The 72,089-nt window shown below is 47.4% G+C and overlaps 1 protein-coding gene and 1 non-coding gene across 4 annotated transcripts; both read right to left on the bottom strand.

The window, feature by feature from the left end:
- Positions 1-13,663: 13,663 nt before the first annotated feature.
- On the bottom strand, positions 13,664-61,973 carry LOC145356806 (monocarboxylate transporter 1-like). Of its 3 annotated transcripts, none has more exons than XM_080209696.1 (5): positions 61,867-61,973; positions 32,494-32,727; positions 18,431-18,574; positions 15,551-16,381; positions 13,664-14,105 (listed from the first exon to the last, which is right to left on the bottom strand). In XM_080209696.1, the coding sequence occupies exons 2-5, from the start codon at positions 32,708-32,710 to the stop codon at positions 13,858-13,860; spliced, it is 1,440 nt and encodes a 479-aa protein (XP_080065822.1). In that variant the 5' UTR covers positions 32,711-32,727; positions 61,867-61,973; the 3' UTR covers positions 13,664-13,857. The 3 variants fall into 3 exon arrangements, with proteins under 3 accessions (XP_080065822.1, XP_080065821.1, XP_080065823.1); XM_080209695.1 differs by lacking the exon at positions 61,867-61,973 and adding an exon at positions 43,706-43,792; XM_080209697.1 differs by lacking the exons at positions 32,494-32,727; positions 61,867-61,973 and adding an exon at positions 27,690-29,059.
- Positions 59,870-59,942, bottom strand: trnak-uuu (transfer RNA lysine (anticodon UUU)). Its single transcript has one exon. It is a non-coding gene; the product is annotated as a tRNA-Lys (tRNA).
- Positions 61,974-72,089: the final 10,116 nt, after the last annotated feature.

Below are 72,089 nucleotides of genomic sequence, written 5' to 3'. Positions count from 1 at the left end.
GATGAAGGAACTGCCCACACACTGTGTTAAAGGGGGACCATTCGAGTGGGGGACTGAAAAGGAAGGTGGTAGTAATAGAAGGGGGTGGGGGTGAGGGGTGAAGGTGGTGAGGGGGGGTGAGGGGGCGACATACTACCCTCTGCCGTTGTAATTAAAGACACCTCCTCGTGGCTGGAGACTAAGTTGGAGAGGGAGGGGGAGGGTATCCTGTTCCCTTGCTCCACATAGGAGCCCACGACATGGATAAGGCGAGGGATGAGATTCTGCTGAGGGAGGTTAAGAAGCCTCGGCTGGGAGTTCCTGATGCTGTCACAACAGGACCCACTGCGGGAGATTTGGCGACACAGCCAAAAGTCCACTGATTTTCGACAAGAGTGGACAGTCCCAGGCTGCGTGGCTGGGCGGAGGAGGGTAGGGGGGAGTGGGTGGGAGGGAGTGAAAAACCCCACCCCTGGGGGTCCAAATTAATAGAAAGAATCTTGAAGATAACAATCAATGGATTATTACTGGAGCTACATGGCATTTGGCAATTGAGCCAAACAGGGTTGTACAAATGACTCAGAGAGTTGGCGGGGGGGGCGGGGGGGGGGGGGGGAGTGGGTGGGATGGTATCAACTCATAGACACTGAGGCAAAGGCTGTTGGGTCCATTGGTACAAACACCACTTAAATTAGTCCTCGCAAATCAAGTAACTGACACTGTGGACAGTACGTTAAACTAGAGAAGGCTGAGGGGGTGAGTTCAGGTGAAAGTGGCATTATAAATCTAAAGAGAAAAGACAAGGCCACAGGGCAGCGCTGGAGCTTAAAACTGATGTCTGAAAAATGAGGTTTCGGAGGTCTTTCCATCATCCAGGCAGCTCAGAACTTTGGTTCCCCTAAAGGTTTGTTTATGCCCCCAGAAAGCAGAGCACTGAATTCGAAATACACCATGGCACCTGAAGCATTCATCTTTTAAACCTGGTGTAATTGAAGCTGAAACCTTCCACCATTCTCATAGGAGCAAAAATCATTCAGCCCCTTATGTCTGTTCCTCTATTCAGTCAGATCTTCAGTTAGATCAAGGCTGATCCGTACCTCAGCACCATTCACCCACTTTTCCTAATTTAAGACAACCAAATCTCTCCATTCTTCAGGAGTCCCTACTCTCCTCACCACAAGCTCAAACTGCGGGCACTGTACCAACTACTGGCTCCTATTACACAGTTATCCATGTATACAGCACATGTTGGATGTGAATTTGCAGAAATATTTCAAAAATCCTGCTGGTAAAGAATTAAGTTAAAAGAACAGGAAATAAAACTAACTTTCGCAACCTGATGGAACAGCTGAGGCCGTATAATTGTTCTGTGTTGAAGGCTTTCTACCATTACATCCTGCTTCCAGTACTCTCTCAATCTTAAACTGCCACAGCTACAAAGGCCAAGGGTGAAAAATAACATGATGTAATTGTAAACCCACATGTGTCTTTTATTCATTAACACGGTGTGATGCACTTTGTAAATGCCTCATCTGAAACCATAGCCCGCCCTGGGGCAGCACGGTGGCACAGTGGTTAAGCAGTGCTGCCTCACAGCGCCAGGGACCCCGGTTAAATTCCAGCCTCAGGTCAGTCTGTGTGGACTTTGTACATTCTCCCCGTGTCTGCGTGGGTTTCCCCTGGGTGTTCCGGTTTCCTTCCAAAATGTGCGGGTTAGGTTGATGGGCCGTGCTAAATTGATCTGAGTGTCAGGGGATTAGCAGGGTAAATAGTGGGGTCGTGGGGATGAGGCCAGGTTGTGATTCTAGTCAGTGTAGACTCAATGAACCTCACGGTCTCCTTCTGCACGAGGGATTTAGTGATTTTTTTTTAATATTCATTCTCATGATGTGGGCGTTGCTGGCTAGGCCAGAATTTATTGCCCGTCCCTAATTGCCCCTTGAGAAGATAGGGGTGAGCTGCCTTCTTGAATCACTGAAGTCCGTGTGCTGTAGGTACACCCACAATGCAGTTAGGGACAGAACTCCAGGAATTTGACCCAGTGATGGTGAAGGAACAACTGATGTATTTCCAAGTCAGAACGGTGAGTGGCCTAGAGGAGATGTTGCATGTGTCACATACGTCACATGTTCCCATGTGTCTGTTGCCCACACCCTTCTAGGTGCTAGTTGTCACAGGCTTGAACGGTGTTGTCAAAGGAACTAACTGGAGCCGAGGGATTTACATTTTTGGAAATTTTACTGAGATTCCCAAAGGAGAATTCCCACTGTTCAGCATTTCCACAGCCATTCCCAGTGAGCTAATAGATAACACCCATCACCACGGCACCACAATGAACAATACTGCTATCACACACCCTCCAGTGGGCAATATCACCATCGTGTGCCCTCAATCAGCCATGTCACCATCTGCCCATTACTGAGCTTAGCCAATGGGAAATCCATTGAACCTACTCTCCACTCCAGGCACTGCCATTAATGGGCTCTGGTGGCAATGAGAAGTTGCACTAATGGATCTTCCATGAACAGCCTGTGATATATAAGGGTTAGCTGGTGGTTAGTTGGCTCAAACTGCTACCCACCCTACCCTGACTCCGACAGTGTCTATCAATAATCCTAAAACTCCAGACCCAGGACAGCTGGCCATTCCTGTACTGAAAATTCACCCGGTGAAGCACCGTCTAATGGTCAACAGGGTTCCAGCTGAGAACCATCTCCTCAATACTTCAACCAACATCACTAAAACAAACTACCCATTCAGTTACCTCCTGGTTGTTAATGGGAGCTTGCTGGGTGCAAATTGGTTGCCTCATTGGTATGGTTCCTGCTTTGCCCAAGACCGCAAGAAATTTCTTAGGGTTGTGAATGTAGCCCAGTCCATCACACAAACCAGCCTCCCATCCATTGACTCTGTCCACACTTCCTGCTGCCTCGGCAAAGCAGCCAGCATCATTAAGGATCCCACACACCCCGGACATTCTCTCTTCCACCTTCTTCCTTCGGGAAAAAGATACAAAATTCTGAGGTCACGTACCAACCGACTCAAGGACAGTTTCTTCCCTGCTGCTGTCAGACTTTTGAATGGACCTATCTCACACTATTTTGATCTTTCTCTACACCTTATCTATGACTGTAACACTACATTCTGCACTCTCCTTTCCTTCTCAATGAACAGTATGCTCTGTCTGTATAGCACACAGGAAACAATACTTTTCACTGTGAATTAATACATGTGACAGTAATAAATCAAATCAAACCAACTGTGCAACAGTGACGATACATCAAGGGTGCAATTTTACTGGCACGTCCGCCCAGGGTTTGTACAATCCCAACAGAGAATGCTGTTCTCCGAGCCTCGCCCGCCCCCGGAATCGGGGCAATGTGCCGGTAAAATTCCAGCCCAAATGTTCTTCGGTGAAGCACGTTGGAACATCTCAAGATTGCAGGAGGTGCTATATCAATGCAAAGCACTGTTTCTTTTCAGCGATTCCTCTTCCTGTTAAAACAGAAAACGGGGAAGATCTCACTGAGTTGGGGGAATCAGACTTTGAACGTGATGCCAGCCCGGTGACTGAGAGCAAGGCCCCAGTCTGGTGCCAACTCTTTTCCATTTTTAGTTCTGATTCAGGTGGGAACAGTTTGGCGCAGGGAACAGAATTTAAAGTGTTTGGAGGAGTGAACACCAAAATAGTAACAGGAATCTGTAATACTTTCCAGATTAGCCTGTGCTGAAAACGGCTGGCCTTGGAATGGTTTTGTGACAGTCTGGGCATTTACAATTAGACAGAAACCCTCAAGGACTCGCAGTATTGGACCCTGTGACCAGTGAGGGACACGGCCACCCCACACCCCCCCCCACCCTCCCCCACACCCCCACTCCCCGCCCCCCACCCACACCCACACCCCTGAACCACATCCCCGAATCCCTCCCAGTCCCTCTGAATGCCCCACCCACCTTGAAGCACCCCTCCCAAATTCCCCACTCCCCCCAAAACCTCTCCACCCCCCCGAGCCACTTTCCCAGCCCCGCAAAGCCCCCACCCTCCACCCCCACCCACCCCGAACTCCCCCACACACCACTGAACCCCCCATTCCCCCCAAACCCCCCCCCAACGTTCAGTGAACACCCGCCATAAGCCCCTGAATGACCCCCACTCCCACCCCCACCGGATCCCTCTATCCCCACCGAACCCCCCCACCTACACCAAACCCCCATCCCCCCACTAACCCCCCCAACCCCCTCCCCACTCACCCCCCCAAACCCCCTCCCCACTCACTCCCATGAACCCCATCCCCCCACCAAACCCCTCCCCCCACAAACCCCACCCGAACCCCTGCAAATTCCCTGAACCTCCCTCAAACCCCTCCACCCCCCCAAACCCCTTCACCCCCAAACCCCCTAACTGAACCCTCCACCCCACCCGAACTCCCCCATCCCAAGCACCCCACCCACCACTGAACCCCACCTACCAAACCCCTCCCCCCAGCCCAAACCCCCTCATCACCCCTGAAGCCCCCACCCATCCACCCAACCCCCATCCCCAACCACCCCAAGCCCCCACACCACCGAACACCCCCACCCACGCAAACCCACGCCACCACCCCGAAACCCCCCCACACCCCTGAATCCCGACCCCCCCCCCCAACCCTGACCCTCTGTCAGATCAACAGCAAATTCTGAAATTCAGTTTGCTGCAGGACTGGAACCCTCAGACTGGATCAGAGAGAGGGGGAGAAGAGTCACACTGGGAGGGGCGGATGAATTGGGAGGTAGAGGCAGTCTGGAAGAGAAGGGGAGACTGACATTGAAAAGAGCGGAGAGGATGGGGCTGGAATGGGAAGAGATGGAGAGCAGGGATTTGGAAACGAGGAATTAGGACAGGGTGAGACTGGAATAAGGGGAGAGAGACGGGGAGGGAGAGAGACTGGAAGAGACAGAGAGGGAGAGACTGGGGGAGGGAGGGGTTCGGGGGGAGATTGGTGCCTAGGAGTCTGGGAATGGAGGAGAATGGGAGAGTTTGGGAGAGAGAGCAGACTGGGAGGGAGCAGGAAGTTGGAAGAGTAATTTTTAGGAGACTGTGGTTTTGTGTGTGGTTGAGATCCTGCACATCCTGCCTCCACATGGTGGTCATGATTTGTAATGTTTAACCTCTTTGGTAGAGAGATGCCCTGAAGCCTCAGCTGAGGCCATGGCCTGGTTTCTGTGAACAGGAATGTCTCTTTCACACAGAGACAAAGCAGTTTGTTAAAGAGTCTGAGGCAGACATTGGGCTCTTTGTTGGAGACACAGAGGCCCTCACATCAGCTTCAACCTCAGGAACTGGAAGCTGCTCGAGGTCCATGTAGCAGTGATCAGAAATTTGGCAGAGAGACAGAGAGAGAGAGCGTGAGGGGGCGTGAGAGGGAGAGCAATGTTCACACAGCTGGCACCTGTCTTACAATTTCAGCGTTAAAGGCCATTGACGTTTCCAAGTTGAAGATGTAAAATTCATAGTGGTTAATCATAACCGCTGAGGGAGACAAAGTGAAAGATCTTTGTTTACTGATGGATCTCACTAAGCACTGAGTCTATAACTTCCACGCTCCCCCCCCACCCCCACACAGCAGCTCCCCTTCCACCCCACCAACCACATTGCCCCACTTCCCGTTCCTCTATAACCCACAAATATTACAACCCCTGTGGGTCTCAGTCCTCATCTATTTCTGGACTCTATTCCCTAATCACTAATCGCTTTCACTCCCAAACTCTGGACTCCCTCCCCAAATCACTCAGCTTCTTTCTCTCTCTCTCTCTCTCTCTGGTCAAGCTTTACTGACCTGCTCCAGTATCTCTTTAGCAGCTCAATGCCAAATGGTGTTTGATAAATGCTCCTGTAACCTTCTGCTGTGTTAAAGGCGAGGTCACGTACCGATCAACTCAAGAGCAGCTTCTTCCCTGCTGCCGTCAGACTTTTGAATGGACCTACCTCGCATTAAGTTGATCTTTCTCTACACCCTCGCCATGAGTGTAACACTACATTCTGGATTCTCCTTTCCTTCTCTATGAATGGTATGCTTTGTATAGCACACAAGAATCAATACTTTTCACGGTATGTTAACACATGTGACAATAATAAATCAAATATCAATGTAAGGTATTGTTGGGGTCAGGTATTTGATTGCTAGATGTATTTTTATTACTTCACTATCCTGGAGGGTTTTTTTTGGTAACCTCTTTCTGACGAATGGAGACGTGAGTTCCAAATCCACAATCTTACATCGATACTGAGTGTGGACCGTTCCGTCCAACAGGAGATGAGTGATGGCCGCTTGATCATGTCTACCTGGTGTGAAACATGCAATCAGCAGAAATGGCCTCCTTCATATAACATCGAAACAGGGGGAGGCCATTTGGCCCTTCAAACCTGCTCTGCTGTTCACCAAGAAGATGGCTGACCTACCGCCTCAGCTCCACCCTTCAATACTAAAACCCCAAATCCTTTCATTTTGTTTCCTTATTCATTCGTGAGATGTGGGTATCACTGGCAAAGCAGTTTCCCATCTCTAATTGCCCTGAACTGAGTGGTTTGCTAGGCCATTTCAGAGTGCAATTAATTGAGAATCGACCACATCGCTGGGGTCACACAGATGCCACACCCGGTCAGGACAGCAGATTTTCTTCCCTACAGGCCATTGGTGGCCCAGATGGACTTTTACAACAATCAACAGCGGTTTCACGGTCACCATTAGACTTTTCAGTCCAGGTTTTTATTAAATTCAAATTTCACCATGGTGGGATTTGAACCCAGCTCCCTGAATTGCTCTGGATCATTAATTCAGCAACAAGAAACCTGCCACAAGGGAACCGGAAATTCCTACTCCCAGTTTACACAACTTCTCATGACACTGTGCCCTCATCCCAGGAGCCAGTCTCACGAACATTGGCTGCTCTCCCAGGACGCGTACGTCCACTCTTGCGCAAGGAGATCAAAGCTGCCCTCAGCACTCCAGGTCCCACTTCACAAAAACCCAGCTCCAGTGGATCTTCACCAATCTCCGACGGACTCAAGTTGACAACCTTATCATCGCAGAATGCCCAGAATTGCTCACGGTAATCCCACTGTGACCTAACAAATATCACGCACAAATTCAACATCATTTTCAGAGATTTTATTATTCAATTTCTGGTATATGAATAGGACAAGTCTACAATGATTGTTTCACACAGAACTATTGGACAGCCATTACAATGGGCTGTCAAAATACCTCTAGTTGAATATTAAATCCACATCTTCTAAGGAACTGAATAATTTCTGGCCTAGTTTCTGAGTGAATGAGGTAGTGACTGGACATCCCTCACGAGGGCTTGCGATATCACAGAGCATTAAAACATCCCGAATTCCGCATCACCCACAGCACTGCCCAGGGCACATGGTGGAAGATGAGTAAATACTGAGATGTTACTGGGAACGGGAGAGTGAGCACTGGCAAGGCCAGCGTTTATTAAGGAGAGCATCACTGTCCCAACACATTAAAGCAAAATGAAACCTCAACAGCATCCACCCTCTACTTAGAGAATGGTGAAATCTGGGACGCGCTGCGGGAATGGGGATAGGAAATCCGGGACGCGCTGCGGGAATGGGGATAGGAAATCCCGGATGCGCTGCGGGAATGGGGACGTAGGAGACCCCCACTTTTGCTGTTGTCTCCATGGTAGCTGGTATCTGGTTCTCCGTCAGTTAGAAGATGAAATGCATGGATGAGACAAAGCCTATTTCCTCTAGCTCCTGATCCCTCAAACCCACTTGGGTTCAATAAATGAAGAGTGGTTTGGGGGAGACGGGAACAGCTATAATCCCTTGGCAGCCACACTGAGAGAACTGTCATTGCATCATGCTGCTGTGGATTGAAAGATAAAACTCCAGACACATCCACCTCTGCTGGGGTAACTCTGGGCCACTGCACTGCTGGTCTGCCCGTGCCCACTGTTTCGTAATCACAAAGAGCACTTCTATTCTGTGTCGCTGATGTTTCTTCCCCATCCCTAGTTACCCTGGGAAGATAGTGTCAGATTGTCTTCTCAAGTGGCTGACAACAGTTCAATATAACACAGCGGTTTTACTGGCTTACTCAGGGGGACAGTTAAGAATGAATCATGAGCGTGTGAGATTGGAGTCACACAAAAGCTCAGACCCAGTAAGGATGGCAGGATTCATTCCCGAAAGGAATATTATTTATGACAATCTAACAATTTCATGGTCACTGCTACTCATTTACATACTTATGTAAAATTAAATTTTCAAACACCTATAACTAGTACAATAATAAAACCAAAAGGAATAAAGAACACGCCCTCATTTAATTTCTACAGAGGCAGCATTGTTCTTATGTTTTTATCGAAACTTTGGTTAGACCATAGAACTGTAGAAAATTACAGCACAGAAACAGGCCTTTTGGCCCTTCTTGTCTGTGCTGAACCATTTTTTGCCCAGTCCCACTGACCTGCACTTGGACCATATCCCTCCACACCCCTCTCATCCATGAACCCGTCCAAGTTTTTCTTAAATGTTAAAAGTGACTCCGCATTTACCACTTTATCCGGCAGCTCATTCCACACTCCCACCACACTCTGCATGAAGAAGCCCCCTCCTAATATTCCCTTTAAACTTTTCTCCTTTCACTCTTAACCCATGCTCTCTGGTCTTTTTTCTCCCCTAGCCTCAGTGGAAAAAGCCTGCTTGCGTTCACTCTATCTATGCCCATCAAAATCTCATACACCTCTATCAAATCTTCCCTCATTCTTCTACCACACTTGAGAAACTGAACAGTTCTGAGTTCCCTATTACAGAAAGGATATAGAGGCACTGGAGAAGGTACAACAAATATTTATAACTAGAACAGAGAGGTTATAGACTATCAGGAAAGGTGGAACAGTCTGAGACTCTTATCTCAAAGGGAAGCCTAATAATAATCTTTAACTCGAAGAAACTTGTACGCCAACATCCCCATCCTTGTCCATGACCAGGATTCTGCAGCAAGGTGGCACAGTGGTTAGCACTGCTGCCCGTCAGTGCTAGGGACCTGGGTTCGATTCTGGCCTTAGGTGACTGTGTGGAGTTTGCACATTCTCCACACGTCTAGGTGGGGTTTCTTCAGGTGCTCCAGTTTTCTTCCACAGTCAAAAACTGTGTAGGTTAGAGGGATAGGGCTGGTGGCGAGCCTGGGTAAGATGCTCTGAGTCAGTGCACAGTCGATAGACCGAACGGTCTCCTTCAGCACGGAAGGGATTCTATGGTTCTCCAGTCCCGCTGCAGTTTTGACTGAGCACCCTTCCTCCCATATCCCTTGATCCCTTTAGCCCCAAGGGTTATATTTCATTTCTTCTTAAAATCACACAACATTTTGGCCTCAACTACATTCTGGGCAAAGAAATTTCTCCTCACCTCAGTTCAAAAAGGTTTATTCCTTATCCTCAAACCATGACCCGTAGTTCTGGATTCCCCCACCATGGGGAACATTTTTTATGAATCTACTCTATCTAACCCTATTGGAATTTTACAAGTTTCTGTGAGATCCCCTCTCACTCTTCTAAACTCCAGTGACTACAATTCCAACTGACTTAAGTCTCTCCTCATATGACAGACCTGCCATTCCAGGAATCAGCCTGGTAAACCTTCGCTGTTCTCCCTCTATAGCAAGGGCATCCTTCCTCAGATAAGGAGACCAAAATTGACACAATACTCCAGGTGTGGCCTCACCAACGCCCTGTACAATTACAGCAAAACATCCCTATCCCTATACTCAAATCTTTTCACTATGATGGCCAACATAACATTTGCCTTCCTTACTGCCTGCTGTACCTGTGCACTTACTTGCAGCGACTGATGCACAAGGATTCTAAGGTTTCGTTGAGTTTCCACCTCTCTCAATTTACACCCAGTCAAGTAATAATCTGTCTTCCTATTATTGCTACCAAAGTGGATAACCTCACATTTATCCACATTATACTGCATCTGCCATGCAGATACCCACACACACAGCCTGTCCAAATCACACTGAATCATCTCTGCATCCTCCTCACAGCTCACTCTCCCACCCAACTTTGTATCATCTGCACATTTGGAAATAATACATTCAGTTCCCTCTTCCAAATCGTTAATATATCATGTGAACAGTTGGGGTCCCAGCACAGATCCCTGCCAAACTCCAGGAGCCACTGACCGCCAATCAGAAAAAGACCCATTTATGCCAACTCTTTGTTTCCTATCTGCTAACCAGCTTTCTATCCATCTCAAGACATTACCTGCAATCCCACGTGCTTTAACTTTACACAGTAGTGATTGTGGCAAATAGTGTAAATATTTAAGCAGAAGCTGGACAAACGTGAGGGTGAGATGGAGGGTGGGAGGTGGCTTGTGTACAGCATAAACCCCAGCACAAACCAGATGGGCCAAACGGCCTGCTGCTGTGCTGTAAATTCCACACAAACGAGTGGTTCTGGCATTGGTCTAGCAATCGGAAGAACCACCTCAGCAAGGACTGAGTTCCAGCAACTAGAAACCTGGGGGAGAACATCAATAAATTAAAACATGAGAAACAATTAGTTCATTAATATCTCTCTGTGACTCCAGCGCGAGAGTGTAAATCTCAACTGAGCCCTCAGGCCAACTAGTTAACAAAAACCCAGGGGTCTGCTTATTTGGAAATAAACCCATGGCTCTATTTAATTCATCTTCTCAATCAGCTGGTGTGTCTGGTATAGCACTCAGTATAATCCCTTATTACACATGACTCATTAGCAACCACACCCCTCTCAACCTCTACACCCCCACAGAGTAATGGGGGGGAGGGCGTAGGGGGGAGTCGCATGTCTCCCTCAGGTTTGATATGAAGCTGGGCTGAAAAACTATTCTCACTTTTCACTGTCATTTTCAGCGGGGAAAGTGTGGGCATAGCAATATTGTCAGTGGGCTGGTATTCCCAAGGCCGTAAGGAGTCTCACAACACCAGGTTAGAGTCCAACCAGTTCATCTGATAGTAATAGTAATAAACTGGTTGGACTTTAACCTGGTGTTGTGAGACTTCTTATTGTGTTTACCCCAGTCCAACGCCGGCATCTCCACATCATTCCAAAGGCCACCATAACTGATAGTGGAGCTTGAATTCAATAAACAAAATTCAATAAAAAAATCTGGAATTTTTTTTAATCATTTGTGGGACACGGGCATCGCTAGCTGGGCTGGCATTTATCACCCATCCCTAATTGCCCTTGGAGGGCAACTGAGAGTCAACGGCATTGCTGGGGCTCTGAAGTCACATGTAGGCCAGGCTAGGTAAGGACGGCAGATTTCCTTCCCTAAAGAACATTAGAAAACCAGATGTTATTTTCCGATAATCGACAATGGTTTCATGGTCATCAGTAGATTTTTAATTCCAGGTGTTTTTTATTGAATTCAAATTCCACCATTTGCATTGTGGGACTCGAACTGGGTCCCCAGAACATTAGCCGAGTTTCTGCATTAATAATCTAGCAATAATACCATTAGGCCATCGATGACCATGAAACATTGCCAATTGTCACAAAAGCCCATCTGATTCACTAATGTCCTTTAGGGAAGGAAATCTGCTGCCCTTATCCAGTCTGGCCTACATGTGACTCCAGAGCCACAGCAATGTGGTTGACTCTTAAAATGCCCTCCGAAAAGGGCAATTATGGATGGGCAATAAATGCTGGACTCACCAGCGACACCCAGAGTCCACAAACGAATAAAAAGTCTACCAGCTTTCGTATAACAGCCTGGTACGGCTATCTGAAGGCTAGGTTTACTTGACACATGACTAGTACAGAGAATCCTTGGTCTTAGTTAGACAGTTATATTAGTTATGTTAATGATCTGTGAGATAGCAGGTCCTATGTCCACTTGGGGGGTGGGGGGAGGTTGCAAAGAACTCATAATGTGAGGGATGAAGCAGGATAATAAGGGAGTGGGGGTCACTATGTTAAGGTGTGAAAGCCCCAGGTTAGAGATTTAGGAGATGGTTCATTTCCCGCGGTGAACTGCCCCACTGATGGACACTGAGCCGCTGTAACATATCAAACGAGAGCTGGAGTTGTTTTTGGTGGTGCTAAAATCACCTCGTACACGAGGACATGGGACAAGTGCTGGAAAATGGAATTAGCATGACTTTGGTGGTAGTTATTGCCAGTATAGACTCGATGGGCCAAAGGGGCTTTTCTGTGCTGCATGACCCAATGATGGGCAGGTGGGCAGCACGGTGCCACAATGAGGAACACTGCTGCCTCACAGCGCCAGGAACCCGGGTTCACTGTGTGGACTTTGCACGTTCACCCCGTCTCTGCTTGGGTTTCCTCCGGGACCTCCAGTTTCTTCCTATGCTCCAAAAATGTGCGGGTTAGGTTGATTGGCCATGCTAAACTGCCCCTTACTATCAGGGTGACTAGCAGTTACAGGGAAAGGGTCTGGATGGGATTACTGTCAGCACAGACTTGTTGGGCTGAATGGCCTCCTTATGCACTGTAGGGATTCTATCATTCTATGACTTCACGAGGTAGGCACTGTATGGAATTACCAGATTCCAAAGAATCTTCTGGATTGCTTCGTGATCTGCACAGTGGGATCAGCGTGAAATTTTCCCAGATTTATTTTGCCATGAAATCAGTTGAGGATTTTCTTTTTTCAAATCTGGGTTTTCCACCTCTCTTCCGAAATCAATGGTTTTGAGGTGAGATGGAGACTGAGTAAGAATTTAAGGGGCCGGCGCAGACCAATCGGCCCATGAAACGTGCTCCACCATTCATTATGATAACGGTCGATCTTTTGCCCCACCTCCATTTTGCCACCTGATCCTCAATTCCCTGAGAAATCTGTCTATCCCGGCCTGAAATCTATTCATGGATGGAATATCCACAATCCCCTGCGATACAGAATTCCAGAGATTCACAACACTCTGGGATAGAGAATTCCGGAGATCCACAACCCTCTAGAATAGAGAATTCCAGAGATTCACAACCCTCTGGGATAGAGAATTCCAGAGATTCATAACCCTTTGGGATAGAGAATTCTGGAGATCCACAACTCTTTGGGATAGAGAATTCCAGAGATTCATAACCCTTTGGGAGAGAGGATTCCAGAGATTCACCACTCTCTGGGATAGAAAATTCCAGAGATTCACAATCCTTTGGGATAGCGACTTCCGGAGATCCACAATCCTTTGGGATAGAGAATTCTGGAGATTCACAACCCTTTTAGTGAAAATAATTCCCCTCATTGGGGTACACACCACAGGGTGTGGGGCCTACCTGGGTGGGCCAGAGAGACTAAAGCCCACCCACAGGGCCCACCTGAAATGAGTGTGTCCCCCAATCACATGGGGATTCATTAGTGTTGACAATTCTCATTGGACATACTTCTGGAGGTTTCAATACAATCTCTCGCACCTCCCTTGCTCAGCCATTTATCTCCAATAATGGTAAGCACTAATAAGATAAAAATATACAAAAAGGATAAAAATGTCTCATTTTAATGCCCCTGTGATTTTGTTTTATCTTTGGCTGCTCACGCCAGTGCCCAGTTCCTGAAAACTCCAGGGCAAATCTGAAGCACTGGTAACCCAAGGAGGTAATGGCCAATGAGGAGATTGGGAGGGGGAGGAGGAGCAAGTGGGACTTGGGGGGGGCGGGGGGGGTGGGGTTGTGGGGGAAAATGGACGTTGGTTGGGGGGAGGGAGTGGCACCTACAATGATTATGGCCCCTTGATAAATGTTCCCCAGTACCCAACACTCCGCCAATCGCTCACTGCGCCTCTCCAGAAATGAGAGCCTGGGAGAGACTCCCAGTCAAACCAGATGTACCAAAATAAACCAGAACCCTCCCCATCCTCAAATATCCGTGTCCTGCTCCACTGCTCCATCCTGACATTTCTGCTCTGTGGATGAAATTTCAGGTTTGGTCTCGTTCAAGTCAATTGCCACTTCGTGTTTCGAGTCCTGTTCTTCTGCTCGCCTCTCCTTCTCAAGTAGGTGGTAATTTATCGCATTGCCGATGAACAAGTAGATACTTGCGACAATCAGAACTGCCCCACAAGCGAAGTACACATAGCGGAAATCGTACGCATCCTTCAACATACCTGCAACAAATAAACAGCTCTGCCGTCACTGCACATCATTCCCACAATTCAGCATCAAGTCAACAGGCAAACATCTGTGGGATCCATTCCCCATTCCACCCCCCCCCCCAACCAATCTCTCCCTCTCCCCACTGAAAAATCACTGCCACCTCTCCCAATGCCCCCGCTGTACGGTCACGCACTCTCCCCAACCCAATCCTGGCAACACGGTGGCACAGTGGTTAGCACCGCTGCCTCACAGCTCCAGGGATCTGGGTTTGATTCTCAGCTCAGGTTACTGTCTGTGTGGAGTTTGCACGTTCTCCCTGTGTCTGTGCGAGTTTCCTCCGGTTTGCTCCCACAGTCCGAAAGATGTGTTGATTAGCCGTGCTAAAGTGACCCTAGTTTCCCAGGAGATGTAGGTTAGAAGGATTAGCGGGGTAAATGTATGGGGATAGGGCCTGGGTGGGATTGTTGTCAGTGCAAACTGGATGGCCCCCTTCCGCACTATGGGGTCTTTATGGTTTCCCAGTCTATCCACCCCTGTCCCCTCAGGCTTAAGGCTTGGGGTAAAAGATACAGGGGAATGTGAGGAAGACATCTTACACTCAGCATGAAACACACTGTGTGCTGGGGCGCTGGAAGTGGAGATGAAGGATTTCAAAATGAAATTAGGTCGACACTTGAGGGACTTGCAGGATAGAGCAGGCGAATGGGAATGATCGGAATGTTCTAGAAAGGCGGCACGGACATCACGGGCCAAATGACCTCCTTCTGCCACGATGACTTAATGGCAACAATGACAGTAAATTGAAGGGCCCCCAGCTCTGCCTTAGCTGCTGAGGAATTCTTTCCTTCGGGGATTTTACAGAGAATCTTCAGTCACAGGGAGAGACCGGAGAAGCTGGGCTTGAGGAACGTCACTATGGGAAGATTTCATCGAGGTGTTGAAAATTATGAGGGGATTTGAGAGTAAATGTTGAGGAGAAATTGTTCCAATGGGAGGAGGGTGAGTCACCAGAGGGCAGAGGTTTAAGATGCTGGCAACAAACCTGGGGGTGGGGAAATGTGGAGAGATTTCTTTACAGAGTGTCTAGTTGGACCAATGTGCGGCCCAGGCTTGGAGGGCCGAAGGGCCTGTTTCCTGTGCCATACTGTTCTTTGTTCTTTTTGTTACTGTGATCTCGAATGCGCTTCCCGACAGGGAAACAGCGAAAACAGATTCAATAATAACTTCCGAAAGGGACTGGATCAATAATAGGGAACAGAACATTCACAGAACTATGGAAAAGTACTCAATTTGCCCCACTGTCTGAGCGTGGTCTCCTGTGTTCCATGACACTGCCATGTAATACCTTCCTCACCACTATACCCACTCTCCCCCCAAACCTCGCCACACCTCTCCACCCCTCCCCCAACCCCCAAACCCCACCCTTCCCCATGACATCAGACAAAACCCAGTTTACCTAGGAGTGGGGGACCCAGCAGTACAGGACAACACTCCACTATGGTCACTAATCCCACTGCGCTGGAGAACCTCTGTGCCCCCACCATGTCCATCAAGGTCTCGAACAGTACGGAGCTCAGCATGCCAAAGGCAAACCCGAAGAAGATGGTGTAGATCACCAGGCCGATATAGTTCGTTGCCAAAGGCATCATGATGTGGCAGATCCCATTGTAGAGGATGGAGAAGGAGAAGAAGTATTGGATCTTAGGCCTCACCCACTTGGTGTTGGCCAGGAGTCCCATGGAAGGTCGAGCAAACATGTCCACAAAGGCCAGGATGGAGAGGAGAAAGGCCGCTTTGTACTCATCAATGCCCATATTCTTGGCGTAAGAGGACAAGAAGACCAGGGGTGCAAACAGACCAAAGAACATGATGACATTGCCAGACAGGTAGATCAGGAAGCCCCTGTGTTTGAAGAGCGTCAGGTCCAAATAGTTAGTGATGGTTTGGAGAACGCTGACCTTTGCTTTGGTTTCACTGCTCAGAAGGTCAGAGTTCATGCCAGGCTCTTGTTTGCCATCCACTGGCCGTTTGGATGCAGTGGTCTGCTGAGAACTAATGGGACGCATGAGGGATCCGGCCACACAGCAGTTGAGTAGGATCCCACCCAGGATCAGGAAGCCCCCTCTCCATGAGTAATGGTCAAAGAGGTATTGGTTAAGAGGAGCCAGGGTGCTGAGGATCACTGGGCTTCCAGCCATCGCTAGCCCATTAGCCAAGGGGCGTCTCTTGTAGAAGTATTTGCCGATCATTGTCAGCGCCGGTTGCAAGTTGAAGGCAAGTCCGAACCCTGGAAAGAAATAATTTTTCAAAAAGTCAGTCGGCTGTGGCTAAGTGTTACTCTGCGTAAATTAAAGCTTGGTTTTAAAATGAGGGCTGAATGTTTTAGGGATGTGTGTGTTCACAAAACTGACACTATAACTCCTGACTTCCAGTTTTAACTACAGATCCCTCCGTGTCCTGATCCCTGCACCCAGCCATGGCAATGAAGTAGCCCAGTGGATAGCACTGCTGCCTCTCAGCACCAGGGATCCAGGTTCAATTCTGGCCTTGGGTCACTGTCTGTGTCAGTTTGCACATTCTCCCCGTCTCTGCATGGGTTTCCCCCGGGTGCTCCGGTTTCTTCTCACAGTCCCAAGGTGTGCAGATTAGACAGATTAGCCACAAGAAATGTGTGGGGTTACAGGGGTAGGGCGCAGCAGAGGACCTGGGTATGATGCTCTGTCAGAGTCAGTACGGACTCGATGGACTGAATGGCCTCTTCTGTACTGTAGGGATTCCATGATTCTAATCCCTCTGATTTCTCTAATCTCCTCCCACTGTCGCTCTTCACACACATCCTCAATTTTAATCACTCCACGATTGGAGGAAACTTATTCGATTGCCCATGCCCTAACCTCTCTCTCTTTCTCTCTCTCTTTTAAGATACTCTTATCTCTTTGATCAGGACTGTGGTCACCTTTCCTCCACACATGACTCAAATCATGTTTGGCTTTGCTCCTGCGAATCACTTTTGTCACATTAAAAGGCACTATCAAATGCAAGTTGTTGTAACAAATCTCTTATCCAAGGGAGTGTGTTCACGGAGTTACGAGATCCAGATTTACAGGGGACTTGGCCCTGGCCATCATTTATTTCTCAATCACCATTGCTAAGAAGGAGGTTCTTTGGTCATCATTACCACGCTGTTTGTGTGAGCTTGCTGTGCACAGATTGGTTACCATGGTCCCTACCATAGCAACCACACACCAAACGGTACGTCCTTCGCTGTAAAGCAGTTTTGGACTCCTGTTCATCATAAAAGACATTCTACCATTGAAACATAGACAGTAGAGACAGGAGGAGGCCATTTGGCCCTTCACTCCTGCTCCGCCATTCATTTTGATCATGGTTGATCATCAAGTTCGATATCCTGATTTCCCCTTCCCCCCAAATCCCCTGATCCCTTTAGCCCCAAAAGCAATATCTAAATTCCTTCTTGAAATCAGACAATGTTTTGGCCTCAGCTACACTCTGTGGTTGTGAATTATACACATTCACCACCCTCTGGGTTAAGAAATCTCTCCTCATCTCAATCCTTTCATAGTACAGAGGTGCATCAGGGATTCTTCTCCCTGTACGATCGGGAGTGTGGTCCCGAGGCCAAGTCTAAATCCAGAGCTTGATGAGTTGCAAAGTGCTGTCAGCGCTCTCAGAACATCAACAGCAATTCTGGCCTCCACACAGAAGTCCACTAACGGGCCTGGAATGCGTTGAAAAGAGTCCAGCTCCAAACAGAGTGGCAGGAGTGAGCATGAGGTTCTCAGTGACTTGGGGAAGGTCAGCTATATTGGTTCATATGCTGAAAGGTTCAGCAGGTTGGGTCTACACCTATTGGAGAGAGAGAGAGAGCGACAGAGCAGGTCGGAGCGAGAAAGAGCCAGTGGGAGAGCGGAGGAAGCACAGACGGTGAAACCAAACAGAGGGACAGAGTACTAGGAGTGAGGAGGTGTAAGGATGAAGCTACTGCAGCGTACAGGAGGTACGTGCGTGTTTGACAGAGTACAGGACTGGAAACAATCCTGAATTCACTCACGCCAACAGAGTCAGCTGCTCACAGCCGAGTTTCTAAATCCACGTTACGTCGCTGGGGGCGGTAATATTTTGGTTTGCTGGGGTTTCTGGTGTTACAACAGAGGCAGCAAATGTCACAAAATGGGTAAGTGTCGATCTGCTGGGAACTCTCAGTAACAAACCAGAGTTATGTCACCAGGAGATACAATTAGCGCATCAACACTCACAGATTATTCATTCATTAATAAAACACGAGTGAAATAACACAGAACGATTTGCTGCTTACCCCCGATCACTCCTATACAGAAATAAAGCGCCACAATATCCTTGCAGAATGAAGCCAAAATCATTCCAGAACTGGCCATCAGTCCACCCACGAGTACCACAGGCCGACTCCCATACCTGTTCACCAGGACACTGCTGATGGGACCTGAAAGAGAGTAGATTGATTGGTTAATATGGAGCCTGGGGAGTGAGGGGATTCAGCCTTGTGCATTTGTCAATGTGATGTGAAGTCTCTCTCTCTGAAGTTGTGTGAAGCTGAGATGGTCGCACGAACAGAGCTCTGATTCTCAGTCATAAAAGTCGTAGAGGTTTGCAGCATGGAAACAGGCCCTTCGGCCCAACTTGTCCATGCTGCCCCTTTTATTAACCCCTAAGCTATTCTCAATTGCCCCCACATTTGACCCATGTCCCTCCATACCCATCTTGCCCATGTAACGCTTTTTAAAAGACAAAATTGTACCTGCCTCCGCTACCACCTCTGGCAGCTCGTTCCGGACCGCTCACCACCCTCTGTGTAAAAAATTGCCCCTCTGGATGTTTTTGTATCCCCCCCACCCTCACCTTAAACCTACGGCCTGTAGTTTTAGACTCCCCTATCTTTGTCAGATACTGTTGGAAATGGATAGGCCGAGTATGTATAACAAGAAATGCTCCTCAGAGTTCCTGTTCTTCCACAGTATCTGATCACATGCTAGCTGAGACAAGAGCCCTTCCCCACCCTCACCCGAGTTAGAAACATAGAGGGCCATTCAGTCCTTCTAACTGTTCAATGAGATCATGGCTATTCTCTAACTGAACTCCTTCTACCCACCTGGTCCCATAGTCCTTTAAACACAGAACAGAAACAGCTAACAGTCTCCCTTTTACAGCAGGGATCAAACTGAGCTCATTAATCGAGACCTGTCTTGTCACCACCCAGAGGAATGGGATCAAACGTGTCTGCCCACTCAAGATGTGAAAGGGTCAGCATAATATCCAGCAATTCCGAGGAGATCCCAGGCAAGCAGGATGTAAGCAGTAAATGACATTAATAACATTTCTCAGTATGCTAAAATTTCCTGGGTATCTGGAGAAACACAAGACCCAGCAAGGGGAAGTGAGAGCTGCTCAGAGATCCTTGCTAACACTGGAACATTAACCACTTACTAACTGCTTACCGGCATCATGCTTTGGAGGGGAAAAAGATACATTGAGGTTGCCCCATGGAAAGAGGCCATTCAGCCCATTTGCTCCATTGAAGTGAATAGTCCAAATTTACCCACCCTGTTTCTGCTCCGCCCACCTCTCCCACCCACCCTCTTCCATTCATTCCCACGATGTGGAGATGCCAGCGTCGGACTGGGGTAAACATAGTAAGAAGACTCACAACACCAGGTTTAAGTCTTAACATCTTAAGACTTAAACCTGGTGTCATTCCCACGAACCCAGCCACAGCTCCGCGGTTATCACCCTCTTACCTCTGAGTCACAAGATGTGGGTTTAAGTCTCACTCCAGACACTTGAACAGAGAAACCCAGGTCAACATTTCCAGTGCAGCACTGAAGGAGATCTGCACTGTCATAGGGTGCTGCCTTGCACCCAAAATGTTGAACTGGGACCCCATTTGTTTGACATCAAAAAATCCAGCAACACTATTTCAGAGAATAACTGGCACGTTGTCTCTGGTATCCCATCCAATATCAATCCTACCACCCACACCGCAGAAACAGATGGACTGACCATTAGCTCTGAAGTTGTGTGTGGTGTGTGTAACTTGGCCGTTGCGTTTCCGAAAGATAATAGTGTCCACACTTCAAAAGCACTTTTCAGATACCCCCAGGCTTATAGAAACATAAGTGGTTTTATTCTTGAGATGAACATTATAAACATAAAACCGCCAGTCGAGAGAGTGTTCTAGGATCCCACTGTTCAGATGGATTCATTGCCGCAGACTGTTTAACCCACTGAGACAGTGGAGGCAATGGAATGATATTCCTTGAATTCTATTCCTCTGTACCTTGTGCCAGGTTACGGGAAGTGGAAATTCATGGTTGATGTATTTTGATTGTGTCCTGAGACTAGACTTTGTAATCACTCGAAACGTTGGCTCTGTTTCTCTGGTCTCAGACACTGCCAGAGCTGCTGAACTTTCCAGCATTTATTTCACTTTTCCAACATCTGCAGTATTTTGCTTTTATTAAGAAAAAAAAACTTGTCTTTATGTAGCATATTCTACAATCTCAAGACGTTCAAAAAGACCTTAAGGATGATGAGGAATGTCTGAAGTGTGGTCACTGTTGTAGAAAATGCAGAGGCCAATTTTGACCAAATAACTGTTTTTGGTTGCGATAAGTATTGGACTAAGAACTTGGTAGAATACCTATGCTTTTCTCTTGAGCATAAACACATGTATTAGCAGCAAGAATAGGCCTTTTGGCCCAATGAGCCTGCTCCACCATTCAATAGAACAAGATTGGTCTCCATTTCCCTGTCAACCCACTATATCTTTCGACTCTCTTGTCAATCAAGAATCTAACTCAATCCTGAAGATACTCTGGATCCAGGCTTCACCATTCTCTGGGGAAAAGTTCACCAATGATTCACAACCTTCCAACAGAAAATAATTTCCCCTTATCTCTATCGTACATTACCCTCCCTACACGTCGAGCTCTTATTTTGTGTAGTAACCTTTGATGTGGCACCTTGTCAAATGCATTCTGGAAATTTAAGTACAGTACATCCAATGGTTCCTCTTTATCCAAGTTGTTAGCCACTTTTTGTTAGTCAAACATGATTTTACTTTCACAACACCATGTTGACTCTGTTTAAATGCAGGGATTTTCTCAGTGCCCCACTATGACGTTCTTAATAATAGATTCCCACGTTTTCTCTACGACACATGTCAAGCTCATTGGTCAGTAATTTCCTGCTTTCTGTCTTCCTCCCATTTTGAACAGCAAAGTTACATTCACTATTTTCTAACCTGATGGGACCTTTCCAGAATCTAGAATTTTGCACAATGCCAAATAATTCATACAGTGCAGGAGGCCATTCACTCCATCTAGTCCTCACCAACTCTCCGAAAGAGCATTTTACCTAGGTCCACCTAACATGCACATCTTTGGACTGTGGGAGGTACTGGAGCACCCAGTGGAAACCCACACAGACATGGAGAGAATGTGCAAACTCTGCACAGTTACCCAAGGCCGGAATCAAACCTGGGTCCCTGCCTTGGGAGGCAGCTAACCATTGTGTCATTTGGCTAATGTGATTCAGCCAATCTATATGTAGATTAAAATCATCCATTATTATCACCACACCTTTCACACAAGCCCCGATTATTCCTTCCTGTGTACCCTGTTCCACAATGTGGTTACTGTTAGGGGAACAATAAACCATTCTCACAAGTGACTACCAACAAGCTTTTGAAGCACTGCTCCGAAAGCTCGTGCTACCAAATAAATCTGTTGGACTTTAACCTGGTGTTGTGAGACTGCTTACTGATCCTTAATTAACAAAGCTGCCCCACCAACTTTTCTCAGCTTCCTGTCTTTCTCAAATGTACCCTTGAACATTCAGACCCCATTCTATGTCATGTGTAGCCATGCCTCGGTAATGGCTATCAGATTGTACTTACTTCTTTCTATCTGAGCTGTCAGTTTCTGTGTTTTTATCTGAATGCATACAGCATTCATAACCAGCCTACAAGCATTTTTGCAATCTCTGGCCTTGCCTGCTGATTATTCTTAAGTAGCCATGGGAACTTTTACATTTACCTGAGGGGGCAGACAGGACATCACCTTAACAGCTCAACAAAAGACCGCATCTCCAACAGTGCGGCACCCACCTCAGTACTGCAATGAGCGACAGCCTCAGCTGTGTACTCAACTCTACGGAGTAACTGACCTGATCAGCCCCGTGCATCTGCTGAAGCTCATATTGAGGAGACTGTCATGATGACATGAGACTTTCACGACTGGTGCCAGATCCCTGTGCCAACCCAGCACCATTCTTCACTTCCTGCTACATTTTTCAGCGTCAAAATCCCATCAAGCCCAACCAGAGCTTGGTCAACCATCAGCCAGAGGGAGGTCCGGTCGACGTCAGTGACTCAGCAACAAGGACTAAGAACAAGGAGACTTTCTAGTGAACATTGCCACCACTTGTGTTGCATCTCTGCAGTTAACAGATGCCAGGGACACGGAACCTATACTTGGATATGTGTGCAGGTTCTGCTGAAATCTGCAGTTAATCATCCTCCCCACAAACATGTGATCTGGCAAATAAATTAAGAAACAAAAGGCCCCTCACATTGACTGAGTTACAGTAGCTCTGGTTAACTATCCATAACCTCACACCCTCTTCATTAAAGAATCAGACCTCAGTTTCTTCAGCCTATACAGTTCTGGTCAACCTCTTATAGAAAGGATATTATTAAACTGGAAAGAGCGCAGAAAAGATTTACTAGGATACTACTGGGGTTTGATAGTTTAAGTTACAAGGAGAGACTGGGACTTTTTTCCTCTGGAGCGTAGGAGGCTGAGGGGTGACCTTATAGAGGTCCATAAAATAATGAGGGGCACAGATCAGCTAAATAGTCAACATCTTTTCCCAAAGGTAGGGGAGTCTAAAACTAGAGGGCATAGGTTTAAGGTGAGAGGGGAGAGGTACAAAAGTGTCCAGAGTGGTGATTTTCTCACACAGAGGCTGGTGAGTGTCTGGAATGAGCTGCCAGAGGTAGTAGCAGAGGCAGGTACAATTTTGTCTTTTAAAAAGCATTTAGACAGTTACACGGTCAAGATTGGTATAGAGCGATATGGGTCAAATGTGGGCAATTGGGACTAGCTTACTGGTTTCAAAAAAAAAGGGCAGCTTGGACAAGTCAGGCCAAAGGGCTGGTTTCCATGCTGTAAACTTTTATGACTCTATGCATTAGCCATGGAGCTAAAGGATGAGAGAGAGATGGACAGGGTTAGGGAGGAAGCTTCACTTTATATGAATTTGCCTTGTGTTTCCATGACATGTGACCAGTGCTGCTCACAAGCTGGGCTGAAACTTCATGGGAAACTGGTTTCAGAATTAGCTGGGAGGCCAGGTACCAGCACTCTGCCATCACACCCCTATGATCATACAGCCTGCCCTCCCATCACCAAAACACGGGCCTGCATCTGCCTCACCCAATGCCCTTGGCTGCTCATTTCTTCTACAACTAGTTATCTCCGTGCAGTCACCCAGTGCCATGTGGAAACAGCACCAGGAGAACTGGCTGTGGCTCAGTCGATCATACTCGCCCTCGTTGTGGGTTCAAATCTCATTGAGACTTGAGCACATGGTTTAGGGTGAATTCCCAGTACAGTACCAAGGGGGTGCTGCACCCTCCCCATGCAGGTACAACACAGATTAGATAAAGCTCCCTCCACACCGTCCCCATCAAACACACAATTTGGGGTGGCACAGTGGCACAATGGTTAGCACTGCTGCCTCACAACCAAGTTTGATTCCCGGCTTGGGTCACTGTTGGTGTGGAGTTTGCACATTCTCCTCATGTCTGAGTGGGTTTCCTCCGTGTTTCCTCCCACGGTCCACAGATGTGCAGGTTAGGAGGGTTGGCCATGGTAAATTGCCCCTAAGTGTCAGGGAGACTAGCTAGGGGAAATGCATGGCGTTACGGGGATAGGGCCTGGGTGAGATTGTCGTCAGTGTAGACTCAATGGGTCGAATGGCCCCCTTCTGCACTATAGGAGTATATAATTCTATGAATCCTAGGATAGGAACAGCAAGAGGTTAGATACAGAGTAAAGTTCCCTCTACACTGTCCCCATCAAACACTCCCAGGACAGGTACAGCACGGGGTTAGACACAGAGTAAAGCTCCCTCTACACTGTCCCCATCAAACACTCCCAGGACAGGTACAGCACGGGGTTAGACACAGAGTAAAGTTCCCTCTACACTGTCCCCCCATCAAACACTCCCAGGACAGGTACAGCATGGGGTTAGATACAGAGTAAAGCTCCCTCTACACTGTCCCCATCAAACACTCCCAGGACAGATACAGCATGGGGTTAGGTGCAGAGTAAAGCTCCCTCTACACTGTCCCCCCATCAAACACTCCCAGGACAGGTACAGCACGGGGTTAGATACAGAGTAAAGCTCCCTCTACACTGTCCCCATCAAACACTCCCAGGACAGGTACAGCACGGGGTTAGATACAGAGTAAAGCTCCCTCTACACTGTCCCCATCAAACACTCCCAGGACAGGTACAGCACGGGGTTAGATACAGAGTAAAGCTCCCTCTACACTTTCCCCATCAAACACTCCCAGGACAGGTACAGCACGGGGTTAGATACAGAGTAAAGTTCCCTCTAGATATCATCGGGCATTTATCCAGTGTTAGCGCATTTCCAGGCTTCTGACATCAGGTCTCTGGATCCGATTAAAATGTTGTTGAAGCTTTGAGCAGATTTCCATATGTTTGTAATTTGACGTACTGACTGCACTGACAGGGCATGGAGTCTGTAAACAACAAAGACACACTTCCTCTGGGTCTTAACTCCCACCATATCCTATTGGCAGAAAGCGGAAATATGGCTCGTCTAAAATATTTTAACAATGGCATTTGTCAGCACCAGCCAGCTGATTATGACGGTGTTTGCAGTGAGTCCCTGTCCCAGGACAGCTCAAAGACGGCAAACTTCCCTTCTCTACCTGTACAGAGCTGTCAAGGTGTCAACTGTGACTCAGTAGGTATTGCACATTCACCTCTCAGACAGGAAGTTGTGGGCTCAAGTTCTTGCACCATTAATAGTTCCGTTTGCTGCTAACCCCCTCTTTTCTAAGAAAAACACCTCCAGCTTTTCCACCTGCTGCAACTGAATCATAGAATCCCTACAGTGCAGAAAGAGGCCATTTTGACATCCTAACATGGCCCATCTCCCACCCTATCCCCGTAACACCACATATTTGCCCCGCTAATTCCCCGAACCTTAATATCATGGGACTTCAAGGGGAAATTCAGCATCGACCAATCTGCCTTAACCCACCCATCTTTGGGCTGTGGGAGGAAACTCACGCAGACATGGGGAGAATGCGCAGACTCCGCACAGACAGTCTCCCAAGCCGGGAATCGCACCCAGGTCCCTGGCACAAAGAGGCAGCAGCGCTAGCCACTGTGCCACCTTGTGAAGCTCATCAAACCTTAGCAATGTTCTGGAAAATCTCCTGCTCCGACCTTTCGAAGAACATCTCACCTTTCCCAAAATGTAACGCTCTCTCACAATTACAGTATTTCTCAAGGATTTCATTGGCTGTAAGGCAGTTTGGAATGTCCTGAGGTTAGGAATGGGGCTGTAATTGTTCTGTTTAACCCCCCTGGGAAACGTCAAACAACCAAGCAGAAAGCGATCTCGTGGCCCTGTTTATGAATAGAATGCCGTTTGGGACAGACACCCTCCTCACATCCAGTAAATCCAGCCTTTGTCAGAGTTAGAGGTTCAACCACACGGTGAGGGAGATGCTGCAACCCCACACCCCCCCCACCCCACCCCTTACTGACCCCGGTCACAACCTTCCCTCATCCAACCACCTCTGTTCTTGCAGAAAGAGTTGCTATCTCCGATCCTAACTGGCAATAACCCAATCGTGTTAAATGTCAGCGACCTCCATCGATGCGCTGAGTGCAGTCACACTGGTTTCATGTGATAACATCATGAGGCAATTTAATTATAGGCTTTGACTTTTGTTGTTGAACCACAGGCACACAACGTGTGTGTGTGCGTGTGTGTGTGTGTGTGTGTGTGCCTGTGTGTCGGGGGAGGTGGAGGGTGGTGGAAGTGAAGAGAGAGAGAGAGGAAGAGCACTTGGGTAGAGCACGAACCCAGGCTAAACAAAGTACAGAAAGCAGAACATTTCCTGCCCCAAATTGTGTGCCTGGACACAGCGTACAGGGGCAATGGTATCTTCATATCAGTTTGGGTTACTGTGTGAATGTGTGTCAGGGAGGGATAGGAGTGTGAATGGGCGTGTCAGCCATGGCTCAGCGGGTTGCACTCTCGCCTCAGGTCGAGGAGTTTGTGGGTTCACTTCAGTGCAGCCCTGTCCAGAGTGCTGCACTGTTGCAGGTGCACTCTTTTAGATTGGACACTCAACTGACCTCTTATTTGTGTAAATGAGCTGACGGCACTGTGTCAAAGAATAGGGCAGTTCATCTCAGTGTCCTGACCAATACCTACCCCTCAATCGCCATCACAGATTATCTGGTCATTATCATATTGACCTTTGTGGGAGCTTGCTGTGCACAAATTGGCTGCCAGGTCTCCTATATTACAACAACAGCTGCACTTCAATCATACTCCATTAGCTGTAGTAATCAAGAGAAATGCTTGGCTTTTTGTGTGCGTGAATGTGTGTGCTTACCATATCTGACAGAGGAGACAGGCTGAATGGCCTCCTCGCTGCAACCATTCTAAGTTCATTTGTGTCTACACCAGGTTCATGTGTGTACTGAATGGCCTAACTCTGCTCCTAAATCTTGTGAACTAATTCCTGTACACCCGTGTGTTGTAGCTGATACCCATTCCTCATCAGTGACGATGAGGTGACCACTTTTGGTTCAATGTTATACAAAGAACAACCCAGCACGGGAAACAGGCCCTTCGGCCCAACGAGCCCGCGCCGCCGCATCACCCTACACCTATTCTACCCTGCGTGTCTACGAATGGAACCCCTAACTTAGCCAGATTCAGGGGAGAATAGTGTCAATTTGGTAAAACCAATCAGCCTAAGAGCACATCTTTGGGGTGTGGGAGGAAACCGGAGCGCCCGGAGGAAACCCACGCAACCACAGGGAGAATGCACAAACTCCCACAGACACAGGCCCAAATCCATGTATCTGCACAGCCAGCAGTGATAGTCACCGAGCTGTTGCGGCGCCCGTCTACCGGTCCAGGATCAAGCAGACACACCGACACGAAGTACTAGGCCACTCCCGGAACTTCCAAGAGCAGCCCACGCACGACCCACCGTGTGCATGCCCCTTGTTTGACACGAGGTGGACCTCCACCTGCAGAATAAAAAGACAAAAACCTGAAACTGTCTTTGGAAGAGCGATTGACCCCATTAAAAAGGCACGATTTTAAACACAATCCGGAGATCTGATAAACCCAATCACACAATTTGTCTCCACAAGCAGTTACAGCACAACTATCAAATAATTTAACTTCACCGTGCATCTTATCAATAAATTTATCAGGTTTACTTTATTTATTGTACTTTTATTACTTACTTATGCGCCATCACTCATTTATTATTGGCACTCCCGGGCTATCAGTACTCAGAGAAAAGCTTTCAGAGCAAATTCAGGAAACATTTCTTGACTGGCGGGGTAGTGGAAATCTGGAAAAGTTTCCCTCAAAAAGCTGGAAGGTGTGGATCAATTGAAGCTTCCAGATCGGAGATTCATAGATTTGTTGGGAAAGGATATTAAAGGAAATGGAGTTAAGATATCGATCCAGACATGACAAAATTGAATAGCAAAACATCTATTTGAGGGGCTGAATGGCCTCTGACTTTTCCTGTCTTCTCTTTATCTCCTTGCTGGAAAAATTATCTCACAATCTCTGCCACTCAAAGACACTGGAGGGCTCCCTCCCAAAATTAAAGTTTATTTATTAGTCACAAGTAGGCTTGTATTAACATTGCAATGAAGTTACTGTGAAAATCCCCTAGTCACCACACTCCAGCACCTGTTCAGGTACACTGAGGGAGAATTTAGCATGGCCAATCCACCTAACCAGCACATCTTTGGACAGTGGGAGGGAAACTGGAGCACCTGGAGACACAGGGAGAAGGTGCAAACTCCACACAGACAGTGATCCAAGCCGGGAATCAAACCCGGATCCCTGGCGCTATGAGGCAGCAGTGCTAACCACTGTGTCGCCCCTCCCTCTGTATCACTGCCCTCCCAAGAAAGGTACATGGAACTCCTGGAGTCAGCACCCAGTTTCTGCCATGGGGGATGGTAAGGTCTGTGCCCACAGTGTCACCCTGGCATTCCTCCAAAGCACAAATTCCTTCCATTCCCTCCCCTCTGTCTCTCTCATCCCAAAAGATACACTCACCCCACCCTAGCTCCTGTCCTCCTTTCCTACAGCCTCAGCACAGCAATGGAGGAGAATGATAATGATCCAGAGGATTATGAGAGCCTGGTTATCTATCATGATCACAGCCCATTCAGCCCAACATGCCCGTGCTAGCTCCAATTAATCCCATCTCCTCTCCACCTCTTTTCCCCTCTTAGCTCCATTACCAATTTCCTTCTGAAGATTATGGAAACTGCTCTGTGCGCGCACAGACACATGCAAGTGTGCGCTGGCACACGCACATATATGCACACACACGCAGACACATGCAGGAGTGCACAAACATGCATATACACACGTGCAGACATAGCATGCATGTACAGACACACACACGTGTGCAGGCGCAGACACACAAACGGATGCACACACACACATAGTCATGCAAACACAGACGTGAGTGAGTGCAGACACATGCAGCACAGTGCTCGATGTTAATATGCTAAAACGTGTTTAAGTGTGCATTCCATTGAGGTCACGGAAATACAAATGCTTATATTGGGACTTGGTGTACACAGTCTAACACTGCGACATCATTCACACAGAGAGTCAGCACCGGTTGATGGGCCAAATGGCTTCCTCCTATGACGTAACCATTCTGAAACTTGCACTGTGGCACTTGAACAAACAGGCAAGCTGCCAATCACAGCAAGGACTCGAGTCTTTGCGTCACTGAACAAAAACTTTTCCAGGGCAAAACGGAGCGAGAAACATCGCTAAATAGAATTAAAGTTTAAAAAATCTAAACTGGAAGTGTTTTCAGCCAGAAAGCATGGGTTTCTGAAAACTGTGTAATGTGATGGTGAACCTGCAATAGCAACCCCTCACTCACTATCCTCTCCCCCCGCACCTCCACCTACCACCCCTCCTCCCCCCTGCCCCACCACCCCACCCACCCCACCCCACCACCCACCCTGCCCCACTACACACCCATCCCCCCACCCCACCACCGTTGCCCCACCACCCCACACCCACTGCCCCCACCCACCCTGCCCTACCACTCCCCCACCCCCCACCACCCCCCGTCCCACCAACCCCCGTCCCCCCCACCACCTCCCCCACCCCCATCACCCCCCCCACCACCACCCACCCCCCCCACCCCCCCGCCACCGCCCCCCCCCACCCTTCCCCACCCCACCCCCCACCCCACCCCCGCACCCCCCCACCCCCATCCCCCCCACCCTTCCCCACCCCAACCCCCCCACTCCCTGCCCCCCCCTGCCCCCCCCCCCCCCCGGCCCTGCCCCCACCCTTCCCCACCACCCCCCCAACTTCACCAAGAAACCAGCTGCTGCTGGGATCAGAACTCCTCCTGCAGCTGGCTGGATACAGGATCAGCTTATTTTAATTGTTTTAAGCAGTTCAGTGGTTTTCACCTCTGGCTCTGCGTCAGTGTTGAAGTTTGTTCAGCTGTGCTGCCAGCTCAGACATTCCCTGGCAGGAACCCTTTGGCACAGCAGAGGATCCACACACCCACTCATCCCAGCGACAGAATCCGATCACTGCCCTCACAGTTTCCTGCCAGAACTCTCGTGACATCAAACCAAGCTCTCCAACACCGCGAGCTCTCCTGTTTCATTCTAAGAGAATGCTGGCATTCCTTTTAAGAGTGGTACAGTGGCACGGTGGTACAGTGGTTAGCACTGCTGCTTCACCACTCCAAAGCCCTGGGTTCAATTCCAGCCTTGGGTGACAGTCTGTGTGGAGTTGCACATTCTCCCGTGTGGAGATGCCAGCGTTTGGCTGGGGTGGGGACAGTAAGAAGTCTCACAACACCAGGTTAAAATCCAATAGGTTTATTTGGAATCACGAGCTTTTGGAGCACTGTCCCTTCATCAGGTGAAGGGAAGGCGTGGAGAAGGTTCTTTAGGTGACAAAGCAGCAGAGTTTTGAAAGCTTGGTGATTCCAAATAAACCTGTTGGACTTTAACCTGGTGTTGTTAAACTTTTTAATCTCCCCGTGTCTGCATGGCTTTTCCTCCGGGTGCTCCGGTTTCCTCCCACGCTCCAAAGATATACTGGGAGGGTGGATTGGCCATGCTAAATTGCTCTAGTGTCCAAACGTTAGGGGATGAGTGGGGTAAATGAACGGGGTGATGGAGATAGGGTCTGGGCAAGATCCTCAGTTGGAGAATTGGTGGAGACCCAATCGAACGGAATGGCCTCCTTCTACACGGTAGGGATTCTATGCAAAGAGAACAAAAGCAGGGAAATTAAACTGACATTTAGAAGTCAGTGCTCAGGTCTCACCTCTGTCTGAAGCTAGGCAGGATGTCAGGACTCTGAAGTGTCTGTAGAGAAGATTTACCGTTCATCAATGGTTTAGGATTGGCGAACTCAGTGGCTGGACAGCTGGTTTGTGGTGCAGACCGACAGCAGGGGTTCAATTCACGTAGCAGCTGACACTATCCAACTGTGCCCCTTGTCTGAGGTGTGGACATCCTCAGGTGATATCACCACCAGTCAGCTCCCCCTCGTCAAAGGGCAGGGGAGCTCATGGTCCTTTGGGTCTGCAACGAGGGGGGAGGATGGAGTGGGAGCAAAACCATTGACATAAACCCAAAAAACTTATCGTAGCTTCAGAATTATATCAAGGACATGGGTTCCAGTTAATGTGGGGAGACGGGAGAAGCTGGAATTTTTCTCCTTAGAGCAGCAAATCTTAAAGGAAAATTTTATAAGGGTGTTTGGAATCATTTTAGTATTGCTAGAGTAAATAACGAACTGTTCCCATTGGCTAGAGGGTCAGTAACCAGAGAGACACAGACTGAAGATAATTGGCTAAAAATCCAGGGAAAAGATGAGGAATTATTTCATTTCCAGCAAGTTGTTGTGCTCTGGAATGTGCTGCCTGCGGGGCCCTGGAAACAGATACAATAATAACTCTTAAATTGGAAATGGGCTAACACAAGGAAATGAGATGTTTTCAGGGTAACAGGAATAGAGAGAAGGTATAACTAACAGAAAAGCTCCTTCAAAGAGCTAGCAGATGTTCAAGGGGCTGAGCGTCCTCTTTTGAAGCTTCAGATTTAATCTTGTGTTTCCAACGATTACAAAAAACTGTTAGATTTAGCTTCCAAAAACAGAAGTCAGAATCTCTATGTAAATAATCTGTACCACACTGATAAAATCCCCAGTCTTCTGTTAACAAACAACAGCTGGCAGCGATGCTTTGGTTAGTGGCGCTGTCCCATTGTGGGAACTGGGCACAGAAACAGAGGCCATTGCGTGCATTGCATTACCGAGGGAGTGCTGTACCGTCAGAGGGTCAGTGCTGAGGGAGTGCTGTACCGTCAGAGGGTCAGTGCTGAGGGAGTGCCGTGCCGTCAGAGGGTCAGTACTGAGGGAGTGCCGCACTGTCAGAGGGTCAGTACTGAGGGAGTGCCGCACTGTCAGAGGGTCACTGCTGAGGGAGTGCCGTGCCGTCAGAGGGTCAGTGCTGAGGGAGTGCCGCACTGTCAGAGGGTCAGTGCTGAGGGAGTGCCGTGCCGTCAGAGGGTCAGTGCTGAGGGAGTGCTGTACTGTCAGAGGGTCGGTGCTGAGGGAGTGCCGCACTGTCAGAGGGTCGGTGCTGAGGGAGTGCCGCACTGTCAGAATTGCAGCCTTTTGGGATGAGTTGTGAAACTGAGTGTTCTTTCATGTGGATGTGAATGATTCCATGGCAGCTCTTCAAAGAGGAGCAAGTTGGAGCCTTGCGCAGTGTCTGGAGCCAGTGTGCATCTCTGACATGACAACACTTAAAGAAACAGACCATCTGATCATTTATCTAATTGCTGCTTGTGGGAGCTTGCTGTGCACAAACAGGCTGTCATTTCCTACATTCTAATAGTGACTCCAGCTCAAGAGAGTCAGTACTTGGCTGGCTGGACGGAGCACTGGGACATCTGGGGTAATGAAAAGTTCCACATTGACAAACGTTCTTCAGCTCTGGCCACCCTCAGTCCCACTCACCTCCAGCATACATCACGGCCAGCATTATGGAGGAAATCCAAGACACCTGGCTGTCGGTGGAATTAAAGATCTCTTTGATTTCCTTGAAGAAGACGGTGATGGCTTTGGGGAAAGCATAAGAGAATCCGATGGAGATGAAGGCTGCCAGCACCACGGCCCAGCCCCACCCGCCATCTGGGGGGACGTATTCATTCAGCCCTCCCGCTGGTGAAGGCATCCTGGAACCGAGGGTTACTGGAAGAAAGGAAAGGAGGTGTTAATAAGAGCAAAAACAACACGGAAAGCAGACTCCAGCCAAGGGAGAGGATCTTACTTACTAAAGTAGGGAAGATAGATGTGAGAAATGGAATGAAAGCTCCAGGCTGTACACCATGGGTGCAGTAGGAGCTGGTTTGGCATCGTTTGTTGGAATAGTGTTTCTTTTAGTCAATTCATGTGATGTGAGCATTGCAGACTAGGCCAGAATTTATCACCTATTTCTAATTGCCCTTAAGAAGGTGACCAAAGTGCACCACCATCTGGAATAGAATTGTGCACTCACTCAGAGTCAAACACATTGCTGTGGCTCTGGAGTCCTAGGTAAGGACGGCAAATTTCCTTCCCTAAAGGACACTGTGATCCAGATGGGTTTTTAACAACAATCACTAGTAGTTTCATGCTCACCATCATTGAAGCTAGCTTTTTTATTCCAGATTGATTTAATTAATTGAATTTAAATACCTCAATCATTCTGTTGGGATTTGAGCTGATGTCTCCAGATTATTATTCCCGGTCTACTGGTCACACCAACATAAATGTTATATTACCATTTGCACTTGTAGAGGGAGCTTTACTCTGTATCTAACCCCGTGCTGTACCTGTCCTGGGAGTGTTTGATGGGGACAGTGTAGAGGGAGCTATACTCTGTATCTAACCCCGTGCTGTACCTGTCCTGGGAGTGTTTGATGGGGACAGTGCAGAGGGAATTTTACTCTGTATCTAACCCCGTGCTGTACCTGTCCTGGGAGTGTTTGATGGGGGACAGTGTAGAGGGAGCTTTACTCTGTATCTAACCCCGTGCTGTACCTGTCCTGGGAGTGTTTGATGGGGACAGTGTAGAGGGAGCTTTACTCTGTATCTAACCCCGTGCTGTACCTGTCCTGGGAGTGTTTGATGGAGACAGTGTAGAGGGAGCTTTACTCTGTATCTAACCCCGTGCTGTACCTGTCCTGGGAGTGTTTGATGGGGGGACAGTGTAGAGGGAGCTTTACTCTGTATCTAACCCCGTGCTGTACCTGTCCTGGGAGTGTTTGATGGAGACAGTGTAGAGGGGTTTTATCCTCCAAAGAATCTGTGATGTTTTATTGACATGACAGTTCCTTGATGGTCAGTAAAAATTCATTCCACCCAAAAAGCCTGCCTGATTCTGAAGGAAGTCACTATCTGAGGCCTGGTTGTGTTCTCAGGCTCCTTTCTACCTGATACCCAGAATCAACATTCCATTGCACTCTGGAGCTCTTACAAAACTCAAATATTGACTCCTCTCCCAGGAGGCGAAGTAAACATTCCACAAATATTTATCCCACTTTTCCAACCTGATGAAAGCTGAACTCAAAAACACCGGTTGCTGTTCCTCACTCTGAGCACTGGGTTATATAAATACTGGTCAACATGACAGAGAGACTGGGAACAGAAGGCCAGACGCTGACAACAAACCCCTTCACCCCTACATGTCACGTAGACAGCTCAGCATCTCCCTGGCCCCGGAGGGTGGGGGTGGAAACTTCACAGCGGGACCAGGTGGAATTTCAGAGAATTGCTCGTTGGATCAGGTTAAGTGCCCTTACCCGAGACCCTGAACCCACAGCAACGCCGTACACTCTTATTGGCTGCACAATTCTATTCAAAATGGTGGCTCACCGTCACCTTTTCGAGGGCAATTAGGGTTGGCCATTCCTGGTTCAGCATTAGCAAAGATGAGTAGACAACCTGCAAAATTATCTGTCCATATCTGGGCTGATTGGGAATGCCACCTGGAAAAATGCCAACTTAGCCAAACCCACTTGGTGCCAGCTTGCCAGCAGCTGGATTGGGTGCACCCACAAGGCCTCCTGTTCTAACCCCCACCAGAGCTACTGGGCCACATGGGTGAACTCATCAAACATTTTTAGAAGGTTCCTTCCTTCTCCATTGGTGGCAGTGCCTATTCCACTCGCTGGCCCTCTGATTGGATCTATACCATCAAGAGTCTGCCCGTCATCGCTAATTGATTGGCGGATACAGAGACAGCCTCCTAATTGGCTGCCTCCAGGAGGATTTCCGAGACAAGCATCCTAACAGCCAAAGTGAGGTCAAAGCCAGGAAATGGTCCCAATTCACGGACCGGACCCAAGACTGGAAGTCCCTGCCCAGTGTCTTATCAAGGGAAACAAGCAGCCTGATCTGTGACCCTGCAGGTCCCAAGAGGTCTTGGAGCTGCTGTGACTAACAGGTAAGGACAGTCAGCATTGGCAGTGACAACAACGCAAATTTATATAGCAACTTTAACATCATAAAACATCCCAAAGTCCTTCACAGGAACTCAATCAAACTAAATTTGATAGTGGATCACACAAGGTGACCATTAGGACAGTTGATCAAAAGTTTGGGATTTTAAAAAGAGTTTCATAAAGGAGAAATGCGAGGTAGAGAAGCGGCCCAGTGGCACACTGCTGCCTCACAGCGCCAGGGACCCGGGTTCAATTCCCAGCCTCGGGTCACTGTCTGTGTGGAGTTTGTACATTCTTCCAGTGTCTACATGGGTTTTCTCCATCGGCTCCACAGTTCAAAGATGTGTAGGTTAGGTAGATTGGCCATGATAAATTGCCGCTTAGTGTGAGTGGGGTTAGCACACAGGCATGTGGGGTTACGGTGATAGGGCCTGGGTGTCAGTGCAGGCTCAATGGGCTGAATGGCCTCCTTCTGCACTGTAGAGATTCTATATATTTAGGAGGGAATTGCAAAGTGTGGGGTCCAGGCTGCCAATGGTGGAGTGATTAAAATCGGGAGGTGCACGAGGCCAGAATCTGAAGGGTGCAGTGATCTCGGAGGGTTGAGAGGCTGGAGATCAGAGATAGGGAAAGATAAGGCCATGGAGGGATCTGAAAACAAGGATAGGAATTTTTGAATTGAGGCACAGCTGGACTAAGAGCTATTGTAGGTCAATGAGCACACGATAGGACCCAGAAAACTGCATTCTGCACATGCTCACATTCACACAAACCCTCCAATGAGGTTTGCTGGGACCGAGGGTAGGATTTTCCTGTCCTGTCAGTGGCTGGCATCATTGCAGGCGGGACAGGAAAATCTGGAGAGCAATCAAGTGGAAAACCCCAACCTCCCCCCCACCACTTTTCAGGAGGGAGGCAATTGGTTGACAATCGTCTCCTGCGCAGAAACTATGTCAGGATTCCAAGCTACCCAGATCCACGATCGCACAACCAGAGGAAGCGATGGAGACACATGCACCAGAGAAAGCATTCTTTCTGGTTGTATCACAGATTGGTATGGGTTCCTGCTCTGCCCAAGACCCCAAGAAGCTACTAAATTTAGGTCATGAATGTAGCCCAATCCATCACGCAAACCAGCCTCCCATCCATTGACTCTGTCTACACTTCCTCTGCAAAGAAGCCACCATAATTAAGGACCCCACGCACCCCGGACATTCTCTCTTCCACCTTCTTCCATGGGGAAAAAGATACAAAAGTCACGTATCAACCGACTCAAGAACAGCTTCTTCCCTGCTGCCATTAGACTTTTGAAGGGCCTACCTCGCATTAAGTTGATCTTTCTCTACACCCTAGCTATGATGGTAACACTACATTCTGCACTCTCTCCTTTCCTTCTCTATGAATGATACGTTTCGCCTGTATAGTGCGCAAGAAACAATACTTTTCACTGTATGTTAATTCATGTGATAATAATGAATCAAATCAAATCAAATCAGTTTGGACCTATACCCATTGGATTGAAAAGGAGGAGGGGGGATCTTTTTGATTTTACAACACTCTCCCCTGCAGGGTGTCTCTTTTTAAGATAACATTTCATAATTGGCTAGCCTACCAGATTCCCCACACCACCGCACTGCCCCCCACCCCCACCCCCTCAACCCTGTGAGCTCTCCCCCATGTCATGGGTCAATGGGTAAGCACTGAAATTGGCAGCTCTTCACCAGCTTTGAATAATTAACAGGCAACGAGAGTGTTAACAAGTTGGCAAGGGCAGGCGGGCAGGATTGGACAAGTCAAGTCTTTACAAGTCTGGAAGAAAGGTGAGACACACAACGACTGACAGACAGAGCCAATATGAGTTGTAAAGACAGATGAGGTCAGTAGAAATAAAGGGAAGAGAGAGGCAGCTAGTGATAGCAACGAAAGGGTTAAGGGTGTAAGGGATAGAGGCAAGGGTCATTCTGACAGGAACATGTAGTCAGCAGTAGTTTTGTGTGCATATTTGCTGTGGTATTTCTAAACACACATCACGCTGACCAGCAGTGAAAGAGTTCAGAGCTCGGTTAAAGCACTGGAGTTATAGAATCATTCCTTAGGCAAACTAAACACTAATTACAGTTGCAGGAGAGCTGTGCCAATCACCAAGTAGTTAAGAGAATGTAATTCCAATATTCTGTAAAGTTAATCATTGCGTAAAGTAGCTAACCAAGCGGAATGTGCCAAGTTCCCCTCAAATCAGCCGAACAGCCAGAGACATCTCTGTGCCGCGCTTAACTTGCCTCAGTGTTACGGGGAGGCCCAAACACTTTCAGAGGCAGACAGACTCCGCTCCAGACTGTCGGTCTCGACACTGGATATCACCTTGCTCTTTGGCCACAGGTGGTGAGATGGGCAGGGGATCGAACTGGCACTCAGCTGATGCCACAGTCACCTCACCAGCCCCCATTAAACACCACAGCAAGGGTACTGAGGCTAAATGTAGCACCACTACCACTCCCCCAGGAAAGACTGGGTTAACTGAACACAATCTGGTAAAATTACACCATCACAGAATTCCTAAAGCGTAGAAGGAAGCCATTCAGCCCGTCGGGTTTGCATCAATTCTCTGAAAGGGCATCTTACCAAGGCGCGCCATGCACTTCCACCTCGCCAACTCCACCAAACCTACACATCATGGAACACTAAGGGGAAATTTAGCACGGCTAATTCACCTAACCCGCACATCATTGGACTGTGGGCGGAAACCCATGCAGACATGGGGAGAACATACAAACTCCACACAGACAGTGACTCAGGGCTAGAATCGAACCCGGGTCCTTGGTGCTGTGAGGCAGCCGTGCTAACCACCGTGTCAGCCTATCAGGGGGTCACTCCTCAGTGACAAGCAATCTCTCTACGAAAGGTGACCACAGAATTCCAAAATTGTTACAGCCATTCGGCCCATAATGTTTGTACTGACTCTCCAAATGAATATTTCCCTTGGTGCCACTCTTCTGCCTTCTCCTCGCCATGCTGCACGTTGCTCCTGTCCAAGTAACAGTCCGATTACTTTTTCAATAGCTGGAGTGAACCTCCCTCTAACACACACTCAGGCACTGCTGTCGCATTCTGCAAAATTTGATGATTTACCTTAAGACTTTTCAAGATCGATGCATTTCCTAATTAATTCCCCTCAAGCTCAGCTGGTGGAAGCCAGACTCAAAGACACATAACTAGCTTTCTGAGTCCTGGTCAAACCTCAGCTAAAGGAGTGAAACCAGCCTGAAAATTTTCCTCCAGACGCTCCAGTTTCCTCCCAAAAATGTGCGGCTCAGACAGACTGGCCAGGCTAAATTGCCCTTTAGTGTCAGGAGGACTAATGAGGTAAATAGGTCGGGTTATGGGATAATCTTTATTTTTTTACTAGTGTCACAAGTAGGCTTACATTAACACTGCAGTGAAGTTACTGTGATAATCCCCTAGTTGCCACACTCCAGCACCTGTTCGGGTACACCAAGGAGAGTTTAGCAAGGCCAATGCACCCTAACCAGCACGTCTTTCAGACTGTGGAAGGAAACCGGAGCACCCGGGGGAAACCCACGCAGACACGGTGTGGGCAAACAGGCCATCTAAAATGGGACAACTGGGCAAAACTAAAAAACGAGAGGCTGCAGATTAAAGACAGAAACAAACAGGCTGCAACCCTGACAAGCGAATAAAGAGGATGCGGGTCATCTCCAGGATGGAAGAAATTTTCTGGTCACATTGGGTTGTTTACCAGACATGAGGGTGCCATGGCCCCTTGTTTGGGGGTAAGGTATGAACTCTATGTGCTTCCAGCACCTACAGACTGAGTACACACCCATTCTTCAAGGAGCTAACTATGTGTGTAGATGAAGGTCGGGCAGCTGATGTCGTATACATGGATTTCAGTGAGGCGTTTGATAAGGTTCCCCACGGTAGGCTCGTGAAGAAGATAAGGAGGTGTGGGATAGAAGGAAATTTGACCGATTGGATAAGTAACTGGCTGTCTCACAGAAGCCAGAGGGTGGTGGAGGGAAAATTTTCAGACTGGAGGCCAGTTACCAGCGGTGTACCACAGGGGTCAGTGCTGGGTCCTCTGCTATTTGCGATTTTTATCAATGACTTAGAAGAGGAGGCTGAAGGGTGGGTTAGTAAATTTGCTGATGGCACCAAGACTGGTGGAGTAGTGGATGAGGTGGAGGGCTCTTGCAGGCTGCAAAGAGACACTGAGGCTACACAGAGGACAACCAAGACCAGCGCACAGATAAAGGCCAATATCTGCTTGGCTATTTGCCAGTCACGCAAAGTTAAGATCTTACATTGGACTTGAACTCTAGTATTCTCTGTAGGATAACTTATTGTTGGTTGGGTGGGTGATTATTGATTGTGTGTCTTAAATAAATATTGGTTGTACTAACAAGACGTCTACTCGCAGTTATTTGTCAACCGTATAAGGATTAAAACAGACTGTGTAGCAAGCACAATAACAGGGAGAACATGCAGACTCCACACAGACAGCCAGCCAAGCTGGGAATCGAACCCGGGTCCCTGGCGCTGTGAGGCAACAGTGTGAATCACTCTTCCACCGTGCCAATAAGTACAGCGTCCAGCAAGATAATAAGATGAGACGTAGCGTTCTTTTATCCGATTGTGGTTGTATTTTATCAGGGCTCGTGCTGTATGCTGACACGCTGGTCTAATAGCAGCAACCATAAAATACCTTTTTTTAAGTCTGTGTATATCTAATCAGTGAATCATACTGTACTGAAGAGTTAGCCATGTTATTTTGCAAACAGGTTTTTGACTCTTGTTTTACTGGGAGTTTACCCAAAGTAACTTCCAACCTAATATTCCTGCACTAATTCCATAGTATTCGACCCTTATTCCTTCACAACACATTCCCAAACTGAACCACTCACCGAGTAAAAATGTTTTTCCTTATATCGCTTTTGCTCCTTTGGTCAATTACTTTCAAATCTGTGCCGCCTTGTTCTCAATCCTTTCACGATCGAGAACAGTTTCTCCCCGTCTAGTCCGCCCATAACCCCCTCATGATTTTAAATTCCTCTCATCAGATTGCCTCTCAGCCCTCTTTTATCCAAAGGAAAAACAAGCCTAAATTCCCCAACTTATCTTCAAAACTGACATTCCTCATCTCCAGACCCATTCCTGTGAACCTTTTCTGCGCTCTCTCCCATTCCTTAGTCAATTCCACACCCAATAGCGTACATCTCTTACTATCTCTGTCTTGCTCCCTCTGCCTTTTTTGTGTGTGTTTGTGTGCATTTTTCACTTTCAGTCTGTGCCTGGTGGTGTTTCTCTCCATCTCTCACAAACATAATTTTAACTCAGGCTGCAGTGATAGAGGGGAGCGGGGAAGGCTACATTCTTAAGAATTTCCTGTGCTAAATCAGGCCATTTGGCCCACCCTATTTGTGCTAACTCTTTGCTTGAGCAATCCAGAGCTCCAGAACTCCCTCTTGTTCTGCATCTTTCTCTGCTCCCACACATTGCATCACATTCTCAAACTTTCGCCTTTACTCATTCTGCGGTAAATTAAAATTTACGAGCCCTCATTAAGACACCACAGGTTATTAGTTTTTACAGTTACAGAGCACGGGGCATTTCAAACAGGTTTGGTTAGGCACAGGGAGGAAGACTGATCTAATAAATACATCTGGAAAATAAAGCTGTCAGTGTGGGACCAAAGGGTGTGCCTGGAACATTGAGAAATATCCAGCAAGGTTATACATTAGAAAATGATTCTCACATCCACGAGGGTAAGGATGAGATTACCGGTGTAAGAACTTGACAGATTAAGATCTGGTCGGTGCAGTTTTTGAACAAAGTGTCCGAGATTTCTAGGGAATTGAATTTCCAGGGCGTTTTCCCAATTGCACACTCCCAGGATCACCAATGGGAGCAAATTTAGCCATGTTTTGCTTTCATTTGTATGTTTTGGAGCAAAGCCTTATTACATTTTGCTGGGAACATTTATAAGAACAGAAGAAATAGGAGGGGTTGGCCACACAGCCCCTTGAGTTTGCTCCGCTTGTTAATAAGGTCATGACTGATTCTTTAATCTTAACTCCACTTTCCCAGCCAATAGCCAACCTGCTTATCAGCACAAAACAGCACGTGAAAGGTTCCAAACATCACAGCAAATCCTAGTCCTCACTGGAGCCACTGGCCTGGGCCTCCCTGGGGCCCCCAGCCTAGGCCTGGGCCTCCCTGGGGCCCCCAGCCTAGGCCTGGGCCTCCCTGGGGCCCCCAGCCTAGGCCTGGGCCTCCCTGGGGCCCCCAGCCTAGGCCTGGGCCTCCCTGGGGCCCCCAGCCTAGGCCTGGGCCTAGACAAGCCCACAGTGTGATTCATAGCACACGCTCACTGTGACCCCTTAGCCCAATCCTCGGAATGACCCACACTCCAGATCATGACCCCACAATCACTCTACAATATGTTACACAGAAGTTAAAAACACATAGAAGTAATAGTAAGAAGTCTCATGACACCAGGTTAAAGTCAAACAGGTCTAATTGGAATCACGAGCTTTCGGAGCGCTACACACCTGATTGCGGAGCAGCACTCTGAAAGCTCGTGATTCCAAATAAACCTGTTGGACGTTAACCTAATGTTGTGAGAATTCTTACGGTGGCCAGCCCAGTCCAACGCTGGCATCTCCACATCATAGAAATAATGGAAAAATTATGGCAAAGACAGGGCCATTCAGCCCATTGTGTCACTGCTAACCATTTAGAGTCTTCCTACTCAATTCCTCCTCGTAGCTCTTGGTCTGTGGCTCTTTATATTACTGGTCATTTACACAGTCAATTTTTTGTAATGTACAAAATGCAGCTTTCCTCAGCTTGCTTTTCAATGTTGCGGACTCTGTGGGACCTCAACTAAAGTGATGTAGTTCACACAGCGGCACAGGCTCGATTGTGGGATAATCACAGTGAAGGGCGAGAGGCCAGGAATTCTCCAGCAAGTAATCCCTGACTTCCCAACAACGTCCACCATCTACAAGGCACAAGTCAGGAGTGTGATGGAACACTCCCCATTTGCCCAGATGGGTGCAGTTGCAACAACACTCAAGAAGCTCAACACAATCCAAGAAGAAGACTTGATTGACATCCCATCCATTGGGCCAGGAACTTGGATTTCTGCTGGGGAAGGGGGATTGGTTGAGCCGGCTGGACAACAGGCGTGGATCCAGCGCCATTCAGAGACTATTTCCTCAGGTAGATGTAGCTGTTACTAGGAGGCATAAGGTTCATGGTGGGAGATAAAGGAGGGATGTCCGAGGTAGATTCTTTACTCAGAGGGTGGTTTGGGTGTGGAATGCACTGTCTGCTGTGATAGTGGAGTCGGACACTTTAGGAACTTTCAAGCAGTTATTGGATAGGCACATGGAGCACACCAGAATGATAGGGAGTGGGATAGCTTGATCTTGGGTTCGGACATAGCTCTCCACAACATCGAGGGCCGAAGGGCCTGTACTGTTCTATGCCTACTGCATGGTGTACAATCCACGTTCTGGTTGGGATGGGATTGTGACCAGCCTCATTACCCTATCTGTGGGTCAGGTGAAGAACAGGGATGAGAGGCTGAATGGCCAACATATGGTCAATGTTCTTTCTTACATGGAATTCTTGGAACTCTTTCCAAACACTCACTGAATGGGGAAAGCTGACAGGCCAACAATACATTTACTGAATGCTGAGCTTTAGGGAAGTGTGGACTGACAATCTTGCTACATGTCAAAAGAGACAAAGATTACCATGCACACTATCACAGAAACAGGGAATCCAAACGTGCAACGCATCTAACCCTCCAGTGACAAACCCTCACTCCCATCCCACCCCCTACAACACTCCAATAAACAATTACCCCCAACCATCAGACATTAACCCTCTCTCCTTCAAACCCTCAACAATTACCCACCCCCTCCCAAATCTTCCCCATTACTCTCAATTCTCAAACCCAAAGATTCACTCCTCTCCTGCCCCAATCCAATCCTCTAATTCCCCCCACCACAACTCCTGCACAATTACCCCCAAAACCACCCAAAAAGCCCCTCTCCTTCAACCCCTCTGAAAATGACATACGACCCCCCAACTGCCTCCAATATATTCACTCCAGACCCTCCAACAAGCAGCAGCCTGACCCCCAATTCCCCCCACAAACTCTCCCCCAATTCCCCCCACAAACTCTCCCCCAGTTTCCCTGCCTTGCTACTGTCTGCAATTCTCTGTCTGGAATTGTACACGTGGCCCGCATGAAGTAACAGGACTCACTGGGGAAAGCAGAGAGAGAGTAAAATTCACATCTGAACAGAACAGCCCGGAGTCCCAGACTCCAGACATCACCCCACACAGAGAGGGACAGACAAAGAGTGGCTGTGTTTATTTAGTCCACACTTGGACCATGCAGGGCTTGTCCCAGGGACAAGCCGGGGTATTGGGGGGACAAGCTGTGTGTCAGAGCGGAACAATTCTCCAAATAGAGTGTCACTCTCAGTCCCACTCTCAGAGCACACAGACAGAGATCCACAGTCGCAGTAACCCTCCTGGCAAGTAATAACCTCCAAAACAGCAGGAACAAAACTTCCCCAACTCTGAGTAACTGTAAGAGAGAGAATAAAAACCAAACTAAAGGCGAGAATTGTACACGCAGTGATAGAGAGGCCGAGAGAGAGAGGAAATAATGTGGTGCAATTCAGAGCAGCGTCCCGTTCACAAACCTTTCTCTGTGTAAAGTTCCGAGCGCTCCCTAACGCTGGCTTCCTGGCTCCATTCTGTATGCAATGCATTGTTAAAACTGCATGAAGTGCTGCCCTCCCAACCCCACTCCTCCCCTTCTGCTTGCCAAGCAGATCTCTGTCACTCAGAGCTGCAAAAGCAGGAAACTGACTTCCCTCCAACATCAGCGAGAATCAGAACTGCTTCCACTCACACCCCCACCCACTTGCCCGCCTCAAGGTCTCACTGGGTCTGCCAATAACACTCACTAAGTAAGAAGTCTCACAACACCAGGTTAAAGTCCAACACGTTTATTTGATAGTAAACCCCACTAGCTTTCGGGGTTTGCCCCTTCCTCAGGTGAGTGGAGAGTTCTAATCCAGAATAGCGGGTTTACTATCAAATAAACTTGTTGGACTTTCATCTGGTGTTGTGAGACTTCTTACTGTGTTTACCCCAGTCCAAGGCTGGCATCTCCATATAACACTCACTAACCCACAGAGAGAACTCAAATCCCATTCTGGCAATTTGAATGTGTGCAAGTCTAAAGAAATGACCAAACAAATGCTTTGCTTGTCAGCAAGGGTGAGCATGAAGCGGGCAGATTGCTTTTAAAGCTCCAAACGGTTCACTTTAAGGGGAAAAGGAACGCTAGCTTCCTGAAATCTATGTGACTCCAGTCCCACATCCACTCCAAAGCCACCTGGTACCGTGTCTCTCAATCATTCTCTTCCTTCCAAACGCACAACCACTTCTGTCTAGAAGTTCAAGGGCAGCAGCGTACATGGGAATGGGGGTGGCACAGGAGTTAGCGCTGCTGCCTCGCAGCACCAGGGACCTGGGTTCGGTTCCCAGCTTGGGTCACTGTCTGGGTGGAGTTTGCACATTCTCCCCTTGTCTGCGTGGGTTTCCTCTGGGTGCTCCAGTTTCCTCCCACGCTCCTAAGATGTGCGGGTTAGGTGGATTCCCCTTGATAAATTGCCCTTAATGTCAGGTGGACTAGGAGCGTAAATATGTGGGGTTACAGGGATAGGGCAGGACCAGATTCAATGACTGGCCTCCCTTCTGCATTGTAGATTCTATGAACACCACCACCTGCACGTTCCCCTTCAAGCCACTCACCATCCCGGCTTGGAAATATATCGGCCTTTCCTCCGCAGTCACTGGGTCAAAATTCTGGAATTCCCTCCATTGTGGGTCAACTCACAGAACCTGGACTGCAGCCATTCAAGAAGGCAGTTCACCATCACCTGCTCAAGGGCAACTAGGGATGGGCAATAAATACTGGCCAGCCAGCGATGGTTACGTCCCATGAATGAATTATAAAAAATCACTTACAGATCCAAGCCCAGTCTCTTATCTTTCCCACCACAAAAAGAATGAACAGGATCCTGCAGAAACTACATTCTTGGCTGCTTTTTTTTGCTTCTAAATATATTTATTTGCATGAATTTGTTTTTGTTACTCATTCAAGGGATGTGGGCATAACTGGTTAGATCCGCATTTATTGTCCGTGCCTAGTTGCCCTTGAGAAGGTGGTGGCAAGCTGCCTTCTTGAATCGCTGCAGTCTCTGAGGTCTAGGTACATCCAAAGTGCTGTTAGGGAGGGAGTCACTGAATTTTTAAAATATTTTTTATTCCATTTTTAAAGTTACAAAGCCAGCCCGCAGAGTGGGCCAGGCAGACCTGAACCCATCTCCTTGCTTCCTCAGAAAACCAAATTCAAACTGAATCCAATTCATGGTCCCCACAAGAGGGACACACACAAGAACCAAACCGACAAGAAAAGGGACCACACACAATCCTGGGCTTGATCTGACCTTTGACCTTAACCAAAAGACCAGGAAGTGCCAGGCTGGTCATGTTTTCACCCGTGTCTGACCCAAGACAGTGGAGGAGGAAAAATATATTTCCAAGTCAGGATGGTGTGTGGTTTAGAGGGGAACCTCCAGGTAGTGGTGTCCCCATGTATCTACCACCCTTGTCCTTCTAGATGGTAGTGATTCTGGGTTTGGAGAGTGCTACCCTGGTGAGTCCCTGCAGTGCATCTTGTAGATGGTACACACAGCTGCCTCTGTGGTGAAGAGAGTGAATGTTTGGGGAAGGGGTGCTAATGAAGCTGGTTGCTCTGTCCTGGATAGTGTCGAGCTTCTAAAGTATTATTAGAACTGCACTCATCCAGGCAAGTGGAGAATATTCCATTCTATTTGTGCCTTGTAGATGGTTGACAGGCTTTGGGGAGTCAGGAGGTGAGTTACTCGCTGTGGGATTCCCAGCCTCTGACCTACTCCTGTCATCACGGTATTTATATAGCTGGGTACAGTTCAGTTTGTGGTCAATGTTAACCCCTTGGATGATGATGGGGGGATAATAATGCAATTGAATGTTAAATTCTCTCTTGTTGGAGCTGGTCCTTGCCTGGCACTTGTGTGGCATGAATGTTGCTTGCTACTTGTCAGCCCAAGCCTGGATATTGTCCTGGTCTTGCTGCATTTGGACACGGGCTGCTTCAGGATCTGAGGAGTTGCGAATTGTGCTGGACACTTAAGTGAATAATTAATTCATTGCTAGAAACAAAAGTATAAACATTTTCATATAATAAACATTAATATTACAACAGGAGATATTTGTTTAAAATATTCACTTAAGATTGTAACAGTGAACTTCTGAGAAATTAATGTTATCTCAGATCAATATTAACAAAATGAGTGGCATGTTGGTAGAGTGGTTAGCACTGCTGCCTCACAGCGTCAGGGATCCACGTTGGATTCCAGCCTCGGGTGGCTGTGTGGAGTCTGCACATTCTCCCATTTCTGCATGGGTTTCCTCCAGGTACTCCAGTTTCCTCCCACAATCCAAAGATGTATGGATCAGGTGGATTGGCAGTGCTAAATTATCACTTAATGTCCAAAGATGTGTAGGTTAGGGACATGAGTGGAATAAATGCGTGGAGTTACGGGGATAGGGCCTGGGTTAGTTGCTCTGTCGGAGAGCCAGAGCAGACTAGATGGGCCAAATGGCCTCCTTCTGCTCTGTAAGGATTCAATGATTGTGTGAAAACGAAATTAACAGTTATATAAATTTTATCTATATAACAACATTGTTGCTCACATTTATGACCACACTGGCACGTGGAATATTGTCATGTTGTATGACAATCACATGATGTTCAGACAGTGTTTATCAGGGTAATATCTGAATGGGAGGGTTATTTAATGAGGAAAGGTTGGAGAGGCCAGGCTTGTATCCATTACTGGAGTAAGAGGCAACTTGATCAAATCCTTTATGATCCTGAGGGGTATTGACAGGGTGGAGACGATGTCTCCTCTTGTGGAAGAATCTGGAATTCAGGGTCACTGTTTAAAAGTAAGAGGTTGCTGATTTAGGATGAGGGGATGTGTTTTCTCTCAGAGGGTCATTCTTTGGAACTTTCTTCCTCAAGAGGCAGTGGAAGAAGGGGGTGAAAGATTCTGGGGGGTCGGTGGGAGTGTGGAGTTAAGGTTACAATCAGATCAGCCATGATCTAATTCAATGGCAGAGTGGGTTCAAGGGCTGCTCGGCCTATTCCTTCTCCTAATTGGTATGTACGTGTCAGTGGGGATCCTGATCTGTTCTCTCCTATTTCCTCGCATGTCACATGGTTCAGCCCATGGCTCATCTGGCTCCGCCCTCACGGACCGCCCTTTAACATTATGAACCCTGCAGTTAGACTACCCTCAGTCTTGTAAACTCAAGTTTAGGGACAAGTAGGAACGAGCACTAAAAAAACTCACTGTGGTTGGCAACGCCCAGCTGCCTAGAATTAATTCTAATTCTAGTCAAGGACCTGTGAATGCAGAATGCTTCCAGTTACACAGAGTATCGAATGACCTGGTTGACATCATCTGAGTGCAAGTTTCAAACCACCTCCAAAAGGAATGTCACTTCACAGATAAGTAGCACCACACCATTTGTCACACTTTTTCCAGAAAATAATGTCCATCGTCACTCCCTGCAGTGCATTGTGGGTATAGCCTGTCAGGCCAAGATGGCAAATGTGGCAGTCCTATCAAAGACAGAGCTCCCATGTGTGCTGCACCTGTAGTATGAGGGGTTAATTCTAACTGTGTGATACGCCAAGAGGCACTATATATTAACACAGGAAGTGATACTATCTCTCAAGTTCTTCCTCCCCCTTGACTCATGGCAAGAAAGTTCCTGATGTGTAGCAATAAAGTTAACAGTTTCCTCATCTCAACAGACTCTGTGTGTTAGCACAACGGGATACATAGGATCCCTACGGTGCAGAAGGATCAGGGATCAAGGATATTAAAGCACTGATCAGACAGAGGGTGGCTCTGGTGGATCAGGCACCAGGGTGAAAGTTGCTCACATACCCAGCGTCTTCTGCGGTGAGGCAGGTGGAGCCAGATGGTTATCCAAGGGCCCACTTCATGGATGTTCATGAGGACATGAGGGACCTGGCAGTCACCAGCTGGCGCAAACGGGCAATGGTCACACCCCCATGAGCTTAGCAATAATACCACGATGACCAGAGGCTGCTGTAGCAGGCACTAACCAACAAGTCACAACATCACTTGGTAGCTTAATCTGCCTGTCAGGGATTGGCCTTCACAAATAGCAGTGGAAGGGCACCAGATGAAGACCCCTCCCCCAGCGAATGGATTATTCGCTTCATGTCCATCGTCTCTCTGGAGGGCCACACAACAGCATCGCTGCATGGGCACGTACATGCTCAATGGTCAGCTGTCAACAGCCTATCAGTTAGCAGCTGGTATCCTGAAGTCTCACGACACCAGGTTAAAGTCCAACAGGTTTATTTGGTAGCACGAGCTTTCAGAGAACCACCCCTTCGTCAGATGAATGATCCACAGCACGTGGACTCGAGTCCACATCCTGATCGTGATGGATTTTGGTTAGCTTAAGGATTCCAGAGTTAAAGATTCAAAGTTAAGGTTTATTTATTAGTCAGAAGTACACTTACATTAACACCACAATGGAATTACTGTGAAAATCCCCTAGTCATCACACTCCGGCGCCTGTCCGGGTACACTGAGGGAGAATTTAGCACGGCCAATGCACCCTAACCAGGATGTCTTTTAGACTGTGGGAGGAAACTGGAGCAGCTGGAGAAAACCCACACAGACATGGGGAGAATGTGCAGACTCCACACAGACTGTGACCCAAGCCGGGAACTGAACACGGGTCCCTGGCACTGTGAGGCAGCAGTGCTAACCACTCCGATACTGTGCCACCCCCGAGCTGCATAAACTGAGTGAAGATACAGAAAAACCAGGATTAGCAGAGACCCAGAGGAGGGATAAAGATTCCGCTGCACCAACAGAGGCAGTTTGGGAACGATGGCACACTCCCAGTCTCCACTTTGCAGTCCATTAAAATTAGTGGACAATAGTTGTGAAAACCCAGCTGGGTCACTCATTTGGAATCTGCTGTCGTTACCTGGTCTGGTCGATGTGTGATTCCAGACGCACAGCTCAAATGTGACTCTCAAATGTCCTGTGACATAGAGGGCAGTTAGGGACGGGCAATAAATGCTGACCCAGCAACGCCCACGTCCCGTGAAATGAAATTTTTAAAACTCGTGGTGGCAAAGGGGGGGGATCAGCCGACACGGTGGTTATCGCTGCTTATCGGGTTCAATTCCCAGCCTGGGTCACTGTCTGTGTGGAGTTTGCACATTCACCCCGTGTCTGCGTGGGTTTCCTCCGGGTGCTCCGGTTTCCTCCCACACTCCAAAGATGTGCGGGTTAGGTGGATTGACCATGCTAAATTGCCCCTTAGTGTGAGGTGACGAGAATAGGGCCTGGGTGGGGTTGTGGTCGGTGCAGACTCGATGGGCCGAATGGCCTCCTTCAGCACTGTAGGGGTACTGCGATTCTATGGGTCTCATCCTCTCCAATAGCGCTCCCTCTCAGTACTGCACTGGGAGTCTCGGCTTGGATACCTGGAGTGAACCTGGAGTGGGACTTGAACCCACAACAACCTGACTGAGGGAAGAGAGGTGGGGAGAGTGGGGGAGGTGGGGGAAGTGGGGGGGGGGGGTGGTTTGTCGATGAACATTAGAAATCAGGAGGTCATGTGGAGGACTCCTCCGTGACACACTAAGTTCCGCTGACATCTGTTTGCAATGGACACAAGGCGGGAGCTGGGTTTGTGACTGAACGGATTGAACTGGCAAAGGAGATTGAAAGAAAGAGGAAAGATTGTGCTGATAGTCTGAGCTTCTTTAACTGAAGCACTTGCCAACGCAATTGTTCAGCCCTCACAAACTTCAAACTGCAGAGGAAGTGAAAGGTCTGTACCCCCGCCCCCTCCCCCCTCCCCCCCCCCCGCACCCCCGCCCCCTCCACCCCCACCCCCAGGGCCCCGGAGGCATGCCAGTGAGTTGAACTATTCAAGAGATGTTCTTATTGGCTGTCCGGCTCACACACCCTCTCTACAATCGTACGCTCACAGATCGGTGCAGTTGTCACGCCCTGATTTCCGATCCGAGTCGGCTGCATGAAGATGGTGCAGTGTTTAACTGAGGTGAAAGCAAGCACAGGAAATTTAACCCTCGCTTCACTGGCGCAGAATGTATTTCGGTGCCTGCCTGTATTTACCCAGAGCTCCTCCTGACTGGCTCCAGCTGCCCAGTGTTACTCTCAGCCATAGCTTCCTTTAGTGTGGCTCACTGCATCCTCCACATAGAACCATCTGCACTATCCCTGTAGCCCCACGTAATTAATGGTTTAATTATCTGACACTGAGTGGCAATTTAGCACGGCCAACCCACCTAACCTGTACATTTTTGGCCAGTGGGAGGAAACCGGAGAGCACCCGGAGGAAACCCACGCAGACACGGGGAGAACGTGCAAACTCTGCACAGACAGTGACCCAAGCCAGGAATTGAACCTGGGTCTCTGGCGTTGTGAGGCAGTGGTGCTAACCACTGTGCCACTACTCCTCCCCCCCACCATCCCTATCTGATGGGGTTGCTCCTTGGAGCCTGCACTTTGGGTTAAGGAAGGAAGGTGCGATGCTCGTGCACAGGGCTACTTCGTATTATACCGAGTCTACAGCACAGAAAGAGACCATTCAGCCCCACTGCCAGTGGTACACCTCTGATCAAATATCCTTCCAGTCCTCTCCATTTTGCCCTGTCTATGTATACTTTATTAATTTATTAGTGTCACAACTAGTTTTACATTAACACTGCAATGAAGTAACTGTGAAAATCCCCTAGTCACCACACAAAGGCACCTGTGCAGGTACACTGAGGGAGAATTTAGCACGATCAATGCACCTAACCAGCACATCTTTCAGACTGTGGGAAGAAACTGGAGCACCCGGAGAAAACCCACACAGACACGAGAAGAATGTGCAGACTCCACACAGACAGTCACCCAAACTAGGAATCGAACCCGGGTCCCTGGCGCTGTGCAGCAGCAGTGTTAACCACTATGCCACCGTGCCACCACTCTGGCAGGTGGTTCGGGGGGGATGTGATGAAAACTTTTTTACCCAGAGGGTGGTGATTGTCTGGAGTGCGCTGCCTGGGAGGGTGGTAGAAGTGAGATGCCTCACGTCCTTTAAAAAGTACCTGGATGAGCACTTGGCACATCACAATATTCAGGGCTGTGGGCTAAGTGCTGGCAGATGGGATTAGGTGGGAGTTCAGGTGTTTCTGCTGTGTTGGCGCGGACTCAATAGGCCAAAGAGTCTCTTATGTAATTCTGATTCTATGATTCTATTCCTTTCTTCCCCATACGCTTTTGCAACTTCTTCTTCAAGTCATGAGTGTAACTGGGGCAGTACACTCAAAGCGCCAGGAACCCGGGTTCGATCTTGGCTTGGGTCATTGTCTATATGGAGTTTGCACATTCTCCTTGTGTCTGCGTGGGTTTCCTCCGGGTGCTCTGATATCCTCCCACAGCCCAAAGATATGTGGGTTAGGTGGATTAGCCATGCTAAATTGCCCCTTAGTGTCAGGAGGACCAGCTAGGGTAAATGCATGGGATTATGGGTATAGGGCCTGGGTGGGAATGTGGTCAGTGCAGGCTCGATGGACCAAATGGCCTCCATCTGCACCGCAGGGATTCTATGATTGACTGAGGAGAACCGGTTTAGTCAATGGAAAGGGCTTGTCTTGTAATTATTATCATAACTTATTTCTACACAGTGACACTTAATGTAGAAATTTGTCCCGAGGCTATTGGCAGGAACATAAAACAAGTCAAACTAACATTGAGTAACTAAAGACTTACATCAAGTTACATCATGTATCCATTAGACTGCGTTTGAGATTTTTGTTTCACTCAAATTTCGCCATCTACCAAGGCGGGATCTGAACCTGTTCCCAGATCTTGCTCTTGGTTTCCTCGTCCTGTGACATCTGCCCCAAAATGGTCTATCCTGGTGACTATGCTTCACATGAGGGCCTCCTCTCACCCTACTTGATTCCACCCCATTGGGACATGTGGCCAAAGCTTGATCAGAGAAGTAGATTTTAAGGAATTTCTTAGACAGGGAGAGAGACGGAAAGTTTTGGAAAGGGAATCCAGAGCAATGGAGCCTAGGCAGACTACCCATGGTGGAGTGAAGGGAGGGGGGATGTCCTCCCATCTCCAACCAACCTATCTGGTCAAATAGCCTTTACTCTCATAGAATCATAGAATCCTACAGTGCAGAAGAAGACCATTTGGCCCATCAAGTTTGCACCAAGCACAACCCCAGCCAGGCCCTATCTCCTTAATCCCATGCGTTTACCCTAGCTAGTCCCCCTGACACTGGGGGGCAATTTAGCATGGCCAATCCACCTAATCCGCACATCTTTGGACTGGGGGAGGAGAGCCACGCAGACACAGGGAGAATGTGCAAACTCCACACAGTCAGTCGCCCAAGCCAGGAATTGAACTGGGGTACCTGGCACTGTAAGGCAGCAACGCTAACTACTGTGCTACCCCCACTTATCTTCAATAATTTTATAACTAAACCAAAATTGATTGAAGAAAATTAAAAGAATGTCATTTTATTTAAGGTCTCAATTATTTCCTCCCCAGATTTTTCCTCACAGGAATGTCCTGGGGATTATGGGGAGGCAGTGGCACAGTGTATTGTCACTGGACTAGTAATCCAGAGACCCGCAGGTGTGTGGAGGAGAAGGAAAGAGAGGATAGGAGGAAGAGGAGAAAGGAGAGTTCATGGAGTGGGAGATAAGTAGGAGGAGGAGGAAGGATGTAGGTAGCAACCCATCCCACACCTGTAGATGCCTGCTCTTCCCTCTTCCGAGTCTGAGCCCTGGAACACGCTACAACAACTTGCATTTATATAGCAACTATAATAGGGAAGAAGGCTCGAGGTGGTTCACAGGGAAGTAATCAAACAGCATTTGAGTGATCTGAGAAGGAAGTAATGTCGACAAGAAGCTTAGCTTAGGAGAATCCACAGAGAGAAGAGAGAGAGTTGGGATGTTGAAGAGGTTAATGAGGTTTTGGTGACATTGATAAGGACTGTTTGAAGACTGTGCTGAGGAAGAACATTGACACGAGAGATAGAAACAGGCAGCTGGGGGAAAGGAGGCTATAAATTTGGTTGAAGTTTTTGCCTCCCAGATCCCGCCCTCTCCCACCATCCATTTCCAGCAGGAGCTGCTGGATTGGGAAGATCGCAAGGGTACATCCCACCTCTGAAACAGGTACTTATCACCAGCCGCAGAGTCTGGGACACGAGCAAAAAAGGTGGCAAAGTAAGAAAGATGCTAGCCAATTTATACATAGCACATCCCAAACACCGCAATAAACAAGATTGAGGGATAAATACTGGCCAGAATTTCCCAACCTCACACATCTCGCCAGCGAGAATGGAAAACATGGCGCTCAGCCAAATCTCCGCCTACAGCAGCGAGACTGGATAATCCGAGCCACGAGCGAGGCCGGAGAATTCCAGCCACTATTCAAGAAACTGGGAGAAAGACGGAATGAGAAAAGGAAATAAATTGCGAAAGAAGGGTAGAAGGAAATAAAAAAAGAAACGGAAAAAGGAAGGAAAGTAGGAAAGGCCTAGGTTGTATTTAGTAAAAGCAAAATACTGTGGATGCTGGAAGTCTTAAATAAAGCAGAAAATGCTGGAAAAGCTCAGCAGGTCTGGCAGCATCTGTGGAGGGAGAAACAGAGTTAATTTTCCAGATGTTCTAACTTGTATGCAGGATCTTTCATATCCTAAAATGCTTAGCAGCCAATTAAATAACTTTTAAACATGGCGAATGTTTATAGTCGCCAATTTTGCACAAAGCAAACAGCAATTTGATAAACAGCCAGATAGTATGATTATTTTCAGTGAGGTTGGTGGAGGGAGAACGTTGGCATATTGAGCCCATATAAAGGCAGAATGCTGATTGGGTGGATGACTGCAGTCTGAGAGAGACAGGAAGCATCGCCATAGAGGCAGGCTTTGTGCCAATCGCTAATCAGACCAGCCCGTACTGTGTCACTGGGGCATAGCCCCAACCCACCAGCACCACTTAAGCACTTCTTCCCCAAAATAGCTCCTATAAGTTGCTTCATTGCAAAGACCACAAACAAGTCTGTACGCATGGTATCATTAAGCACATCTCCAAACCCACAATATTCTGCAAAGCCTTTAAGCACTGACTGACTCCCCACCTCTTGATTTCTTTGATGGAATCTAAAGTGTTCTGTGTCACCAAGGGTTTTGGGGAAAAAAAATGCTTGCAAAATTCCCAGAATCTGCTTGTACGGTTTAGTGCCTGGCTTATCAGGTTGCAGAGGAGATTAAAAGTTTTTCCTTGCATCATGCTCAGGAAAGTGGGCACCACAAAATAGTACATAGAACATAGAACAGTACAGCACAGTACAGGCCCTTCAGCCCTCAATGTTGTGCCAAGCTATGTCCAAACCCAACATCAAGCTAACCCACTCCCTATCATTCTGGTGTGCTCCATGTGCCTATCCAATAACCGTTTGAAAGTTCCTAAAGTGTCCGACTCCACTATCACAGCAGACAGTGTATTCCACACACTATCCACTCTCTGAGTAAAGAACCTACCTCGGATATCCCTCCTGTATCTCCCACCATGAACCTTATAGTTATGCCCTCTAGTAACAGCTAGATCCATCCAAGGAAATAGTCTCTGCACATCCACTCTATCTATCCCCCTCATCACCTTATAAACCTCTATTAAGTCGCCTCTCATCCTCCTCCGCTCTAAAGAGAAAAGCCCCAGCTCCCTCAACCTTTCCTCATAAGACCTACCCTCCAAACCAGGCAGCATCCTGGTAAATCTCCTCTGCACTCTCTCCAATGCTTCCACGTCCTTCTTATAGTGAGGTGACCAGAACTGAACACAATATTCCAAATGTGGTCTCACCAATGTCCAGTATAGTTGCAGTGTAACCTCACAGCTCTTAAACTCAAACCCCTGTTAATAAATGTGAAAATCTTCATCTGTTTTGTTCACCAGCGCAAAATAGTCAAGAAGTTCCATATGAGATCTTCATCGTTTCATCAAAAGCTCCAACAATACTGAAAACTCCCATCATTTTCCACTCATGCAGATTTCCTGTCTGTGTCTTTTGCAGCCATGTTTCCAGCAGCTATCTCAGTTGCCTCATTGACACTTGGTACTAATTTGAGCTAAAACCAGTTTTTAGGGTATCCTTTATTCATGTCCACACAAGGTCTGTGTGAACAGTTTTATTTTTCCTTCTGACTTTTCTTCTTAAACTTCATCTTCTGAGTGGTTCAGTAAATGGGCGTTTGTTATCCTCATTGCCAGCTTTGTTGTGGATTTGGAGACATGACACTCAAGAGAGTTTGGTAAAAACGGAAACAAACATTATTGGTGACGTGTGTTCTCTCTCATGCCTGCTGCTTTTCTCTGTTTCCCGCTCAACATCTCATTAGATCAAAAGCACACATGCACACAAACAGGGTCAAAGTTAGTGAGAATACTTCCTTGTATCCATTAACACAGTTGGGTGTTACTGTGAGCCAAAAAGTAAATACGTAACAAAAGCATTTACAAAACCACAAAGAAAGAACAGGAAAACAGGATCAATTGAGTTGCTTAACCAAAAACCGGTTAGAATTGTGTATTATAAAATCCAATGAGTTCTCCAATTGCCTTTTGAAAGTTACTATTGATATCTCGGTAATGAGCCCCGGCGTTATGACCCACCCACGTACCTGAGTTTTCCCGTGTCTGCTCTCTGCTACATCCTCAGTTTTCATCACTTGATTTGATCTGATTTGATTTATTATTGTCACACGTATTAACATATTGCGAAAAGTATACAGACAAAGCATATCGTTCATCGAGAAGGAAAGGAGTGAGTGCAGAATGTAGTGTTTCAGACATAGCTAGAGTGTAGAGAAAGATCAACTTAATAGGAGGTAGGTCCATCCAAAAGTCTGACAGCAGCAGGGAAGAAACTGTTCTTGAGTCGGTTGGTACGTGACCTCAGACTTTTGTATCTTTTTCCCAACGGAAGAAGGTGGAAGAGAGAATGTCTGGGGCACATGGGGTCCTTAATCATGCTGGCTGCTTTGCCAAGGCAGCGGGAAGTGTAGACAGAGTCAATGGATGGGAGGCTGGTTTGCGTGATGGAGTGGCCTACATTCACAACCTTTTTTGGTCGTCCATTCACCCCATCATTGTTAACCAATAGCCACCTAAAATTTAAATTTCCCTCTCTTCCCCCTCTCCCCTTGCCTCCCCCACTTGCTTCCTACCTTAATACCCTACCTCTGACAAAAGGTTTGTCCTCTTTGTCCTAAAATCTCCTATGAAGCATCCTGGGATGTTGGACTATGTTAAATGTGCTATTTAAATGTAAGCTGTTTTTGTAGAATCTGCTTCCGTCACCCTTACAGTTAGTGCATTCCACATCGTTACATTCATCACGTAAAAAATGTTCCCATATTTTGCCTCTGCCCCATTGCCAATTATCCGAAATCTGTGTCCTCGACCTCCAAATGACCTGACCTGTAAACAACATCTCGTGATCATCGAGATCAGTAGTAGAGATTTGTAATGGTGCAGAAAGCGGCCATTTGGCCCATTGCGTCAGCATTGGCTCTCCAAACCTAGTGCCATTTCCCTACCTTTCCCCTAGCTATTACTGTAACGCTACATTCTGCACTCTCCTTTCCTTCTCTATGAACGGTATGCTTTGTATAGCGTGCAAAAAACAATACTTTTCACTATATGTTAATACACGTGACAATAATAAATCAAATCTAATCAGATGGAACCCTGCACATTGTTTCTATTCAAGCAATCATCTTGAATGCCCCAATTGTATCTGCCTCCACCACACTTCCGGGCAGTACATTCTAGACCTGAGCCACTCACTGTGTGAAAATGTTTTGCTTCTTTTGCAAATCACCTTAAATCTATATCCTCTCATTCTCAGTCCTTTTACGAGTGGGAACAGTTTCTCCTGATCTACTCTGTCCAGCCCCCTCATGATTTGGCACATCTCTATCAAAACTCTTCTTAGCCTTCCTCTCTCCAAGGAGATCAGCCCCAGCCTCTCCAATCTATCCTCATCACTGCAGTTTCTCACCCCTGGAACCATTCTTGTAAACCTCTTCTGCACTCTCTCCAATGTGTTCACATTCTTCCTATAGTGAGGCACCCAGAACTATAGACAATATTCCAGCTGAGGTCTAACTAACGAGTTATAAAGGTTGATTATAACTTCCTTGTTTCGTTCTCTATCTCTCTATTCGTCTATTCAAGCTTTTTCCCAGGGTGGAAGAGTCCATTACTAAGGGGCATAGTTTTAAGGTACGAGGGGGAAGGTTTAAAGGAGATGTACGAAGCAAGTTTTTTACACAGAGGGTGGTGGGTGCCTGGAACTCTCTACTGGGGGAGGTAGTGGAAGCAGATACAATAGTGACTTTTAAGGGGCGTCTGGACAAATATATGAATAGGGATGGAAATTGAGGAATATGGTCCCCAGAAGGGTAGGAGGTTTTAGTACAGTCAGGCCGCATGTTCGGTGCAGGATTGGAGGGCCGAAGGGCCTGTTCCTGTGTTGTAATTTTCTTTGTTCTTTGTTCATGCTCGCTATCCCACACGTTTCTTTTCAATAGCCTTATCACTTGTTCTACATCTATGCAGCTTGCTCCATAACCTCAGGACGAATCAAAGCACTTTATAAACAATAAAGTACCTTCTTGAAGTCACTGTAGGAAATGTAGTAATCAATGTGTACACAGCAAGATCCCACAAACAACAATGTGATAGTGACCAGATAATCAGATTCAGTGATGTTGGTTGAGGGATAAATATTAACCAGGACACAGGGGAGAACTCTTCTGCTCCTCTGAGACGGAAGGCAGGGCCTTGGTTCAGCACCCCATTTGAAAGACGGCAGCGGTGACAGTGCAGCACTCCCTCAGTCTTGTCAGCCAGGATACTGGAGCAGACTGACTTCACTAAAGATCACTCGCTGCTAACCTCCTGCTTACAAAAGTTTCCAAACTGCTTTTCCATTAAAAACAAAACAGAAAAAACACAGGTACTGATAATGGAGTAATTACCCTCCCTTCATTTACTGAGGTTTTACAATTTCTTCTCGAATTTACAAGTCTGTCTGGCCTCAGTTCTGTGGGAGATTGAAAATATTGGCCCCAAGGTTATTTAACATCTAGCATGCTGGGAATTTGCAAACCCAAAGATTCTGCTGATTCCACTGATTTCTGTCAATCTCCTTCATCGTTAATGTTTACCACATGTTAAGACCTGCTTAACATGTCACAACCTCAAATCTCCCTCCTTGCTTCATACTCCCCAGTACAGATCTACTCAGATACCCTTGTAATGAACCTTGTTACACTCCGGTACAGACCCACTCAGATACCCTGGTACAGATCCTCTTAAAAACCCCAGTACAGAACCTTGTTACACCCTGGTACAGTCTCTCTTGTACACTGCGGTACAGACCCACTCCGATACCCTGGTACAGATCCTCTTAAATACCTCAGTTCTGAACCTCATTACACCCTGGTACAGACCACTCAGATATCCTGATAAAGAACCTCTTCACATCCTGGTACAGACCTCTTAAACACCCTGATAAAGAACCTCGTTACACCGTGGTACAGGATCTCTTGTGCAACCCTGGTACAGACCCACTCAGATACCCCGGTACAGACCCACTCAGGTACCCTGGTAAAGACCCTCTTAAATATCCCGATACAGAACCTCGTTACAATCTGGTACAGACCCTCTTAAATATCCCAGTACAGACTCTCTGGTACACCCTGGTACACGCCCACTCAGATACCCTGCGACAGAACCTCTTTACACCCGGTACAGATCCTCTTAAATACTCTGGTACAAATTCTCTCATACGCTGTGGTACCAACCCTCTTATATACCCTGGTACAGACCCTCTCAAATACCATGGTATACACCCTCTCATACACTCTGGTCCAGATCCACAGATCTGGTACAGACCCCTCATATACCCCCGTACAGATACTCTTAAACATCCTAAGACAATCTGTTATGTAGTACATGCTGCCAGGACCCATTGGTCTCATTCTAAATTGCAGACTCCATGGTTTAACAATATACACCCGTTCAATTTTAAACATTTCCACAAATGAATCAAAGTACAAATCAGGTGACGTGGAGGTCCCCCACATTCAAAACTTCCACCAGGACTGGAAGTTGCTAGGAAATATCTAACTGGGGGGATTAGGGATTCCAGGCAGGTCATCACGGATGATGTCAGGAAGCACTTCATCACAAAAAGTGAAGAGAAAACCTGGAATTCATCATAGAATCATCGAAACCCGACTGTGCAGAAGGAGGCCATTTGGCCCATTAAGTTCGCACCAACAACAAACCCACCCAGGCCTTATTCCCGTAAGTCCACATATTAAACCTGCTAATCCCTCTAACCTACTCATCCCGGGACACTAAGGGGCAATTTAGCATTGCCAATGCATCTAACACTGCATATCTTTGGGATGTAGGGAGGAAACCAGAGCACCTGGAGGAAACCCGCGCAGACACGGGGAGAACATGCAAACTCCACACAGACCCAATGTGGGATTCGAACCCAGATCTCTGGAGCTGTGAGGCAGCAGTGCTAATCACTGTGCCACAGTGCCATCCATAAAATGAACACCCGAACAGGGACTTGAACCCTGGACCCTCAGGTTAAAAGCCTGATGATCTACTGACTGAGCTATCCAGGCCCTTATTTTTTGCCCCCAAAGAGCTAAAATCAATATAAAATTTCACAACTTGGATTGAGAGATCGTGATTGGTGAAAGTCCTTATGGTTTATGGAACCAATGGATTATGATACAATTAGGATAGCCTTAGCAATCTAATTGAATAGTGAAACAAGCTCAAAGAGTTTAATGGGCTCCTCCTGTTCCTATGTCTCACTAAAATATACTTACAAGACAGAGGTGGGTAGATTTTTTGGACATGGAGGGAATCAGGGGTATGGGGATAGTTGAGGTAAAAGACCAGCCATGGTATTACGAAATGGTGGGGCAGACTGGAGGGGCGAATGGCCTGTTACTCCTCTTCCTTATTTTCTAATGTAAAAAGTCCCCCGCAGTGCAGGGACGGGGTTAAATGGAGAATGTCTGCTAGCGTGACCATAACTTCCACAGGAAGGTCAAGCAGAACCAGAGAGGTTGATGAAGTAGCGTTTCCGTTCTGCTTTGCGAGTTAGAATCTTTCTTAAACTTTGATAAAAGCATATTCCTTCCTTCTGGGAGTGAGGCCTTGTAACTGGAGCTAGCTGGGATGATGAACTCTGCTTCGACAGTGTTCGTGTCTGGAGTCACACCAACACTAAGGACCCCATTCATTCAGAACTGGTCAGCATTTGAAAGCAAGTCTTCGAGCAGAGGAGTTCTCAGGCTGTCTGTTTTATTTCAGCGATGGTCGGATAAACACAGGCCTGGCCACAAACACCCACATCCTGTCAATGAAATTTTAAAAGACAGCAGCTACAGCCTGGCGGGGAGGGGAGGGGGAGGTGGTGGTGGTCAGGTTTCCTGCAGGACCCCTGGGTTTTATTTCCTAGCTATTCATGCAGGGAATGGCAATGTGTTCAACACCATGAGCACCGGCCTTTAGGACAGAACAACCGATCAGCCACACCCAGCCAGCAACTCCAACCTGGCCACAGGACACAAGCACAGCTACGCTACACTGCAAGCCCACACCTGTCTGCCCCCTCCCCCCCCGTAGAAGTAAGAGACTCCACCCCATTCTTTTGAAGTAGAATAGGAGAGTTGTCCCCATGCTCTGATCCAGTGTTCGTTCTCCAACCCCTAACGCCACGGATGAGCAGATAATCTGGACGTTATCACGGTGCTGTGTGTGGGATCTTGCTGTGCACACAACTGACTGCCACGTTTCTTTCATCACAACAGTGACTGCACTTTGGAAGTATGTCACTGTAAAGTGCTTCGGGGTGTCCTGAAGCCATGAGAGGCGCTATATAAATGCAAACTGTTTCTCCAGGTGCAGGTTAGGTAGATTGGCCATGCTAAGTTACCCTTTAATGTCCCAGGATGTGTAGGTTAGGTGGATTGGCCGTGCTAAATTGCTCCTTGGTGTCCCAAGGTGTGTAGGTTGGGTGGATAGTAAATGTGTGGGGTAATAGGGGTAAGGCAGAGTGGAGGGCCTGGGTGGGATGTTCTTTTGGACGGTGGGTGCAGACCTGATGGGGCGAATGGTTTCTTTCTGCACTGTCAGGACTCTATGGCTCTTTCTCCTTCTCTTCAGAGTCAGGGTCCCATTCTCGATCACATTTTATCCTGGACCCAGTACACTCACCCTGTCAACTCGTGTACAACCACCTCTCGCTTAAGGACAGTGATCTGAGGTGCGGGGATATTCTGGCTATCAACAGCTCTTTAAAATCCTCTGGGAGTGTGCATACCAGCGAGGCAGCAGTTCAGGATGTGAGTTTCAGGAAACTGCAACTGACCTCATTCAACCTGGCAGTGCGGTCAAGCTCCATATGTGCGAGCATTAGAGAGGCAACTCGCGCCAAAACCCAAGGCTTCAGTTGGAATGCTGTGCCTGCAACAAAATGTCCAGTAGCTGTTTGACCGACCCTCATACCCCAACAACCCCCAAAACATACTCTACCTGCTTGGGTGGAAGTCCAAAACACCCCTTCAGTATTCACACTGGTCTCAGTTGCAGGAGTTCAAAAAAATTGCAAGTGTCTGTGTGTAACTGTCTCCAGGGTACAGCAATCTCTGATTTCTTGGTAAATCCTCGTGGTGCCGGGTTTAGTACTGGTTAAACAAGCTCACTTCCGACTCACAGTCTGATGCAATTTTCCAAAAGAGGGTCGGCTGTTTGCTTGGGGAGAAGACAGATTCAGCTCAACCCACTCTCCACCAATCAGGCAATGTTTAAACTACACACGCTCGGTGAAATCCCACCCCTCAGGAACAGGCTCCCAAGTGTTCACTGCAGCCCACTATTCCAGAGCCTCATGGAAAAAAAAATTGGAATGTGTTACAATTCTGCAGCCAAGTCAAAGTTTGGAGGCAGCATTAACAGCACAGGGACACTGATTGTCCATAGGCAACTCTCGTTTATTTCCCAAACTGTCGGGAATCCTGGTTAAGACAGCAAAGACACTGAGATTTGAGCTTGGTTTTTCATCTAAAAAGACGGCGAAAGAGATCCAGCAGGGCCCAGTGCAGTCCATATTGACTCAGGTTCCTGCCTGAATCTGGTGTTTGGTCCATTATATTGTGTGAGGGGAGGCGAGGATCTTGGGTCCAGTTACAGGCCTGTTTTTGTTTGACATGTTAGGGGGGAAATGGTCCCAATGTGTGCCCTGCATCTTGTATTCACTTTACAGCAGAGACACAGCAGCACAATTGAAACGCTTACAGATGGCAGGTCTTTTCCTGCCCTCCGTTAAGGTGGTAAGAGAGATGGTTAATGGGTTCAGAAAGCTCGATACATTGGACAGGGAGTGTTGGAAATATCAGGCTTGGCTTAGTGCATAATGTTCCATTGTAGAATTAGTCCTGGAGCCAAGCTCATGTTCTTGAGACTTCATTGTACAATCGACTCTTGGGTTTAGCACAGAGGGAATGAAGCACTCTCGAATTGCTCAGTCTTTCCAATGAGATGTTAATCTTCCTAAACTGCCTAATCTTCAATAACCTATGTGAAGATTAGGTGAGTTCCCTCCTTTGTCCTGGGATAATATTCCTTCACAAATCAACGCCACATTATCTTTGCATGCGGTCGTGACCCTATTCTTGCTTGGGGCGTTTGGCAAATTGGCAAAAACACAGACCCGTCCCCACCAGTACTATACCCCAGAGTTATACAGTGACAGACCTATCCCCACTAGTGCTATACCCCAGAGTTATACAGTGACAGACCCGTCCCCACCAGTACTGTACCCCAGTGTTATACAGTGACAGACCCGTCCCCACCAGTACTGTACCCCAGGGTTATACAGTGATAGACCTACCACCATCAGTACTGTACCCCAGGGTTATACAGTGGCAGACATGTCCCTCCCAGTACTGTACCCCAGTGTTACACAGTGATAGACCTACCACCACCAGTACTGTACCCCAGTGTTATACAGTGACAGACCTACCACCACCAGTACTGTGCCCCAGTGTTATACAGTGACAGATATGTCCCCCTACATACTGTACCCAGTTTTATACAGTAACAGACCCATCCCCACCAGTACTGTACTCCAGTGTTATACAGTCGCAAACCTATCCGCATCAGTTCTGTACTGCAGTTATACAATCACAGGCACATTCCCATCAGTACTGTACCCCAGTGTTTTACAGTGACAGACCCGTCCCCACCAGTACCGTACCCCAATGTTATACAGTGACAGACCCGACCCCATTATTTAGATGACATCTCTCCAGACATAGTTTGCAGTGACAGAGTTTATAAACTTCTAGAGTGATTTCACAGCTGGAGGACACCGTGTACAGATTTCACACACTAACAGCTGCAATTTACTGTCCACTTTGCAATGCCAATGGAACCTTGTGATTTCAAGCAGCCTTGCTGACAGCCAGTTTACTTCCAGAAGTCTCACTGCTCTCTAAAGCAATGTTCCAAGTTTTGGAGCCTGGTTTCCTCTCCCTATGCTGAATGTAGTGCATTAATTGGAGTGCAGTTACTGTATGTCATCTGGTTTCAGCTGGACAGTGATACTATCTTTGCAGCAATTCACCCTCAATCAGTAATTAAAGGGAGATGTTTTTCCAAAACAGGCACCCACTCCCTCTGTGTCACTGAAATATTTGATTTTGCAGTGAGTGCTCTTGAATCCTTGCCAACTTTGCCCCATCCAGATTGAGAAAGCTCACATTTTTCTGCAGAAAAATGAAGATAAAAATGCAGGCTGATGTGTGCAGTGCAGTGCTGAGTGAATGTTATGCTGTTAGACGTGCAGCCTTTTGGATAAAACATTGCACTCTCTGGCCTCTTGGCTGTACTTAGGAGATCTCCCAGTGTCTCGGACAAGATCTTTCCCTCTGAGAACACAGGTTGTCTTGTTGATTTGATTTGATTTGATTTATTATTGTCACGTGTATTAACATACAGTGAAAAGTATTGTTTCTTGCGCGCTATACAGACAAAGCATACCGTTCATAGAGAAGGAAACAAGAGACTGCAGAGTGTAGTGTTACAGTCATAGCTAGGGTGTAGAGAAAGATCAACTTAATGCAAGGTAGTTCCATTCAGAAGTCTGACGGTAGCAGGAAAAAAGCTGTTTTTGAGTCGGTTGGTACATGATCTCAGACTTTTCTATCTTTATCGTGATGGAAGAAGGTGGAAGAGAGAATGTCCGGGGTGCATGGGGCTCTTAATTATGCTGGCTGTTTTGCTGAGACAGAAGGAAGTGTAGACAGAGTCAATGGATGGGAGGCTGGTTTGTGTGATGGATTGGGCTACATTCACAACCTTTTGTAGTTTCTTGCGGTCTTGAGCAGAGCAGGAGCCCATACCAAGCTGTGATACAACCAGAAAGAATGCTTTCTATGGGGCATCCTCAAAAGATATTTGATCCGTGTGAGCTGTGGTACCCATTCACATTCAGATTTCCCACTAACACCCATTGTCTAAGCTCTGACAGGTATGCTGAGTACTGGGTAAGGTTCCAGAAGGTTCTGTTGCCAGTGGAGGCTGACTCGAGACAGTTCCTCAAAGGAACAGGAGGAGAACAGGAAATAAAAAGGTGAAAATTATTTTTATAATTAAACAACATCAATCTCTGTAAAGTATCTCAGAGCAAATATTTTAGTCATACAATTACGATCAGTCACAGGGCAGCCACTGGTTCAATCACATCTTTCTGTGGAAGGAAACGATACTCAGTAGCTGAGATAATCCATCACCAAAAACTACACCCAATTGTTCACATATCAAGCGATTCCCCAGCTCCACCCACACCCCACCACCACCCCCCTGCCACACACACACACACACACACACACACACACACACACACACACACACACACACACACACACACACACACACACACACACACACACACACACACACACACACACACACACACAACACATTCACACACACACCCCCATACCCACACACACACACACACACACACACACACACACTCACTCACTCACACACCCCACCCCTATCCCCACACATAGACTCACACACATAGCAACACCCACACTATACACACAGACACACACACACACACACACACACACAGCATGGTGGCATGTTGGTCAGCACTGTTGCCTCACAGCACCAGGGACCCGGGTTTGAAATCCAGCTCAGGTCACTGTCTGTGTGGAGTTTGCACATTCTACCCGTGTCTGCGTGGGTTTCCTCCGGGTGCTCCGGTTTCCTCCCACAGTCTGAAAGACGTGCTGGTTAGGCTGCATTGACCCGAACAGGTGATAGAGTGTGGCGACTAGGGGAATTTCACAGTAACTTCTTTGCAGTGTTAACGTAAGCCTTATTTGTGACTAATAAATAGAGTTTACTTTACACCTACTCCCACAGACACACCCACAAAGACGTATCCAATGCTCCCTAGACTGGCCTGGGATGATTCAAGGTGTTCAGGAACGGTCCAGGATAAGCCAAAGCTGGCAGGACACTCCGGAACACCCAGGGACACGGGCTGCTCTTTCTCTGCCTTCAGGCTTGACCCACATTGAGGCTGCCAACCCTTCCAGGATTGGCCTGGAGCCTCCACAATTTGAAGGTCAATCTCCAGGACACTGCTCTGTGTTTGACCCTGGAAAAACATCATTGGGATATTAAAAACTCCTTGTTCATTTTCTTCAGATATTTCTCTTTGCCAGATGTAGAAATATTGGAAATGGGGTGGGGTAGTTGGGGGTAAAGAGGGTAGAAGGCTGTTTGTCTATTATGGTGAAATATAGTTAGTTTTCTAAAAGGCGTAGGAAGGCATTGTGTCACAAGGATGGATGTAGCCTGGCCTGGATAGTGGGACAAGTCAGAGAGTCCCTACAGTGCAGACGGAGGCCATTCAACCCATTAAACCTGTACCAACAATAATCCCACCCAGGCCCTATCCCCGCAACCCATCGTATTTACCCTACTAATTCCCCCTGATACTAAGGGGCAATTTAGCATGGCCGATCCAGCTAACCAGTGTATCTTTGGACTGTGGGAAGAAACGGGAGCACCTGGAGGAAACCCAAGAGAGAGGCAGCAGTCAAGGCAAAGATCTCCTGAGTTATCTTTAACTTTTTTGCAAAAAATGCAACCATCAGCAGGTTCCTCAATCTCGATCCAGGGCTGAGGAGGGCAGGCGATAGCCAGGCAGACCCTAGGGAATGGAAACAAGAATTCATCAATAGGTACTCTAACTGGAGAAATGGTGGCAGAGATCTTACCGATTGCAAAACTTCCAAAGCTGATATTGAGGCTATGTGTGCGTTAATTCAACATTATTGGCTCAGTTGGAGAAGAATTATAGAATCACTACAGTTGCAGAAGGAGGCCATTTGGCCCATCGAGTCTGCACCGGCCACAATCCCACCCATGCCTTATTCCCATAACCTCATGCATTTACATTAGCTAGTCCCTCTGATACCGAGAGGCAATTTAGCATGGCCAATCCACCTAATCCACACATCTTTGGCGTGTAGGAGGAAACAGGAGCACCCGGAGGAAACCACCCCCATACAGACATGGAGAGGATGTGCAAACTCCCCACAGACAGTGAACCCAAGCCGGGAATCGAACCCAGGTCCCTGGCACTGTGAGGCAGCAGTGCTAACCCACTGTGCCATCCCCAGTATGAAAAGAATCGTTCTTACTGGGAGAACATGCTGAGATGTGTTGTTGCCATAAACAGCAATCTTCCTTGGAAATAACTCGAAGAGGACATGATGAGTCACCACTGTTAAATCGAAGAGGTGATTTTTTTTAGCCTGTTTGAGCACCTCAGTGAATTTAATGAGCTTTTCAAATAGCACTTGGAAAGCTATCAATATTGTGGCTCGGGGAAGACCAACTTTTTAATGCACAGAACCTACAATGACTTTATCACAATAATGGCACAGCGACTCAGAAACCAGTTCACTAAAGAAGAAAAAAATGCCAAAAACTATTCCATTCGAGTTGATTCAACACCTGATGTGATTTAAATGGGCCAACTAACATGAATTTAAAAACATCTGAACAGCAATGGGGACGCTTGTAGAGCGATTTCCCCGTTTTGTCCGGCTGCAATCCCACATTTCTGAGTGTTTGGAGAAAACTGTTTCGGAAATCGTTGCAGATTTAGGTTTGGACATCAAAAACCTGTCCTGGGCAGATCTTCGATAATGCCTCAAATATAGCAGGAAAATATTCAGGTCTGTAAGCAAGACTGAACAATGCAAGTCCCTGTGCATTATTCATCCCATGTTCCAGTCATTCCTTGAGCTTAATCTCCAGCTGAATCATGTGAGGCGGGTGTATGTACTTTTTCACTTTGTTCAAATCTTGTATGCCTTTTTTTCGGTTTCCACATGTCAGTGAAATATGTTGCAATCATGCTTGGAAAACATTTGACTGTTAAAAGAATTTGTGATACCAGGTGGCCAGATCATGCAAATGTTGTTTCTGGCTTTGAAACGAAACACTGCTGACATAAAGGATATCAGACATAACCACATTAAATTCAGAAAAACCACGCATGCAAGCTGAAGAAAAACCTTTTTGCAGAGAAGTTTGCAAAGCATAATTTTGATGTTTTTATTCTTTTGTGGAACTGTTTACATCAAAGAACCAACACCGTCAGCAAATTGCTGCAAAACGTTGATACGACTTTAATAAATGCTTCACAATTCTTAGCCCCGGTTAAAAGTTTTGTCATGGAAGTTTGAAATGAGTATAGGCCGGTGGAAGCAGAGACACACAAACACTAACAAAAAATCCAGACCCTCCTGATGAGGAGAAGCATACACGTCGCAGGAAGTTATTTTTCACTAAAACTAAAGACAATGAAATTACTTTAAAAGGGAAAGAGAAGATCATCTTTGGGACTGTCAATGTTATTTGTGATACAATAATGGTACAATTGCAGAGTACATAAGAACTAGGAACAGGAGTCGGCCATCTGGCCTCTCGAGCCTGCTCCGCCACTCAATAAGATCATGGCTGATACTTTCGTGGACTCAGCTCCACTTACCAACCGTACTCACCATAACCCTTAATTCCTTTACTGTTCAAAAATATATCTGTCCTTGCCTTAAAAACATTCAATGAGGGGGCCTCAACTGCTTCACTGGGCAGGGAATTCCACAGATTCACAACCCTTTGTATAAAGAAGTTCCTCCTCGACTCAGTCCTAAATCTGCTTCCCTTTGTTTTGAGTAGAAATGAATCTCTGAAGACTGTTAATTTATTTTGTGTGCTTTTTGACATAAATTTGGATGAGGATGCTAAAAACCACATCAGTAAGAAATTAAGTAAATTTTACCGGGAGGTCTTTAAATAAAAATTTTCTTGAAGATGAAGGAAAACATTCCATCCATGTCCTCAATAATGATGAACTCTGTACTTTGAGATCAGCAGCTGATTTGTACGGATTTGTGCCTGATGGTTTGCGGGCAATCCTTCCAAACCAATCTGAAAATATTTTTAATAATACCTGTCACAAAAGCTTCTGGTGAATGTTATTTTTCTTGAGAAGATTTAACCATTAACCATTAACTATGAATCAGGAGCCATTGACTAGTTCAGCAATATTGACGATCGGATGTGGGTCTTTACAAGATTTTACCTACAATGGTTTAACTGATGATTTTCTGAAAGAAAAGTGTGGAAGTAAAGCTATCTAAACTGCTGCATCGATGAGGGCTGAAGCAAGGAAATCTGTCCCTCTTCCCATATTCCCTTGTTTAAATTCTGTTTTTCAAAGGGGATCATTGCTGCTCTGATGTAAAGGCTACAGCTGGTCACATGTTGGGAGTTGTAACCACTGTCACGCTCAAACTGGCCTTCAGAAAGTCTCTCGGACAAAGAATGGAATCCTGCCAGACAGAGCTACTGATATTGGACTGGACTCGCTAGATTCCACTCACGTGAATTTATGACAATAACGTCCTTGATTTTGTGAGAGGAAGTTAAATTTTATTTTTTAAACTGAATGGGAGCCTGAAATGGACAAAATGGCAGCGTGCACATTGTGCTGATGGGAGCAATTGCTTCTGCGCTGGGATTGGCTCATTCTGTCCTGCATTGGCCTGCAGTGGTGTCACAGAATCCTATATACAGAAGGAGGTCATTCGGCCCATCGAGTCCGCACTGACCACAATCCCCCGGGCCCTCTCCCTGTAGGGCGGCATGGTAGCCCTGTGGTTAGCACTGCTGCCTCACAGCAACAGAACCCGGGTTCAATTGCACATTCTCCCCGTGTCTGCGTGGGTTTCCTCCAGGTTCTGCAGTTTCCTCCCACATTCTGAAAGTCGTGCTGGTTAGGGTGCACTGACCCAAACAGGCGTTGGACTGTGGCGACTCGGAGAATTTCACAGTAACTTCATTGCAGTGTTAATGTAAGCCTTACTTGTGATTAATAAATAAACTTTACTGTACTATCCCCATAACCCCATGCATTTACCCTAGCTAGTCCCCCTGACACCTAAGAGACAATTTAGCATGGCCAACCCACCTAACCCGCACATCTTTGGACTGTGGGAGGAAACCGGAGCACCCGGAGGAAACCCACGCAGATACAGGGAGAAGGTGCAGGCTCCACACAGACAGTGACCCAAGTCAGGATTTGAACCTGGGATACAGTATTAGTGGGGACTGCAAATGTCTTTAGCTAATTATTCTATCTCGTTGCTCATCATCAAGTTCCATATATGCTCGCCTCAAGAGTCACACATCACAATACTGACCATCTTTACTGTCACTCCAACAAGAGGTAAGCTTGGATTTCAGTTCAGTCATTATCCACACAGTCGTGTTTTTAACAGCCATCGACTTGTGTGTGGGGGACATGACATCACTGGGGAGGGTGTGACACCATTGGAGGGGGGGAGTGATGGCAGCACAGAAATGAAGGTGAGGGTGGGGCCCCATAGAAACCAGGGGAGGGTGAGGGGGTGGGTGGATGGAAGGGTTATTCGAGATGTCAGCAGGGTGGTGGTCCCAAGCTGAGGTGAGGGTCTCACAATCAGAATTACAAAGAACAACACAGCACAGGAAACAGGCCCCTCGGCCCTACAAGCCCACGCCGCCATTTTAACATTCAGTGAGTGCCTCATCCCAATACTTCTTCTACCTACAACCTTTGTCTACGCCTCCTGGACTCCACAATAAAGGTGTGTAAATTTAGAGAATTATATGTGCACCAGATTAAAGGGGGTCTAATTTAGGGACAATTTGTTAACACCAATCAGCCTAAAAGCATGTTTTTGGGGTGTGGGAGGAAACCGGAGCACTCAGAGAAAACCCACGCAGGCACAGGGAGAATGTGCAAACTCCCACAGACACCAATTACAAATCATGGCCATGGCAGGACTAGCAAATTCTCAATGGTGATAGCAGAGGAGTTCTCGAGGAACCAGCTGCTCCAGATGGATGATCCTTTGGGAAGAGGATCTCTGTATCTAATTATTGTGGAGTCCAAGAGGCATAGACAAAGGTCGGAGGCAGAAGAAGGATTGGAATGAGGCACTCACTGAATGTTAAAATGGCGGCGTGGGCTTGTAGGGCCAAAGGGCCTGTTTCCTGTGCTGTGTTGTTCTCTGTTCTTTGAAAAGCATTTATGAGGAACACAACAGAACTTCACTTCCTGGCGTCATTTCCCAGTCTGATTCCCCACTGAAATTGGAAATGGGAGGTTCAACACTGGAGTGTAAAGTACAAGACCAGGAAGTGTGGAGAGTTGAGCAGAGGGCAAGTCCACACATAAACTGTGAATCAGATCAATACTCAGTAACATAGGACCAGGGAACAGCCATTCAGCCCATCAGGGATCTTCCACCATTCAATTAGATATAAGTTATTTAGTACGAGTGTTACACAGTGACAGACCCGTCCCCACCAGTACTGTACCCCAGTGTTATACAGTGACAGACTTGTCCCCACCAGTACTGTACCCCAGTGTTATACAGTGACAGACTTGTCCCCACCAGTACTGTACCCCAGTGTTATACAGTGACAGACCCGTCCCCACCAGTACTGTACCCCAGTGTTATACAGTGACAGACTTGTCCCCACCGGTACTGTACCCCAGTGTTATACAGAGACAGACCCGTCCCCACCAGTACTGTACCCCAGTGTTATACAGGGACAGACTTGTCCCCACCAGTACTGTTACCCCAGTGTTATACAGTGACAGACCTGTTCCCCCCAGTACTGTACCCCAGTGTTATACAGCGACAGACCCGTCCCCACCAGTACTGTACCCCAGTGTTATACAGCGACAGACCCGTCCCCACCAGTACTGTACCCCAGTGTTATACAGGGACAGACTTGTCCCCACCAGTACTGTTACCCCAGTGTTATACAGTGACAGACCTGTCCCCACCAGTACTGTACCCCAGTGTTATACAGTGACAGACCTGTTCCCCCCAGTACTGTACCCCAGTGTTATACAGCGACAGACCCGTCCCCACCAGTACTGTACCCCAGTGTTATACAGTGACAGACCTGCTCCCCCCAGTACTGTACCCCAGTGTTATACAGCGACAGACCCGTCCCCACCAGTACTGTACCCCAGTGTTATACAGCGACAGACCTGTCCCCACCAGTACTGTACCCCAGTGTTATACAGCGACAGACCTGTCCCCACCAGTACTGTTTCCCTGTGCTCAGTTAGTTGTTACTCAATGTGTTGGTGAGTTCTG

This window comes from Carcharhinus amblyrhynchos, chromosome 22 (genome assembly GCF_965287045.1).
Source record: "Carcharhinus amblyrhynchos chromosome 22, sCarAmb.v2.hapA, whole genome shotgun sequence".
NCBI classification, from domain to species: Eukaryota; Metazoa; Chordata; class Chondrichthyes; order Carcharhiniformes; family Carcharhinidae; genus Carcharhinus; species Carcharhinus amblyrhynchos.
Note: the sequence above shows the minus strand (reverse complement) of the source record. Positions and strands in the feature narration are given on the sequence as shown.

Bases quoted from the DNA above. Each gene is read 5' to 3' on its own strand.
- LOC145356806 (XM_080209696.1), bottom strand. From the start codon at position 32,710: ATGCCTTCACCAGCGGGAGGGCTGAATGAATACGTCCCCCCAGATGGC. The intron at 18,575-32,493 runs GTGAGTGGGACT...ACTCTCTTTCAG, and splicing joins GGCCGTGATGTATGCTGGAG to GTCCCATCAGCAGTGTCCTG. The intron at 14,106-15,550 runs GTAAACTGGGTT...TATTTGTTGCAG, and splicing joins GCTGGGTCCCCCACTCCTAG to GTATGTTGAAGGATGCGTAC.